Raw genomic sequence first — 72,089 nt, 5'->3', positions numbered from 1 at the left:
AGAGAGTGAGAGTAAGAGAGAGAGAGAGAGAGAGAGAGAGAGAGAGAGAGAGATTGTCATAGAGAAAGAGCATTCACAAGAATTACTAATAATTTGTTTCAATGGGATGTGATGTACAGAGAGAGAGTGAGTGAGAGAGAGAGAGATTGACAAGAATGACTAATAATTTGTTTCAATGGGATGTGATATATAGAGAGAGAGAGTGACAAGAATGACTAATAATTTGTTTCAATGGGATGTGATGTAGAGAGAGAGAGAGAGAGAGAGAGAAAAAGAAACAAAGTTGTATTAACATCTTCAGGAGGCCTCGTGGGTCTATGAGACAAGATACAAGATATATGTAGCCCACACAAGACACTGTGGGCTAAAGCAAAGGGAACACTAAGGCCCTTGTTGTTGCTGAGTGCTAAATGATATGCAACCTAGTACAACTGGTACAAAACATAGTAGGAAAAAGAGGTAACTCTTCAGAACCAGAGCTTTAAGTACATGTGGAGGCTCTATATAGCCCGGCTCCCTAATGGCCCTCTAATGTGATGCAAAGAGCTCACGTATTTGTGTCTGTCGGGCTGTCTCCCATGGGTGGGGGGCGTGCTCTCCTAGATCTCTGTATCTGATGGGCTACATCAAGAGTAATTCCTTGTCTTTAGTGGTCCTCGAGCTGAGATAGGTTGAACCTCAATCGTACATGCTCTAGCCACCCCACGTGTCGTGTGTGGTCTCCGCATCTCTTGTCCAACCATATCGTGGTGATGACGGGTCTCACTCTTGAACCATAGTGCTCTCGTCTCCTCGATCTCCTCCCCCTTGATCTCATCTACGCTAGCTCGGATGCATAAAAGTCAGTGACGTGTGTCTATGGTCCTGAGGCATCGACTATAGCTGACCTCTAGTCTCCCACACAAGGGAATCTTTGTGTCTCTGCATCTCAATCAAGTAGAGCCCAATGTAGATCTGAATGGGGAAATGTATCAGCCATGTGAGTGGTCCGAAGTCGAGTCCCCTCTAAAAGAGGCAGTGCTATCACCCTCGGATCTCATAGTAGGTTGGACAAACACATAGAAAATGATCTTCTGTCTCGACCTCCTCCATCATGCATAGTCGACAGACCCATTGCTCTCCAAGTATGCCGGCCACTCTCCGAGCCTCAATCTATAGCAGCTGATGGGACGAGACTCATACCTATCCAATAGCAATCTGCAAGGTGTGTGAAACTCTCCTTTCCTTGAGGTACTAGGGCCTGATGATGAGACCATGCTCCAAGGACCAATATACTCAAAAAGTGGTCATGATAGAAACGGGTCTTGGTGGGAATCTCATGATCCCCCCCCCAAGCCCAAGATGTGCAAAGTTGTAGAAGGTCTAACCGTATGATACGCTTAATCTCATCATGTGGAAGGAGCTCCGATGGTGCATCCATACTGTATTGAAAGGGGGGGAGCCTATCCATCTGGATATTGTGATGGCTATCAAACCATGTGGACACTTGCGCATACCATGTCGTATCAAAGCCTCTCTTTACCAGGCATCGGGATAACTCCAGTACCAATCTCGATAATCTCCACTGAGGTAGGGCCCAAACTTTGTGGAGAAACATCATGGTCTTGAAGAGGGCATCCACCTGGAGCGGTGTCATGGTGAACTCTGCCTGTATGATCTGATGGGGAACTGAAGGCTTACTCCGAATCATCCTGGATCCCATGATCACTTGTAGCCTTTCAAATCCCTTCCGGTTCAATAGCTATGAGAGTGTCAAAGAGCCAGCCCTTCATCGGTAAATCTTGGAAATGCACCTGGAAGCACTGTCTCTCTAAATGCGGGCCAGGGACCCCCTCCCTCATATGAGTCGCGCTTTGGTGGCAGGGGGCATCGTGAAGCCTAGTCCCATGAATACCGCCCCTAGGTACGTGTAAGAGTGAGGGATTGTGTCAAAAGTCGCTTGAAAGTCCACAAAGCAAGTGTAGATGCCTTTGCCGCCTCGATGATGGCTCTCATGGTAAAAATATGGTCCAGTGTAGAGTGCTATCTTTGGAAGCTTGCCTACCCAAGAGCTCGCTATCCATGATCCTCTGTATAACTATTGATCGCCCTCTCCAGTATCGATCCATAAATCTTAGCCAAAGTGTGACCAATCATGAGAGTGCAGTAGTTCCTAGTACCATAAGGTCCCCTACCTTATGTATCGGTACAATGATGGTAGTGCTCTAAGTAGATGGTAACCTATGACATACTGCATGGTTGAACAGCTATGCTTTGTACATAGCCCCTCATGGTCTGGTGCTCTTCGATTGTGCAGATGAAGGAGGGCATTCCTCACATTCTATGCAGTGAACAAGTGGCAAGTAGTGGGTCTGGGCATAGAGGACATATCTGGTGGCATCTAGCCTGGGATGCCGTATAAGGAGCATGCATATTTGTGCCAAATCTTTGGGTCTATGATGGAAATGGGCCTTTCCCCTCTGATAGGAGTCTCCAGCCACTAGTCGGGTCTCCCCCTTGAAAAATTCTGACCACCTCATCAACCCTGTGAGTGAGAAAAGTTCGCTTCTTACGTCGTGTCATCTAACATGAGATGCGATGCACCTCATATGATATCAGGTGTCCCAATGCCTACTTGCATGTGAGGTGAGCTCTCATATCCTAACACTCATCATCATACTGAGGGTTTTGAGGCATCTTCCCAACTGGGGCATGTGTGGGTCGAGTCATAGGGAAAGATATGATGGCAGCCTTGTGTACCACTGAAGCCAAAGTGGCTGAAACACAAGCAAGGTCTATCCCCACTCCATGTAGGGTCAGAAGCTCTCAAGCTAAGTGACTCATGTAAACTGGATCGAGGGTCTAGTCAAAGTGAACATGGGTCCGAGTGGGTGCATGGAGGATGCTCTTTGTAACTGGCCTGGTAGTGGAAATACAGAATGTTAGGTATGAGTGATCACCCTCAAGTGGGAGAGGGGGTACTATAAAGTCATGAATCTAAGATGCAAAGGCAAGGGATCCCATCAGGCTAAATCTTAATTAATGGAATTGCATATCTTACCTGTTGGTGAGATAGACATTTTTTAGGTAGTTACACATATCAAGCAAAAGTTGAGAGAGGAGCAGATTGCTAAATAGAAGGATCTCTTCCCAAGCAATTTCACTGAAGACATTGAAGGAGAAAAGGAGATTGTTGAAATGCCAATGACTATCACTCAACTCGGAGAACTGAATACTTAATTCTGGAAACCACACAAGAATTGAATGTTGGAATAGAAGATCACTTGACTATGGTAGTGGTGAGCACCAAACTGTCTTACCAAGCAACTCAAACTAATAAGAGATCTATTCCTCAGATACAAAGATGTGTTTGCATGGAGTTACATTGATTTAAGAGGAGTTCCTCCTAAGTTGTGTCAACATAAGATACCTTAGTGCCAGATGCTAAATCAATACGGCAATAAAGGTATAGGCTGAATCCAAACTATGCCAAGCAAGTCATCAATTCTTACGTGTTGGGTTTATATATGCCATCGACCACAGTGATTGGCTCTTTCCTATTGTGGTTGTGCTTAAGAAAAATGGCAAACTCCAAGTCTACTATCTATACTACAAGGAATTAAATACTTAGAGAGTTCCTAATCCATTTCTCATACCATTTACAGATGGAATTTTGGACCCAGTTGTAGGACATGAGATGTACTCATTTATGAATGGCCATAGTGGGTATAATTAGATCACAGTGTCTCCAAAGGACCAATCAAAAATTGCTTTTATTACAGAGTGGGGTGCCTATACAACTAAAATGATGCCTTTTGGATTAAGAAATACCCCATTAACCTTCCAGAAGTTTATGGTTAAAACTTTCCAAGATTACCTCACTGTATTCATTGCTATTTACTTAGATGATTTCTCTATATATTCCTCAGACATTGATCATCTGGGATACCTGCTAGAGAAGGGTTTTTTGAGATGCAAACAAGTGGGTATCTCTTTAAATCAAGCTAAGAGTGTGTTTTGTGTCTGAGTTGGTATTCTACTCAGCCATGTTATTTCCAAGGATGGCATCAAAACCAACCAGGTAAAATAAAAGCCATAGAACAGATGCTTGAGCCTTAGAACTCAACTCAGTTATGTTCTTTCATGGGGTCTATCAGCTTCTATCATAGGTTCATTAAAGACTTTGCCAGGTTGTGGTGCTTGTGTATGAATTGACAAAAAAGGCTGCTAATTTTGAATGAAATGCTGAGTTGACTATAGTTTTCAATGATTTGAAAAACCTAGCAATGTGTACTCCAATTCTCAGACAACCAAAGTGGAATGTTATCTTTCATGTACATGTGGATGAGTCTAATTATGCTTTGGGTATCATCTTGGCTCAGCTAGATGGTTGATTGGACTATCTAGTATAGTATGCTAGCCGATTGCTCACACCTACCGAGTCAAATTATAGTACCATCAAGCAATTCAGTGTGCAAAATTTAAGGCATTAATTACTTGATAACCACTTTGTGTTTTATATGGATCATCAAGTCTTGCTTTATCTTGTTAATAAGATTTTTATTCAAGGAGGCTTGGTCATTGGATGCTTCTGCTACTACAAGGGTTCAACTTCAAACTTATTCTCATAAGCCACACGCAAGACCCATGTGGGAGCCGACTATTTGTCCAAGTTACCAGCACCCGAGCAAACACATGGACTTGATATGAAATTTCCAGATGTTGACTTATTTGTAATTGATTATTGTGAGAATAAATATGTTGCATTAGTGGATTACTTGTCTAAAGGAACATTTACTAAAACCATGCCTCGGGACAAAGGCAGGCAATCAGCTTTAAAGGCTTGGAAATACACTTTTATTGGTGGACAACTCTATCGTCAGTGTGCAGATGCAATTTTGCATTATTAGGTGTTACCACATGAATAAGCTATCATGTTGTAGGATGCTCACTCAGGTCTGTCAAGAGGACATTTCCACGGAGAGTTAACTGCTAGAAAAGTGTTGCAATTAGGATTATGGTGGGAAACCTTATTCAATGATGCTCAGACCAAGTGTATGCAATATGATGTTTGTTAGTGCACTGGATGGTTATTTGCTAATCAGTCTATGCCTTTGCAACTAGCCAGCAGGCCATGGGAATCCTTTTAGCAGTGGGGTTTGGATTTTGTTTTTCCTTTCTCGGAGTATAGCTAAGTTCATCTATGAAAATATCATATGCCAATATGGATGCCCTTTGCAGCTTGTCAGTGATCAAGGGACACATTTGCTCAATGATGTGATGCAGTTATGCAAAAAGAAATTCAAATCTGCATATAGTCTTCACTACTTACAATGCTCGTGGTGGTACTGGTGAAGCCGAGTCAACTAACAAGACATTGAAACTCATTCTCACTCAAACAGTATAGTCCGCTAAGGATCAATGGGGCACCAAGCTATACTCTACTTTGTGGGCTTATCGCACTACTTACAAGGTCACTACAAATCTTACATCCTTCCGTATGGACTTCATCTTAGAGGTAGTTGTTGCCTTAGAATTTTTTGTCCCGATTCTTCAAGTTACTATTGAGCATCATTTAGGTGAAGTAGAGGCAATCTATTGCATTAGCTAATCCACCAGGATGAGATACTCCTCTAAGCTACCTGGTCATAGATGGTAATACAGTGCAGAAGGAAGGCCTAGCACTATCAGCATATTATGCCTAATCATTTGAAGAAGGGTATGCTTGTGTTCCTCTATACTACTAAGTTGGGGCCTATCAAAACTAATTTTAAGATGGGTTGGAATGGTCCCTACCACCTAGTGGAAGTTTTGACAATGGGATAGTGTAGCTCATAGATTTGGAGGGTAATGTGTTTTACAAGTTGTACAATGGAAGCAAAGTAAAGCCATACTCAGCAGTGCGTTCTTTAGACAAATGGAACTGGGACATAAATAACTTGATTGACAATGCCTTGGTAAATTTTTCAAAAGGCAACATGCCAACTAGTTGTTTAATTATGGTGGAACAAATGCATCTTGTTTCACCACGTGGCATGATTAACGTTGAAAGCTTATTGATGTAGACTCGCCATGCTAATGTAGGGGAGGCTCAAGCAACCATTGATTTAATAGGAACTACAATTGTAGATTTTGATTGCTACATTTGGTCACAAACTCTATTGGTCAATCTCACTTGCAAGCTCAATATTCTTCAGCGTCGTTATCTTCATCATCTTCAACAACCATCTCTGTGCTACCCCTTACTACTGTTATCACACTCTTGTCAACCTCTTTGATCTCTTTATCTCCCTTAAGCCAATCTATTCTCAATCTCCAACCTTTGCCTCAACTATCTTCTTTCTCCATCACCACTTGTGTCATCTTTGTCGTGCTGGAAAGACTAGAGCGCCAAGCTCATCAGAAGAGAAAATGCAGCTCTCATGGTCTCTCCCACACCCTATAGAAGATTTCTCCAATGAAGTCCTCACAAGCATCTTGGAGGCCAACTATCTGTTGAAGTTTGCACAACTGTTGTGGAGGGATGTCTACAATGAGGAGCTAATCCTAGACTCACACGATGTAGATGACCATAGTCTCATCATCAACAAAACTCACGTTAAGATCACCTTTGACTTACTAAAGAATGCCTTTTGGTTGAAGTAGTGCACCACTCTACAAAGCTAGCAGCGGATACCAAGTGCTGTGGATGCGTACTTTGAAGGAGGAAGCTACTCATCCTCATAGGGATATCTACAACAAGGCTAAGGATGGGGGCTTGAAGGCCACCTACAGGTTCATGTCTGAGTTCATCAAACTCAAGAAGATCGTGGGGTATGTCTCAAGGCAATACATCACCAAAGTCATCACCGTGGTGGAAGAAGAGGTGATGGTCAATTGGTTTCTCAATTTTTGAAAAGGCAGTAGAGAACCAACTACTCTGAGCGCTACATCAAGACCCACTGCAAGATCAGCCCCCACTTGTGCATTCTCTACCATAGACTGATATCAGAGCAATTCCCTAGCTAGGAGCACTACCCTCAAGCAGTGTCGGGCCATCGAGCACTTAGTAGGATGGAGGGATAGGTGAGTAGGAATAGGAGCAGGGCGAGCAGGATGAGTGGGAATAGGAAGAGTAGGACCAAGAACAGCAGGATAAACAGTAGGATGAATAGGAGTGGGAGTAGGAACAAGAGTAGGAGCAGGAGAAGGAGTAGGGAAGATAGCTCATTGAGTAGCAAGGAGATAAGTGGCTGGAGGGGAACAATGATGAGGGCACCTCCGAGACAAAATAGGACAAGGAGGAGGGGAATGGCCATGAGGGCACCTCCGAAGGACATAAATAGGATGACTTAGAGGGGAACAACTAGTAGGGCACCTCCAAGGATAAATAAATGGAGGAGGGAGAGGAGACGAATGAACAAGATATGCCCAAGCACGAGGTCTGAGCAAGTGATGTAGAGCCATCACACCAAGCCAAACATCAGTAGGGTAGCTCATCACTTGCCTCGCTTACTCTGCCTCTGCCTCCTTCACCCCTTTAAAGCCTCATGTCTATCGAGCCATTTTCCTTAAACCCGCTTCTCACAAAAGATGAGCACCAAGATCGGGCTTTCATGAAAAGTTAGTGGTAGGTACTCAAGGAAAACATGGTCCACATAACGTAGGCACTTAGCTAACTGGCCAGCCATTGGATCCCTCCCCAAGTACTTGAGCACAATCTATTTTTACAAGTTAAGTACTAGGAGGAGGTTACCAGGTTCAGAGTGCCAACCTACACCAAGTTGAGGGTGACCTAGCAACTAAATGCAAGTCTCTATAGGAGTAGTTAGAAGGCAAGAAGGTAGTTCACAGTGACCTAGTCCACACCCACATGCACTTGAAGTATGCACACACTGAATTGAAAACATACTTTAGTAATTTGTAGTGTGAAGTGGCATGTCTAAAGGATATTGCGGGCAAGGCCCAAGCAAATGTCGTCGCTATTGCCAAGAGGAACGTCAAATTACAACATGCCTTGCAATGCCTACAGAAAAAGGTCTCAGAGTATAAGCAGTAGCAAGTACCTTGAGAGACTCTTCAGCAAGAAAATGCATGCCTAAGGGAGGCGGCCGCAGAAGGGCAAGTGTTAAGGAAGGAGAATGCAAGGTTATAAGCTAAGCTGGACAAGTATCAGTAGCTCCAGCATCTGATTTATCTTCTCCAAGTGCTCAACAAGCATACGGACAACCTGCCTCGCCGACAACCACCAATGACGGGGCCAATGGCCAGACTAGTGGACTTCAATGATGACGAGGCCAATGGTCAAACTAGTGGACTTCAACCAACAGCCACCAATGACGAGGCCAATGGCTAGACTAATGAACTTTAGCCTATTCAGAGTGAGTAGGTAGGTACCTTAGGCCATCAATCCTCATCCATGGGAGGTACATTACAAACCAAGGGGCCAGAAGGGGTCACAACTCAAACCCTTCTCATGCTACATTCAGAAGGTCGAGCACCGAGCAAGCAACACAGATGAACTGCAGTTTTGAAGATGCCTCGATGCAAGCCTAAATCTTGGCTGAGATGCTAGACAAAGAGATGCAAATGGAGAAAATAGCAGAAGCCAAGCCAATTTTTCTAGTTGAGGATCTCCCAGTTGCAATGCCCACCATATAAGTTTTGCATCACATTCTAGGTAGGGAGAAGATGCCCATCCGTTACAGGGTCTATTGGTAGACTAAGGCAGATGAAGTATTTGCTTATTCAAACTCTATGCACCAAGAAGTTTTGGAACCTGTATAGACTATCATCTCAGTGTACAACAAGGCAGTCAAAGATTTCAACTGTTTTGTTGAAGAGCGTGCTTAGCAGTAGCACAACATTTTTAAAATCGAGTGCAGGTTGATTCTCGCCCAAGTACATCAACTGCCAAAACATACTATGGCTGAGCTTCCCATCTACTATAGCAAACTTTTGTGGGAACTCAAGCAATTAATTGGAGGGGTATATGTATGGTAATGTGGTACACTTTCAACAAATTTTGTGAAGCCTTGAGGAAGTGGTTTTGAATATGAATGTGTTTGAAATTTAAAACTTTTTAACAAGTTGCCATAAACAACGATCACATTAATAGCTTGCAATCATCAATACAACAACACTTTTCCATGTATGTCTTTCCCTTCACACTTTGCATCATTGCACTTTCATGCTTGCTCTACCCTACACTTGCCAGGAGATCCAAAACTTTCTCACTTGCCCTACCCACACAAGTTGAATGCACATTCTTGAGCTCTTTGCCGGGTACATTGTGTGGGAAGTGCTTAGTTTCAATAATGCCTCTTGTTCATCCCCTCATCGATAAAGGTAAGAACAAGGTGGATGAAGGAGTGCCCTCTCCAAAGGTGAGTTTTTGGTATTGAGTCTCGTTTTTAGTTTCGTCTCCATTGGTTGCTTGGTCTTCAGTATTTAGTCAAATCTTCATAAGGCTCCTTTTTTGCTTCTGATTGTGGGATGGGCTACATAGTCAATAAGCCACTGGCATGCTCCCAAGGTAGAAGCAAGAATGCTAAAGGCCTTTTGCAAAACATGACTTCAATAGTGAGTATGAGTTGTGTATGGAGGGACAGAACCTGAGGTGGCTTACCAAAAGGGAGGTGACAAACAAGGATTGGCTTAAAGTGTTTGTGGAGCTTCCTAAAAGGGCCAGAAGGTTAAACTCAGAATTGTCAATCAGGAACACTACACATGATTTTATCCAAGAGAGGTGAGAGATCAACATTGGAGATGGTTTTGATATTGGGGTTTCCACAAAATTTGGTTTGACATTAATGCTATCACAATCGAGGAATGAATAATGGTGGATATTATGTGTAGTGATATAAAGTGGTATCTATCTCTATTAATCTTGGAGAGCTACCCTTCAATATGTTGTGTAGTCTATAAAGTGGTATCTATCCCTGCTATTAAACTTGGGAGAGCTATATTTCAATATGGTGGATATTGTGTAGAGGTATAAAGTGGTATCTGTGTCTCTATTAAACTTGGAGAGCTACTTTATTTACTATATAATCATACGAAACCTATTGTAATACTTGTATTGTACTACTGGCATCACAATTATGTTCTTAATATCACTATTAAATCTATTCAGATATTGTCTATCGGTATGAAGTGAAACAAGATGTTGGAAAGTAGTACCATTATGCTTCATGTAATATCGGTATTTTACTCCTAGCACTACTAATATATTATTAATGCCACAATTTAATCAAATACAAAATGTTGGAAAGAATTGTAAGAAAATAATACAACGTCTGTGCTCAACAGATAACAGGATCTCATATGCAAGAGAGAAAAGCAGATAGTATGGAGAATCAAAAATTTGATTACTATAAAACTGATACAATAAATGGCACTGCCTCCCAGCCGTGCGCTCCTATGTGAGAAGCTTCGATGGCATGCTGGAAACAGTAGAGGACGGAGGCTGGATGCTAAGGAATCAGGGTTGCTATAGCCAGTGATGAATATGGGCTTCACGGGCTTGCTCTTATATAGCCACCAGTCATAGTCGGTTAGACCCAATTGGGAGACCGACCCAGTCTGCCCAAAATGGTCGACTAGAGGTCGGTCCCGAAATAGGCCACCGACCACATGTTAGAACCGTGGCGTAGAATAGAGCAACTAACCTACGATCACCGTTCGGCCTAGAGCCATCCGGGATCATCTGGGACTCTAAACGGGCCCCGCAACCCGAGAGTGGGCTACCTCGGGAAATGCTCCATCTACTCTCAGTGCGGTCAATCATGGGATGCCTTCCCGCACTTGCATGTAGCCTAGTTGGCAGTGTGCCAACTCTATCTGAAGCCGTCCAGCCATCAGGCCACACATGGCCCCCATATGGTGTCCAAACCAGGACCTACCGGATAACCAAGCTACTCAAATGCCTTCTCCTCATATGGGGGGCTTACAAGTAGAGTTAGTTGGTTCCTGCATAGTTACACGAGAGTGGAGCATTGATATCTAACACCCCCCCTCAATGTCCACCTGCAAGTGAACTTACTTTTTCAGCCCAATGCCAAGTCGATGAAGATGCCTCTCTAGCAAGTCTCTTCCAAGAGCCTTTGTGAAGATGTTCGCAGCATTCTCTGTAGTCGGACAGTACACCAAGTCAACCTCTCCATCCATGATGAGCTCGCGTAAAAGTGATATTGAATCTCAATGTGTTTTGTGCAAGCGTGGAACATAGGGTTCTTTGCAATTGCCATGCAACTCTAATTGTCACATGATAACTGCGTAGGCTTGTTCTGCACTGCACCCATGTCCCCTAAAATCCTCCTCAACCATACCACCTCACAAGAAGCAAAACATGCTGATTTGTACTCAGCCTCGGTAGAAGAAAGAGCAATTGTGGGTTGCTTCTTGCTGACCCATGACACAGCTCTATGTCCAAGTGAGAACCAGTAACCTGCCAATGATCTCTTGCTGTCCATGTCTCCTGCCCAATCCGAGTCACAGAATCTGGTCAAGGTGTTGCCCTTGGTATAGGTGATGCCATAATCAAGTGTGCCTTTTATGTATTTCAACACCCGCATCCCTACCCTCCAATGGTTCTCCCGGGGCTTATTGGAAAACCTGCTTAGTACACCAGTCATAAAGCTGATATCCGGCTACGTGTTGCACAAGTAAATCAAATTGCCTACAAGCCTTCTGTACTTCACTTCGTCCACCAGTGGTGATGAATCCTCGTTTGAGAGCTTCACGTCAACCTCCATAGGGGTACCAACTGTCTTGCACTCAGCCATGCCAAATGCCTTCAGTATCTCTCCAGCATACTTCAGCTGTGAGATGAAGATTTGTTTTGGCTCTTGCCAAACCTTAATCCCCAAAGAGAAATGCATAGGTCTGTCATTTCAAACTCTCTTCCTAGCAACTGCTTTGTCTGCGAGATCTTTTCTTCATGGTTCCCTGTTATGACAAGGTCGTCCACATAAAGGACCATGATCATACACCTACCTCCTTCTCTATAGATATACAAATTTGCATCAAATGGGCTCCTCCTGAACCCGTTTTGCAGAAAGTAGGCATCAATCCGCTGGTACCATGCTCGTGGGGCCTATTTCAGCCCATAAAGTGCCTTCTTCAGTTTACAGACTTTACCTTCTGAACCGGGGATCACAAAACCTGGTGGTTGTTCCACGTATACCTCCTCCTTGAGATCACCATTCAGAAAGGCGGATTTTACATCCATCTGAAACACGGGCCAACTTCCCTGTGCTTTTAAAGCCAAAACACTGCGAATTGTGGTTAGTTGAGCTGTGGGAGCAAAGGTATCCTGATAATCAAAACCATGTACCTGTGCGAATCCTTTTGCCATGAGCCGAGCCTTGTACTTATCCAATGTGCTGTCGGACTTGTACTTGGTCTTGTACACCCACTTGGTGCCGATTACCTTGTGTTTTGGTGGTCGATCCACAAGAAGAGATGGGTTAGTTGATATTGGGCTCCACATTTCTAACTCAAATTCAACATCTTTTTTCATGATTGTGTTTAACATCTCATTCATGCATTAAGTAGAGAAACTAGCCTAGAGAAACTTAGGGAGAAGCCCCTTAACACATTCCATGCAATTGGCGGCAAATGAAACTAAAGAGAGGGTGCTTGGATCAATGGCCTCCCTTGAACATGGGGAGTTGGACTTGCCTCTATAGTTGGAGGCACATGCAAATTGCCTTGCTTTAAGAGCCAAATTCGACATTGTTTCCGATTCATATAGGTGACAATAATGAGACACTGGAACAGATTGCTTAGAAGAAGAGGAAGAACACATCCCCAAACAACCTGGGGCAGTAGACCACCAAGAAGAAGAAGTAGATTGGCAAAGGTGAATGTCAATGTGCCAAGATGGAGACCAGATACCTAAGACTAATGCTAATATTATTCTTATTTTTGAACTTATAGGTAGGGAAACAGTGGCCAAAAACAACACAAGAGATCTGAATGGTGCAGCACAAAGTGGAGGTGCAGATGAGGTTGATGTTGACCATGGATTAATAGTAGCAGGCAAGAAAGAAGTCAAACAAGTAGGAGAGGTGTCTCAAGATGAGGACAAAGGGGCATCTGGTTGACGTAAACCCAAAGCTTGCAAACACTTATAAACAACTGTTGTCAACCTATGGATGGCAATATGGAATGAAACCAACATTGTTTTTTGGACAACTTAACCCTGATGTATCCAAGGATAAATACTTTGGAAATATCACTGGATATTTTTGTAATTGACACTCTGGATACTTTTATAAATGAAGCTCTAGAATCTTTTGTAATTGATTTTCTTGATATAGAGGTGTGTGAAGTTTAGGCTCATAAATCAAAGCACTTAATATTTGCTACTTAAGACATTAGAGTAGTCCTATTTCATTGCTTCATCCACCTCATTGTCCTTCACTTCCATGTCAATTAAAAACTGGAAAAGAAATTGATAACTAGACTGTGGTATAGCAAGACAATATTCATGTACACTTGATTTAGCATCAAGTATGTTTTTGACACATGCACTAATAGTTTTACTTTGCCACCATGGCTTTTATTACTTAAGGAGCAATGGCATGCAAGATAGAATACATTTTAGCTTGTGAAGTTAGATTCAAATAGCTCATCTGTAATAAGCAGCCATGTATTAAATTGAGATTCGAGTGTACTTTGGTCGAGTAAAATAAGATCGGGTACAGTTTACTCGAGTATAACTCAAATAATTTGCATATGCTCACAAAATATTACGCTCACATATTATTGACACTAAAAAACCGATTGTCTTTCTAGGGACATTTAAGTATTAACATGAAAGCAGGTCGACACAAAATTAGGTATTACAAACTGAGTAGAGCAGCATAGATCATGGATGACGGTAGTCGGAGAAGTCCACAAGTCCATAAAATGCCTGGAAGATTTTATTAAAACTAAAATACAACAGTATTTTGTGGGCTCAAGGAAATTCCAAATCTCGACTATCTTATTAGCCTCTCTATAGCAAGCATCCGACAGCTCTTTAGGCCAGTCTACTACAATATTGCATACCTCATTACACACTCAGACCACTACCTGCTTGCTTTTCTCTATTGACTTGTATGCCCATAGTAACTTCTCCTTTTGCTTGGGGTCCTCTTCATCCTAGTCTTGGCACTCTATACATCTTTGTGCCTCCATCATGTCTTGCTAAAAGAAACCTACATCATGAGCTTGACAAGTACCTTAATCAAAGAGGAAAAATGATAGCCAAGGAAATTAATATTCATCATCTATGCCAACTCCAAGTCATACAATCAATTGTGAAGCATGTGCTCCTTGTAGCTATTATCCTCCCTCTTCTTCGGGTTTGGTTTTGTGCAGAGGTTATCCAAAAGTATTCGCAGATAGAACAGGAGCATTCTGAAGTCTTTTGGATATGCCATAAATTTGTAGTAGGTAGATCGATATACAAAGGTTCGGGGTTAGATTTCAAAATGGGTTCTTAGTTGTGTCTCCACTGTGCTTAAATAGGGAGAGAGTTCATTGAACCCAACCTTCTCATTCTATACGACTCGACATATCCACTTTTCAATGGTGTCACTTCATCTTTCAATAGAGGTGGGTAGTCTTATCTATTAGCATGTTTTCTTTATTGCATTGGGACTCTAGCAAAGATATGCAAAGATAATGTGTGAGCAATGAAGTCTATACATGGAAGTTACAAAAAGAATCACAAATACATGGGGTGATGTCACAAGAATCTATGTGAAACAAAATACTGCTCCTCAGGCACATCACATCAAGGATGTTTTATCAAAGCTATACTTATATATTATGGTTAAGTCCTAGCAAAAGTTTATTGAGCTTATTTATTTAGATTCATAACTTTGATAGAACATATCACACTTTTATTTAAAAATTCAATACAAAAGCCAATACAGATGTTTGACACCAATACAGAAGCCACGCATCACATACATAGCCTTGGCCTTTTTGAAGAAGGCTTTGCAACTTATGAAGGCTCTCCAACATCCCACAAATTTGGTGTTGGAGAAGCTATTGGCTATTTGAATGTCAGAAGCTCCCTTTTGCCATAAGCACTTAGCATTTTGGGATCCTTGATCATGCACATCAAGCTGTACATTATGTATGCTGAGTAATATTTGCTTCTAAAAGCGTATAGGCCGGGACCTTGGCCAAAATTTCTAACAGAATTATCTTATCTACATTCCATGGTACAGGATACCCCCCAAGATACCTATATAGTGTTTTTATGAACAAGGGGAATTTTGCATTACCCTTTGAGTATTCCTATGGAATATTACAACCTATCAAAATGTAGAGCGTTTAATGTACACTCCTAGGGATGCATCTTTTCCTAGCCCCCATTGGCGTTTGCATGAAGCACGTCCCAAAAATCCATCCTCGTACACGATGAGCTGCAATAAAACCTTATCCATTAGAAACATGACGAGCTATAAGACAACCTTAAGAAAATACAGATTGCTAAATATACATCACTATGAACAAACAAGCCTTTTGATTCTCATCATCAACAAGTAAATGATCCGTCCATTAGTCAATGGATGTGTTGCTCTCTTGCATATTGCTCGGTTGGATGGTAGAGGTAACTGGTTCCTTTCCCATGTGTGTAATATTTAGTCTCTCTTGAATTTCTTGGAATTCACTATCATAGGAATGGTCCCTTCATAACGACCTGCATTCTGTACATCAAGGCTAATGTGTCTGCAGTAGAGCAGAACTTAAAATCCTTCACGTTTGAGTCCAATCATAAATATTTATCTATATTTAGCTCCACAAACTCTTCATCTTCCTCGAGACTTTGTGCTATGATTGCGAGGCAATAATCCTCCCTTATTTGAAACACCGTTTGAATATCTATAATCAAAACATATTTCTTGTCCTCACCAATGTGATATGTGGGGAGGATTGGAGTAGGAATGAAGTCAAGATTCTCCTCTAAATTAGATAATTGTTGGAGACTTGCAACCACTTCGAAGTTTTCTCTCCTTACCGCTTTAGTATCAAGCCTATCACTTAACTCCATCTCTGCCTCTAAATTGATCTCCTCAATAATCTCATGGGCTTTGTCATCCGCTTCCCTATTAGTATCATGTATGTCCTCCTCTCTTGGTTCTTGCTCATCCTCTGCTACCCCTGTAATATCCTATCTGATGTGCTCTCCTGCTTCTTGAGTGTCCTCCTAAACTCCATCTTCTTTAAGGACCATATGCAGATAGCAGATGAATCCATACATGTATTCAACCAGACTGCATTTTTTTATTATGAATGGGACACACCATGTCCATTCTCTTTTTATTCATTGGCACCCTACTTACACCTCTGTTTAACTTCTATGCCTGGTTTGTTGTAGCCTGGATATCACTGAGGTGCACATGCTAAAAGAACCATCAATCATCATTGCATCCCTTGACTTGTACTCTATCTCTTCAGCATATGGTCGTGAAAGACATCAGCATATCCCTGATGGAGAGATAGCAGTCAAACATATGAGAGATTGCTAGATGGTGATGATGTTGGCAAACCTTGTATAGAAAATCAAACAATTTTTCTCTCAGTGTTTCTTCCATGTTTGCATCATCATAGACCTCTATATCGAGATCAAAATGATCCATCTACAAGATGTAAACAAGAGTATCGTTGGCGATGATAAGAATTTATTGAACTCATTACAATGCAATATGTGGGCTCCTCATGGATCAAAGAGGCTTTATTGTGCTGTGGTGACTTCAAAAAATGGGACATTCCCAAAAGAGATATCACATTGTAGTGATTTTAAAGGTCATACACAGGCAATCATATTCCAGCACACTTCATCACATATGGAAAAACTTTTCACCTAAATAAGTAAGCCACAAAATGGTGACTCACGGACGGGTTGAGGAGTGAAATGTGGCGGTAGTGACTTGCAGATGTCGATGGATCAGTCAGGGAAGACACTTGACTTGAATAACCCTAACATAATGCTTCTAGAAGGAAATAGAAAGAAGTCGATGGGGAAGATGCTTTCGTTAATAGAGAATGGCTTCATGATGGGAAAGACATTTGAACTGAGAGAGACTGACTCCGCTTCAGTGAAGACACTCCAATTGAATGCTTCTAGAAGGCAACAAAAACACAAAGAATGACTTCTCTAAGTAGAAATTACACTTTAGGGTTGATGATATGGTGAGAAATTGGGAACATGGGAAACTACTTCTAAACTTCTCTATGGCGTGAACATCTTTGCATGTCATAAGTGTTAGATATCAATGCTCCACTCTCATGTAACTACGCGGGAACTAGCTAACTCTACTTGTAAGCCCCCCATATGAGGAGAAGGCATTTGAGTAGCTCGGTTATCCGGTAGGTCCTAGTTTGGACACCAAATGGGGGCCATGTGTGGCCTGATGGCTGGACAGCTTCAGATAGAGTTGGCACACCACCAACTAGGCTACATGCAAGTGCGGGAAGGCATCCCTTGATTGACCGTACTGAGGGTAGACGGAGCATTTCTCGGGGCAGCCCACTCTCGAGTTGCGGGGCCCGTTTGGAGCCTGAGATGATCCCGGATGGCTGTGGGCCGAACGGTGTCCGTAGGTCAGTTGCTTTGTTTTGCGCACCGGTTCTATCGTATGGTCAGTGACCTATTTCGGGACCGACCCCCAATCGACTATTTTGGACAGACTAGGTCAGCCACCCAATTGAGCCTAACCGACTACGACTGGTGGCTATATAAGAGCAAGCCCGTGAAGCCCATTTCATCACTGGCTATAGCAACCTTGATTCCTTAGCATTCAGCCTCCGTCTTCTACTATTTCCAGCATGCCATCAAAGCTTCTTTCACAGGAGCGCATGGCTGGGAGGTAGCGCCATCTATTGTATCAATTCTATAGTAATCAAATTTTTGATTCTCCATATTATCTTGTTTTCTATCTTGCGTACGAGATCCTGTTATCTGTTGAGCACAAACGTTGTATTATTTTCTTACATGGTATGAGAGCCTGGACTCTAGCAAGAAGATTTGGTAGTGTGTTTCTGTTTGCGAGCAGATTGTGAGAGATGGCCCAGCTCGCAAGACTGCGAATCCCACCGTTCGGCGAAAGCGGAAAGTTGGACGGCTCTAACTATCCTCTCTGGAAGTTCAAGATGAAGACCATCCTAAGCACATATGAGCTTTGGGACACTGCTACTGGGGTGGACGTGAGGCCGGTTCCGAGACCACAGATCCAACCAATGCAGGACAACTAATAGTACCAACTACGGATGAGATTCTCACGTGGACAAGAAGAAATGCAGATGCATTGTGTTCTATTGTCTGCAGTGTTAGTGATTCCGTCATGGCGTTAATTCAACATGTCACCATAGCGGAGGAGGCATGGATGGTCTTGAAAAATCAGTACGAGACCACGAATCAGACGCAGATTCAGAATCTGGAGACTCAACTCGCGAATGAGAAGTTGTTTGAGTCTGAAGTGGCAAAGAAGTTCATCACCAGGGTGAAGAATCTGCACGATCAGATGACTGCGATTGGCATCACCATCACCAGCGAGAATCTAGCACGAAGGTGCATACGGATTCTCCCACCAAAGTACGACGGTCTTGTTATGGCACTGAATACGCAGAATAGAAATCGGCCCCTCAACTTTGAGGATTTCAGCGCGATGCTTCTGGAGGAGGAGATGCGTCAAAAGATGAGGACTGGAGAAGATTCGGCTTTCTGGACCAGATCAAAGAAAGATAAGAGTAAGGACTCTAGTAACCCATCTTCTTCTGATGATAAAAAGAGAAAGAAGAAGATCAAGTGCTTCTATTGCAACAAGGTGGGGCACAAGCAGAATGAGTGCTGCAAGAAGATTGCAGATGAGAAGAACGGAGTGAAGAAAGAGTCGAGCAACAGTGCACAGACAGTACCAATAGAGCTGTTCGTCGCAATTGAGGAGATTTGCACGGAGGCAGTTCATGTACTTGTGGATGAACCTTGGATCATTGACAGTGGTGCATCACGCCACATGACCAGTCGAAAGGATTGGTATACCTCTCTACAGCCGATAGGGAATGACATCATGGTAGCAGTCGGCAATGATGCAAAATGTCCAGCAAAAGGAAAAGGTATGATTGCTCTCAAGTCAGATGGAGTTGTAAAACAATTGTTTGATGTTCTTTATGTGCCAGATATCAAGAGGAACTTGTCCGTTTCTACGATCACGGATCGGGACCTCAAAGTTCAATTCGATAAGAATGGTGCGCAGATCCTGGATCTTCAAGGAAAGGTCATTGGTAAAGGTACACGGCACAACAACATTTATGAACTCTCAGCTTTCAGTGCTTGAGTGGATGTAAAGAACAATAAGCTGTGGCATGAGAGGTTTGGTCATCTAAACCTTAGTTCTTTGAAGGAGATGCATAAAAGTGGAATGATTGCAGATCTACCAGAAATTTCAGATCTGCTCGATGTATGTGAAGCTTGCATGATGGGCAAGCAGCATCGGTAGCCCTTTCCTAAAGAGGCCAGCAGAGCAAAGGCTCCTCTAGAGCTCGTTCACACGGACCTCTGCGAAAAGATGGAGACAAAAGCTTTGGGTGGTTCCTTCTACTTCATGACATTGATCGACGACTATAGTAGAAGGATATGGATATACTTCCTGAAGACGAAAGACGAGGCTTTCAGTAGGTTCAAGGAATGGCATGTAATGGTCGAGAAAGAATCGGGGAGGAAGGTAAAGAAGCTGAGATCAGACAGAGGTGGAGAGTTCACATCGACTGAATTCGAAAGGTACTGCAAAAGTCACGGAATCAAGAGGCAGAACCCCCACAACATACATCACAGCAAAATGGAGTAGCAGAACGCAAGGTGCACGTCATCTGTGAAATGGGCCAGAGTATGATGAAAGGGAAAGATTTGCCAAAGACTTTCTGGGCTGAGGCATGTAACACTGCAGTTTACATCCTCAATCGTAGCTACACGAAGGCTGTGAATGGGATGACTCCACTGCAAGCTTTCTTTGGTAAGAAACCTTTAGCTGCACATTTCAAAGTTTTTGGATGTGACTGTTTTGTGCATGTCCCTGATGCTACCAGGACCAAATGGGAACTGAAGAGCTGGAAGTGTATTTTCTTGGGCTACAGTGAAGAGGCGAAGGGTTACCATCTCTATAACCCTATTACCAAAAAGGTAATTGTAAGTCGCGATGTGGTCTGGGAAGGAGGAGGATGCTTCCTTCCCAGACAACCAAGACCAGGATATCCATCCAGTACTGCCACCAACAGCAGACCGAACTCCCCCAACGGTGCTTGGGAGGATTGAAGACAAAGAAGATGAAGAAGAGCCTGCAGAACCACAACGGCAATGGCCATTCTCGAAGTGGGTAAAGCAGCTTTTAGACGGCAGAGAACCTCCAGCCATTGAGGAGGAACCATCCGAACACCGCCGGTCCAAGAGATTAGAGGAGCAAAGAAGGGCACAGGAACACCTGGTCAACTATGCTTTGATGACAGAAGTGATCCGTGCTGATGAACCCAAGTGTCTTAAGAGGCACAGGGTGATGATAGGTGGATGGAGGCTATGCAGTCGGAGTATAGCTCCATAATGAAGAACAACACTTGGGACCTTGTGGATCGACCACCAAAACACAAGGTAATCGGAACCAAGTGGGTGTACAAGATCAAGTACAAGTCCAACGGTACGTTGGATAAGTACAAGGCTCGGCTCGTGGCAAAAGGATTTGCATAGGTACATGGTTTTGATTATCAAGATACTTTTGCTCCCACAGCTCGACTAACCACAATTCGCAATGTTTTGGCTTTAGCTGCCCAGGGAAGTTGGCCCGTGTTTCAGATGGATGTGAAATCCACCTTTCTGAATGGAGATCTCAAGGAGGAGGTATACATGGAACAACCACCAGGTTTTGAGGTCTGCAAACTGAAGAAGGCACTTTACGGGCTGAAACAGGCCCCACGAGCGTGGTACCAGTGAATTGATGCCTACTTTCTACAAAACGGGTTCAGGAGGAGCCCATCTGATGCAAATTTGTATATCTTTAGAGAAGGAGGCAGGTGTATGATCGTGGTCCTTTATGTGGACGACCCTACCATAACAGGGAACCATGAAAAGATCTCGCAGACGAAGCATTTGCTAGGAAGAGAGTTTGAAATGATAGACCTCGGACTGATGCATTTTTGTTTGGGGATTGAAGTTTGGCAGGAGCCGAAACAGATCTTCATTTCACAGTTGAAGTATGCTGGAGAGATATTGAAGGCATTTGGCATGGCTGAGTACAAGACAGTTGGTACCCCTATGGAGGTTGACGCGAAGCTCTCAAACGAGGATTCATCACCACTGGTGGATGAAGCGAAGTACAGAAGGCTTGTGGGCAGCTTGATCTACTTGTGCAACACACGGCTAGACATTAGCTTTGCGACTGGTGTACTTAGCAAGTTTTCCAATAAGCCCCAGGAGAACCATTGGAGGGCAGGGATGCGGGTGCTGAAATACATCAAAGGCACACTTGATTATGGCATCACCTATACCAAGGGCAACATCTTGACCGGATTCTGTGACTCGGATTCGGCAGGAGACGTGGACAGTAGGAGATCAGTGACAGGGTACTGTTTCTCACTTGGATCTAGAGTTGTGTCATGGGTCAGCAAGAAGCAACCCACAGTTGCTCTTTCTTCTACCGAGGCCGAGTACAAATCTGCATGCTTTGCTTCTTGCGAAGCAGTGTGGTTGAGGAGGATTTTGGGGAACATGGGTGCAGTGCAGAACAAGCCTACGCAGTTATCATGTGACAATCAGAGTTGCATGGCGATTGCAAAGAACCTGGTGTTCCACGCTCGCACAAAACACATTGAGATTCAATATCACTTTGTATGCGAGCTGATCATGGATGGAGAGGTCGACTTGTATTGTCTAAATACAGAGAATGCTACGGACATCTTCATGAAGGCTCTTGGAAGAGACTTGCTGGAGAGGCATCTTCATCGACTTGGCATTGGGCCGAAAAAGTAAGTTTACTTGCAAGTGGACATTGAGGGGGGGTGTTATAGATATCAATGCTCCACTCTCATGTACTACGCGGGAAGTAGATAACTCTACTTGTAAGCCCCCCATATGAGGAGAAGGCATTTGAGTAGCTTAGTTATCCGGTAGGTCCTGGTTTGGACACCAGATGGGGGCCATGTGTGGCTGATGGCTGGACGGCTTCAAATAGAGTTGGCACACTGCCAACTAGGCTACATGCAAGTGCGGGAAGGCATCCCTTGACTGACCGCACTGAGGGTAGACAGAGCATTTCTCGGGGCAGCCCACTCTCGGGTTGTGGGGCCCGTTTGGAGCCTCAGATGATCCCGGATGGCTATGGGCCGAACGGTAACCATAGGTTAGTTGCTCTGTTTTGTGCACCGGTTCTATCGTATAGTCGGTGGCCTATTTCGGGACCGACCCCTAGTTGACCATTTTGGGCAGACTGGGTTGGCCACCCAATTGAGCCTAACCGACTACAACTGGTGGCTATATAAGAGCAAGCCCGTGAAGCCCATTTCATCACTAGCTACAGCAACCTTGATTCCTTACCATTCAACCTCCGTCTTCTACTATTTCCAGCATGCCATCGAAGCTTCTTTCACAGGAGTGCACGGCTGGGAGGCAGCGCCATCTATTGTATCAATTCTACAGTAATCAAATTTTTGATTCTCCATACTATCTTGTTTTCTCTCTTGCGTACGAGATCCTGTTATCTGTTGAGCACAGACGTTGTATTATTTTCTTACAATAAGGTGCTAGTAGGCCCTCACTCTTTTCCCACAAATTTACACCAAGATCTTTACATGGGGGAAGAGAGTGGAAACCTTCTTGCCAAACACGTGTCATGCATGGATTTGCTATTTCATCTCTACTGGATATCATTACTACACACCAACTTAAATGCAACATTCATTCTCATACTATTCACCTAAATCTGCTTGCCTCTGATAGTAGATCACCGCATGTCAACTTACATGCAACAACCTTTCTCATTGTTGGTTTATGGGGCATTTACCACTAGGCTTTCTCGACTATTTTCACTAGACCACCTATACATTCGCTTCCTCGGGTCCTACCTCCCGCTTCCTACTTCCTTGCTACCGAGTCATCTCTCACTTCATGGGCTCGCTCTTCCTCGCTTTCAAGTCATCTCCCGCTCGACCAGGTTTGGATCCTCCTTCAGGCAGATGGTCATTGTAGCAGCAGCCATGTTTGGGAAATGCAGTCATGCAGCTGAAGATGGCTACCACAACTTTACCATGTATCTTGCTTTATTTTTTAATTTCATATATTCTCAATGTAACTGCAGTTGTTAAGATATATATATACATATATATATATATATATATATATATATATATATGTATGTATGTATATATATATATATATATATATACATACATACATACATATATATATACATACATACATACATACATACATACATACATACATACATACATACATACATACATACATACATACATATATATATATATATATATATATATATATATATATATACATACATACATACATACATATATATATATATATATATATATACATACATACATATATATATATATATATATATACATACACACACACACACACACACACACACACACACACACACAGAGTATATATGTGTGTGTGTGTGTGTGTGTGTGTGTGTGTGTCCAATATTAAAATATTTACAAAGTGATTGAAGTGATGTTTTCTCAGCTATCTGACTAGATAGTGTCCTTTGACAGGTCAAGGACCATAATGTGAGATGAAAAATTTTGATTAAACTGAGTTGAAGAGCATGTGCACAAAAGAATATGAATTGTGTGAGTGGAGATGCCATAAAAGAGCATGTGCATAGTCATTCAGCTAGGCAAAATTAGCACCCAAAAATAGGGAGTGGTAGGATGGATAAAGATACAGAGAGCCAAACACTCTATCAAGAAGACCATGTGGATTAAGGACGTGCAAGAGGGGAGTGGGTAGTGGTGGTTAGGGGTTGGGCGATGGGTAGGGAGAAATTAAGGGTCTAGTACTAATTAGGGAGTGGTTACGTGCATAGTGGGTTAGCATGATTATGGGTTTAGGAGTGGTTCAGAGGCTATCAAGGTTAGGGACCGGTTAGGGGAAGAAGAGGGTTTGGATTGGGATGTGGGTTAAGGTAGCAATATAAATAGGGAGCAAGATAGCAAGGGGAGTGCCTGTCTCATGCTATAAGTAAGCATATATATATATATAAATCCTGCCAATAAATATTTAGAAATTAGAGGATGTAGGTAGGTGGGAGGGGGGGAAAAACATAACAAGGGTTATAAAGAAGAAGAAATAAGATGCTACAATTAAAAATTCTATATCAATGAACAATAAAGAAATGAGTCATCTAAATTTAACAAATGGGGAAAAGGGGGGGGGGTTATTTGTGTGTTTGTGTGTGTACCTCTTTTGAAGGAAGGAGGTAGAATTAGAAAAGAAAGGGAGGGGGTATAATTATTGGAAAATTAAGTTGGTAAGTAAAGAAAGGGAGGGGGCTAGGGTAGCTAAGGTAGCATAAAATAAGTAGCAACAAAGGGGGTTTCCTTAGGGGGCTAGGGTAGCTAAGGTATTCTGCCAAAGAAAGGGAGGGGGCTAGGGTAGCTAAGGTAATCTACCAAAGAAAGGGAATTTGTGTGTATGGGTGTGTGTATGTGTTTTTGTGTGCATGTATTCAAAGATTAGGGGGAAGAACTAGGTTAGGGGGATTATCAAATAATGAGGTTACCAAGGGGGGAGAAAACCAAGTTAGGGGGGTTATCAAAAATAAGAAAATGTGAGGAAGGGAGTGTGTGTGTATGTGTGTGTATGCATCTCTGTGTGTGTAAGGTATAGAAAATGTGTGTGTGCCATAAAGTAGAAAGTCCTCTTAGCTTTGAATTGGGAGGCTGCTCCATCAGACCATACCCAATGTCGTTTAAGTGATAGACCAAAACCCTTCAACCATTCATGATGAAGCATGAAACAATGCTGCACAAAAAGAGTGTACTGCTACTTATCATCAGATATGTAGAAGTGATGGGTTTTGTGGATGTCACCTGTAATACAAACATAGGAAATGTGAACAAAGATTGTTATTTGGTAGGAATACCAATGCACGGAATGTATCTCATTCTGCTCCTTGAAGCTATAGTTTTCAGCAAAATCTACGCATGATACAACCACATCTTTGGGGAACCTTGTCAAACATTCTTTATATTGCTCTGCTTGCCATCCGTACACAAAATTGTGTTTGATAAAATCCACTAGGTGAGCATTCAATTGATCAATACGTTCCTTGATAGACATGTCCTTGTGTGTTAGAATCGTCTTTTTCTTCTTCTTCCCATCAGTAGTAAATCCTGCTTCTATATCTTCAAAAATCTTCATAGCTATAGGGTGTTTGCTAAATGGTTTCTTAGCTGGACATATTAGCAACTTCCAAGGTCCACAGTTAGTGCATTCTCCCATGACACACTTTAGAGCATGGAATGTAAAAGTTGCTGGTTTTGCACACAAAACAAACCCCCAAACTGATGTGACACCCTTGTAGGGCTATTCATAGACTTGCATCCTATTGAATGGCCATCCACCATACAAATATCACAAGCACATTGACATGCACATCCATGCAATCCAAAAGCAAGAATCCTCATGTGATATAGGGTATCCTTTAAAAAGGAGATCTGAACATGTGCAATGCAACAACATGTGTAGCGATTCTTGAGCTTACGCATGAAACAAGGCTTCAATTCTGAAATTCCCATTGTCAAATCTTGATCTCTAGGTGATTTCTTTGAACAAGAGAGAAATCTCCACGTGTAGCATCAATTAAATAAATATATTACTTACATGATACCAGTATACATCGATATTTCAAACCCATTGATTTTCTTCTGCGTCGCTTTCAACAAACATCTTTTTTGTTGGGTGACACATAGGTATGAGCAGCCCAAAAGGAGAACACCACCTCCTTAACCTCATCACTAATTGACCCCAACTAGACGAGGTTGTCGTTCACATGTTGACAATGACAATACACTATATTTTGCCTATGCTGCATAAAAGTTTCTCCCATGTATAACATTCTTGACGCAGTAGAAATGTTTGTTTGAGATGTTTCTGTTGTGGTACCATTGATTAGCATCATAATGCTGGCTCTTTTGAAAAACAACTCCTGAGAGCTTTTAGACACTTTCAATGTAGTGAGTGTATTGCATATGTTTGCTACTAAATCTCCATGAGGATCCTCAGATCTCTGTTGCAATCTAGTAAGAATCCTCGCATTGGAAGGATGTTGGACAATCCAATGAAGTATACAAGACCGTGTGTCCACATCCAAACCTAACATACGTTGATTAGAAATTGGCTCCTTCGCGTGAATTCTCATCCTATGATTTTATCACCTTAACACTAGCATTATAACGTTGCTTCCACTTTCTCTCTGCATGATAATCCTTTATTTTATAGTACTTCTAATCTTGGCACAGACCTAAGATTCATATGGGTAGCCAAGCATAGAACATATATAGATATCGTTGCGTTCTTGTATTGCAACTATACACTATTCTTGGTTTCTTCCTTATGAAGGCATTGTAAGCTCCATGCCCTATAATACAAACTAGTGGAAGAATAGAGAGATACAAAGAGAGAAATGCTAAAGTTGGAGTGGAGAGAACATAAAGAAAACACACGTGAGGAGAGAGACACAGAGAATGACTAACTGACCAATGTATTTGCTTGCACAAAATCACTGAGACAAGCTGAACGAGAGAGAAAGAGAGAGAGCGCAAGAGCATGAGGAGTGAGTGAGAGTCTATTGAGAGAGTGTGTGAGAGAGAGAGCATGAGAGCATAGGAGTGAATAGGAGTTTGTTGAGAGAGAGAGAGAGAGAGAGAGAGAGAGAGAGAGAGAGAGAGAGAGAGTAGTAGTAGACATTAACAACACCCCTTTCATAGTGAAAAGTAGACAAATTTGGAGTGAAAAAGAGAAATGTTTTAATAGAAGTACTTTGCAATAGATATCCATAGAAAGGAATAGACATCATTAAAGGAAGAACAATTTTCAAAAGAGATAAAGCGAGTAGTAATGGTTTGAAAAGTCGTTGGCAGCATCACTTTTATTGAAGAGGGGGATCTGCCTACCTACCACCATCCAACAAGAAAAACGTGGTGAGAACCAATTAAACCTTAGTTGGGAAGACAGGTGTCATAAACACCCCTCCCTTGTTATCGGAGTCACAATAAAAATAAACACTAAACCATTGACTTATAAAGCTAGTTTGAAAAAATTATAAATGCCTTGTAAATCAATTTAGAGCAAAGGAAAGGGAAGGGAGAAGAGAATCTGTGATAAGGTTTAGAAGTAACCTTTGAAAGTTTTAAAGAAAGATTTTCTGTGTAACAAAAAAGGAGTTTAATGGAGAAAATTATGGGGAGTGAAAAGAAATAAAAAGAATAAAGGGAGTGCTAAATAAATGTAGCGGGAAATTAAAAAGGACGGGTTTGAGTTGGATGTTAAGAAGAAGGACTAATATTAAGAGAGAGGAGAGAGAATAAAAATAAAAGGAACTAAAGACAAATAAAAATGACTAATTAAAAGCAGAGAAAGAAAGAGGGGAAGGGGGAGAGAGAGAGAGAGGAAGTGGGATTTAATGCAAGGGTTCTTAAAAGGACCAACAAACATAAAAAATTAATGAAGAACAAGAGGTAGTGTAAAACACGGCAAGGAGTCATTTGAGAGCGGTTTTAAGTAAAATAGAGAGGGGGGGGAATTATATGTATAGAGAAATAAGAGGGAATTAGAAAAATTTAACATAAGTAAACAAGAAGAGAAAGGGGTTTAATTAAATGGGAGGAGGGAGAGTTTTTGAAAAAAGAAGAAAGAAAGCGGGAGTCATAAAAAAGAAGGGGGAAATTTTTTAATTTTTTTGTAATAAATAAAATTTTAAAGAAAAGATAAAGGAGGGGGGGAAAATAAACATAAGTAAACAAGAAGAGAAGGGGGTTTAATTAAATGGGAGGAGGGAGAGTTTTTGAAAAAAGAAGAGAGAAGGGGAAAAAATCATTAAAAAGAAAATAAAAAGGAAGGGGGGGGGGTGTTTAGATAAGACAAGGAGGGGTTTTTACTAAAAATTGGAAAAGGAGAGGATCTAGGAGTCCATGGCAGGCACGACGATCGTGTGGAGGCACCGAATTCAAGAGGCCCATGACGGGGAGCCGGCGTAGTGACAGTAGAAGCATGGAGAGGAGAACACTAGAGAGGGGGTTGATGAGGAGTGTAGAGGTAGCCGCATCATTGTAGGGAAAGGCTACGGAGACGGCATAAGCAAGGTGTAGGCAGTGGACAGAGGAGCGGGGCAAGCGCGCATTGAGAAGGGAAGTGGGGAGACCGGGGATGCTTGGAGCTCAGAGCGTGGAGATTCTGACGGTGAGGGTGGGAGTATGGGATAGGCTTGTAGGCTGTGGGGTAGGGCAGAAGTGCTTAGGAGACTAGTTTATATAGAGGAGGAGGTAAGGGTAGTCACGAGTCAGGGACGGGACAGTCGGGTACGTGGAGGTTATGGGAAGGCGAGCAGTCAAGAGTTAGTAATTAGTAGTAGTTAATAGGTGAGTGAATAGGGCGGCATGTAGGGAAACCAGACCGTGGTTAGTTTAATCGTAGAGGAGTTTAGGGGTGGTTTAGGGAATTTAGAGAAATGGTAAAATAGGGAATTTTAAAACGTGGATTTAAATAAAAATATATAGGGATATAAGGGAATAAAAGAGGAAAGTGTAGGGAAAATAGGGAACATGGGAAAATAGAAAGAATAGGACAAAAATGGAAAAAAGGTTTTTTAAAAAACCAGAAGAAATAGGAAAAAAGGTATTTATAAAAATTAAGAAATTAGGGAGATTAGGGAAATAGGAAATTAGCAAAAATAGGAAATTAGGGTAATTAGAAATTAGAAAAGATAGGAAAATAAAGAAAAATTAGGAAAAAAAGGGGGGAATTTCTTAAAAAAAAACCGTTAGGAAATTAGGGGAAATTTAGGAAAAAAGAGGGTTAGGGAGTTTAAATGAGAGAGAGAGAAAGCACCAAGAGTGTAAGTGTAAGAAAAGGGGGGGAGGGGGGGGGGGGGAGTTGGAAAAAATGTAAAGTTAACTGTAATGGAAAAATAAATAGGAAGTGTGTGTGTGTGTGAGAAAGAGAGAGAGAGAGAGAGAGAGAGAGAGAGAGAGAGAGAGAGAGAGAGGCATCTATGCAACTGTTTCTTGCCCAAATTGTACATTGAGTGCCAATCGGTGGCACATTACTACATGAAATTTCAATTCAAAATGTTTGTTTGCTTCCCGTTGCCTACCATTGTTTGGGACATAGTTTTTTTGTCCACCTTACAATACATACACCGATAGCCATGTAGCAAAAGCAATATCAATGTGCCATAATACCCCTGACTTGTGCAAGGGATCTGGGCATCAAGTGGTAGGATTGGGTTAGCCAGGTCAAAAGGTACCACACCAATTTTGAGACACTGGGTATTGAAGCTCCAATCCGAAGACCTAGTAGCCGAAGCTTGGATGCTAGACTGGCTCACTGATCCTGAGCGACCCCCTATCGATATCAGTAATGTATATTCTCGGCCACCAAGGGGCATCATTTTGATGCAGAGCCATCACAGTCCCCTCCTTGCCCTTCAACTGCAAATGAAGCCAACCATCTCGATAGCCCATTCATCCCCGACCTCCCATTCTTCGAAGGCGACAATTACCAGTGACCACAAAGCTCAATCCTCAAGCTTCCACTTTTGAGCAACAATTAGTCCCTGCTGCTATTCTGTGAGGACATGTGTGGTATAATCCCTACATCTATTGATAGGTTGGATATGTGTTTGTTGAAGGTCTCAATGGATTTACTTAAATGAGCTCAAATTGAGATTTGGAAAGGGAGGGACAATAAGTTACTAAGCATACATTTAATTTCCACTTAGATATATCTAAATTTATTGAAATGATATTAATGAGCAAGAACATGCTTATGTAACAAGCAAAATAGCTCAAGAGAGAATGGCTCAACAAAGAATGCCAATGCTGAAAAAGTCACCCATTGTATGGAATTTCATAATAGGATATCAAATTCACATTATACATTCAAGACCAAAATGTCAAGTGCTAAACTTGAGCATAGGTGAAAGTTGAGTCCAGTAACTTGTGATAAAAAAACACTAATATGTTGGTGGTAGCACACCCATTTATAATCCACCAAAAGGAATTTTGTGAAAGCCCTAGCTAATGCTTGTCACTCTTATTGTGTTGAAGGGCTGATTTTTTTTCATGTTGGTGTGCCTTGGAGGCAAGGACACAACATTGCTAATGAGCCTCATGGCTCTGCAAAGGCAAATTGACCCTTTCAATATCTTCTTTCTTATCCCTTTCCTATATCCAAGTAAGCACCTTTATGCTTAACTAGAAAATTTTTGCACAAGCAATGATGCATATGCCAGGAGACTTTTTACGCTTTTGTATTTTTATCTCAATAATAAATAAGAGGTAAGAAGTGAGGTTGGTTACCTAGTTTTAAAAAAGGAACACCTTTAAAAAAAGCACTAATATGCTTCAAATCTCTATCATAGACATTTGATGCTATCAACAACACTTGATATTACAAATGATAGAGCGTGATAGAGCAAAAAATGGAGGATGCAATCAAGAAAATAAGGCAAACCATAAATATCAAAACAAGTAAGCAATGCATCCACCAATATGTGAGCACAAGGCCCATTCCATCATCAACCAATGCCATTTACAAGACAATTGAAGATAGCAAAGATAGGGTCAAACAAACTTAGTGATGGTACTGTTGTACAAGGCCAAACCATTTTTATTGTGATGGAATGTCGAACCATAAAAATGAATCAACTTGTCAACCCTTGAAATAAAGGCATCATACTTTGAGTGGTTACTTGAAAAGTAAAATGAACCACCCTTGGTAGTCAATTACCAAACTAAACATCATCCACAAGTGAAGGCATGCTAAAATAAACCTAGTGATGGTACTAATTGATCAAACAAGGTCAAAATTTGTTTTTTTGATGCAATTTTAAACCATAAATTGATCGACAAAGGATGCACCAACATACTACAATGGTAGTATTTACATATAATATATTTATACCTCCTATTGACACTCTTAGGATTCATTTGCATCTATCGTTGTATAGGGAAAGGAAAACAACTTTAGTGTTTGCTTGACAACTTGCTCTCCCCAACAATAGTACAGAACTTGTTGACCCACTTCAATGGCATAACTAGTTGAGTCCTTACGAGTGTCGACTAAGCATTTTACTCCTAATATATTTAGGCTAGCCTACAACCAACTCTTTCCTAGTGTGTCACCATTGTACTTATTTTTTCCCTTGGAAAAGACTTCTATTAAGTATGAAAAATACCCGCGTGAGCAAGCTCAAAGTGGAAATACATCATGCTGTACATGAGGAAACCCCCCTAAAATAGGGAACAGAAAACTCAAAATGAGCTAGAAAGAAACCAAGGTTGAGGATAAAAGTGCCACTTCAACCCTGGTGTAGAATCTAAGAAAAAGGGGAACCCCTCCATTCCCTAAGGAATACAACCCTCCTAGCTGAGGCTGCCCGGGAAGAGCCCTGCATGCTCGCCCAACTGGCCATTAGTGTGTGAATAGTGTCAGCCCAAATACTGGCCAGGGTGTGTGAGGATGGACCTAAGATCTATCTAAGGCGTCTGTGCATCTAGCCCTCTAAATCTGCCAAGCAGTGATGCTAGCCAGTATCTCCCAAGCGGTATCCCATTAGCATGTAGTACTGGTCTATAGCGGGAGATAGGCACATCCTCCAGAGAGCAAGTTTTGACTGGGTGACGTCGAATCGATATGGCCCAAGAAGCATCCTGCCACTCAAAGAAGATGTGAGGCCCTGACAGGGAGAGCCAAGACACTGATCCCCATGCCATGAAGAAACAAGGAGCAAAAGTACTGAGGATCCTAGAAATTCCCATCCAAATGGCTCTTGCATGATTGCAGTCCCATAGATAATGATGAATTGACTTAATAGCAGCATACGAGCACCTAGGTTAAGTGGGGTTTGCCCCAAATCTAGATCTCCACTTGTTCATTGCAATCCCTCTAGGAATAGAAAGCCAGAAAAATAGAGTGACCTTTCTATTTCTTAGGGATCTCCAAAGCCTCTGCCAGAAGAGCCTCTGCAAATCAGTGAAAACCTGATAACTCTCCCAATGAGGGGCCTTGGAAGGTCTCTAACCTCTACAACTGATCCATTCCCACTCTCTGGGGTCCCACTGAAGAAACTTTATGGGGACTCCTCCAAAGAGCCACAACCTCCAAGAACCTGAAAGAGAAAGACAAGGGTTTGGATAAATATGCCATGCAAAATCCTTGCCCTGATCCAAAAAGTCTGATCCACAACCTCCAAGAACCCGAAAGAGAAAGATGAGGGTTTGTATCAATATGCCATGCAGAGTCCTTGCCCTGATCCAAAAAGCCTAAGTTCTTGACAGGCTGAAAAGGCATGCCCAAAAGAATATCTTTTGAAGAAATAAGTAGCCTGCCACTTGCCTGTACATCAAAAACTAAGGCATCCTTGTGTGCCCCAAAAAAGCTATAACCTGGAGAAGAATGCTTGTCCTCAAGAAAGCCCCCATCCACATGGAACAAACAATAGGCCTGCCATTTGTATCCACCCAATCAAGAGGAAGGGTTGCATCAATATGAGGTATCCTCCCTGCACATCCTATGAGGTGACTAACCATTTGCTATTCACGAACTTCTGGAAGCTAGAAGCCTCTTGAAGGCTTTCCAAGAACCTACGGAGGCGGAAGGGCCTCTCTCCCACCTGGACCACTACATAGTGAGACATACCAAGCTGCCTACCATGTTCATCAAGTATACTGTCATTCCACATAATTGGTTGCCTGTCAATCTCTTCGATAGAGGAGGGAGGAACTCTCCGAAGGGTACTTCTGAAGCTGGCTCAAGCCTTCAAAATTGCAACCATAAGCGGGGAGGCAGGAGACCTGAGATGGGCTAAGGTGAAGATCCATCTAGTGTTGTCCATCTGATCTCCCCTTGAGGAGGGGCTGCAAGTCTGAATACCATGAATGAATATATTTTTCCAAGGCTCTCATCCCTAGGCATAAGCCCTCTAACCACAAACTTGCAAAGCAAGGCCCTGCATTGCAAGTCTAGCTCTATGATATTTAGACCCCCCTCATGTGTGGGAAGAATCAAGGTATCCCAAGCTACTTCGACAATAGTGTCGGTAGTGCCATCTAGCCCGGTCCATAAAATTTTTTTGATAGGCCTTATGAGCTGAGCGATACAATCTCTGGAACTGCACCAACAAGAGCACACATACTAGGTTATTGGCCAGCAAAACTTGGTTCACAACCACTGCTCTGGATGCAAGGTCCAGTCTAGCTGAACTCTAGAAAACGAGTTTCCTCCTAATGCTCTCCAACATAGGAGTAAATTGTTGCAAAGAAGAGATACCCAAACTAACCTGGCATCCTAGGTATCTGACTGACACACCCCTTTGAATCCATGTGAAATCCAAATTAGCCCCCCAATCTGGAGTGTCATCGTTACAGATCGAAAAGCCATTGGACTTATTTCAAATGATGTGAGCACCTGCTGTAGTACAAAACAAATCCAAAGCTGTCCTGAAGGAAGCGAGAGTTTGAGGAGAGGCCTCCAAGAAGATAGCAGTGTCATCCATCTACAATGGGGGCCAAGGAGAAGCAACTCCTTCCAAAACAATACACGATCCCCTCTGTTATTGGGGGTATAAACCTTGCAACCCCCAATCAAAAGAAGAACCCACTGGGCTCTAGAGGAGGGTAAGATCACACCATGTTTGACAACCAAGGGGAGAAAATAATCCGAAACTAAAATACAAGGACCTCCCCTAGTACCAAATGTCACCATTGTACTTATCTAACCTTACTAGTAAAACTGATACTTAAGTAATGCTGCAGTGTGTACAAGATTGGTCCTTACTATAACTCTTTGCTTTAGTCTTCAACTCTTGCGGCATCCTCAAGTACTATACTCCAATCTACTCACAAAAGCTCTAGAAGGTTTCTCACGTGTCAAACTCGTGACTATTGTAGTTTGAGCGTTCTGAGTATCATGTAAGGTCATTCCGAAACTCTTATTTCTCTACTCCTAGCTTGAGGGAAAGCGGAGAAACTCTCATTTCTCTCCTCCTAGCTTGAGGTAAGAGTGGATTCTGTCTTATCCTTAGATCTACTATAAGCTAATCATGAACCATACAAGCAGAAGAATACAGAAACATGTCACCCAAATGTTCATAGACAAGCAAGAAACAAGCCAAGATCAAAGAAGACAAAGGTTTCCTCAAGAAAGAACAAGAGAGAGAACAGATGTGATGGGATCATATGGACGGCAAAAAGAAGGTCGAAGGTCAAGGTCAAAGCCCTTAAGTCAAATCCACTTGACGTTGAACAGATTTCACTTTGGTTTGACGTGCGTCACGCATGCATCAGTGGTCCGAACTACGAACCTTTGTATCCTTGAATGATCAGATCTTTCTTTTGTTTCTGCGTTTTGCCTTTAATCCAGTACGTACTCGGGTGTTAATCTTCCACAATGTATGATAATTCTGTGAAATCATTGTGAAAGCCCTTGTTGATTGTGGCCTAATTTGTTGCATGATTGTGGCAGATTATAGACTTCCTTGTCCTGTCAAGAACCAAGACAGCTGTGATCTAGAGCTCCGTGTCCTTGGTATTCACTTTATGCAGCTGTGGCAGGTGAGAAGTAATTACTAACGGGATTCCTTTACGCGGCGTTTGGACTGCAGGAAAGGGAAGGGAGACTGGTGATGGGTTTTCAGTTTTGTTAGTGAACACAGGGAGCAGCATGTTCCGCTTAGCGTTGGTGGTGTCGACACTTCTACAGGCCGCCTTCGTTGTGGCCACGGATTTTCGCAATTATGACATCTTGCCCTCCATGTAGGTCATCTGGTCATGAAAATTAGCTCCAAGACAAAGTTTTGATTTATTTGGTATGTTGTAGAATTTTAGGTAGTATCCGGGATATTTTGTGAGTTAGCAATCGCTTGCGCAGATCAGATATCAGGAGACTAAAAGTGGGCAAAGAACTCTTTGGGGAACAGCTTGCCTTACAAAGGGGTCGGTGCGTTTATGAGTTGGAAGGCTTGGAGCTGCCCAAGTCATACGAAGTGAAAATCTCTTACCCAGCATCGGTAAATACTACCCAATGGTGGCTCTTCTCCATTTAACTTCACCTAATAGCCCTCAAAAGTGTATTAATTACTTAATGAGGACGTCCCTTTCCCCGCCATTTATGAGGGCCCTCCCCTCTTATTTACGAGGATAAGCATTTCAAACCTTTTTGCTCCATTTATTTCTCTACGCCTTTATGTAGATTACTGGGAAGACCAAATCAAGCCCCTAGCTTAATCGGGCTCTTAGGTTTAGTTTATGTGTATGGAACAGTTTGCTGAGGTTAAGGGCCTTTAGAATAGGTTAATGGGAAGTGTAGATGAGCAAACTAATGGGGGAATTTGGTGAGAGCCAGTAGAGTGCACCTCTAAGAAATCCAAGAACAGGCTGGCTTACCTTGACTTGCATGACACGCATTCAACCTTAGTCGACAAAAGTTGCCCTTTCTATATTTTTTCATCTGGATTGGGCAAGGAAAAGATTAACAATATGCAAGTTAGTTCAGCAAAGACACGTTTCAGTTATTTACATTCAAGAGTGTGCAAAGACTAGTCACTAGTTCTACTCTTTGCTTGAGATTTTCAAATCCTCTGCACAAGACATTGTTTCGAGTGTACAGTACCCTGTCCTTGTCTGCGGTAGGTGGGCCCAAAGAGGCCCATGTGTAGGCCCCCATGTGAGGAGAGCCATGATATAAGTAGGACTGGATATTTTGGTGAGGGCCCAACCAAGGTGGATTCGTAGAGGCCCGTATGTAGGCCCCCATGCGAGGACAGCCATGGTATAAGTAGGACTGGATATTTTGGAGTCCAACGAAGGGCCGGTTGTGGGCTGCCTTCTATGCATCAGTCTTGATGTGCAGGTATTGTCTTTGAGTTGATCTAATCTTGTGGCATCCTGTAGACGCGTGAGCATTAGAGCAAATGGCTCTTGATGATCTCATTTGGTATCAGAGCCATATTAATTGGTGTGAAGACATCAGGTTGATTGGAATGGTAATGATTCATGTCCGTTGAGGGAGACTTTTTTAGTGCAGTTGTGCAAAGTTTGTGTGAAGGATCCTTGGGGCAACCAAGAGCATGCTTGCATGACTCACAAGGCTCTTCCATATAATGCGCCTTCATGGGGTTCTCCAAGCCCAAGGAAAGATGCCTGCCACGCTTCCATGGATTCAGACTGAAATCCCAACATATTTCTACCATAGCCTTTGCTACTTAAAACAAAGAAATAACTTCAGAATAAGCTCTGTGCTTCTTGTTCTCCAAGGGATCTCCAATTCTGAGAGAGTAGGCCTGCACTATATTCACTGTTGCCGCACATTAGTAACAGTATATTGTTATACCTTCATTACCTAGCAAAAATTGTTTGCAAATGAACTAGCTCCCTGATACAGGAGTTGGTCGAAGAGTTCATAAAAGACAGCCAGAATTGACTGCAAACTGAGCAGTGAACTGGCTCAACTGGCTGCTAACTGGAGCAGGCAACTGGCTGCAAGAGTCAAGACTGAGCATCGAAATTAGGGTAAAGATTGGACAGGGATTGAATTTGAAAGCTGGTCCAATAAATTGCTGGATACTGAGCAGCTACTGAGCTGCAAACAGGGCTGAAGGTGATAAGCAGATACATGGCTTGCATGCAGTACTTTAATGCTTGAAAAGGATTCCATTACTCCAAGGGAAGGCCCATGTGTACGCTGAGTGCATGGGTGACCCTACAAGCTGTCCTTTTGGGCCAATCTGGGCAGAATTTTAGCCATTTCCCGCAGCTGCTCGTCAAATTCTTGCTGCTGCTTGTGCAATCTTGCTATCAGCTCTCTTGTATCCTCTCCTGCTCCCTTGCTTGATTCTACCTTTGCCTATCTCCACTACAAAGTGTCCTTGCCCCCATCCTAGCTTACTTTGCCGTAGCTCTGGTGCTCCAACTTGCTTTATCCCCTCTCTCAAACTTTGCCAGCAATCCCTTTGTATGGGTTGGGGATTGCCATCCCCCCCCCGCCCCCTTCTCCCTTCTCCAACATGCACGCACGCATGCAATTGGCTGGCCATCTATCATTTTTCCCTCCCATCTGTCCAACCAGAATGATCGACCATCCCTGAAAGTGACTCTAGCACAGCTTGCCAATCGGGTGTTTGTTTTCAAATCTGCTTAAACTGCTGTGATTTGCAACGACGTTGTCTCCCATTGCAAGTCTTTAGTTCAGCATAATGACTATGGAGTGCTATCCAAAGTTTAATTAAAAAAAAGTCCTATCCTATGTTCTTGTTTTTAAAGGCTCACAAGCAGCATTGCTACACGCCATATGAAGTGAAAAGACATTCCAATAGGCTGTATAAAAGTGCAAGCAAACTATGGTAAAAAAATAGCAAGCTCGCATGCAAGCTCGCATGCACTAGTGTTAAAAACTGTCCCAATCAATACTTCAATTGCTGCAATATTTTACCAAGTCGACGGGCCTGCAACATGCTGGAAAAGAGAACTATGAAAATTTAAAGAATAATTTCAATGTTGATAAGCTGTTGACTCGCTTCAAGGTTTGTACTGCGGAGGATGTACTCAAGACCAGGTCTTTTTGATCAAAAGGGCTATCCTTATTTGTAAAATTTGATCTGAGCATATTTGCTAATGTGAAACCCAATAGTAGCCACAAGACTAGATCAAACAGAGATCATAATACCATGTGCACATAACTCAACTGCTTTATGCTAATCAAATTGGCTGGTAAAGAGGCTAGTACAAGTTGCCCAAGATATGACAATGTAGGTTGAGTGCAATGCAAAGGCATTTTCCAGTTGGTTTTCAATGTGTTCAAGTTGTAGGGTCTAGGCTTCTATTTATAGCCTTAAGGGCTGAACAAGGCCTATGGTTAATTGGACGTTTTATAATCAGGCTACTTGGCCAATGGTTGACTGGTCAACCTATTTTCAGTCTCATATGGGCAGGTATGTGACTGGCCTGATGTGGCCTTTCCAAGGGCCCTCAAAGGTGGCCAATAGAAGTGGTCCCCATGATGGGGGGGATCTATCATCCTAGGGTTGGTGCCCTTGGTATGGAGGGTGAATCCCATGTGAATGTGCCTTGCCCAAAGCAACCTTTTGTACTAGTCTCATCTTGACATGCTAATGGCACTCCCCATCGGGGGGCCTTAGAATTGTGCAACAAAGGACTGTGTGTGTGTGTGAGTGTGTGTGTGTGTGTGTGTGTGTGTGAGAGAGAGAGAGAGAGAGAGAGTGTAAACCCGGTACAACAGCGACCCAGGAGCAAGAAAGGAGCCGGCAGCAGCAGCCTGAAGAAGGCGGACAAGGCTATACAGGTCCGTACACCTGTACGGAACTGTACGGAGCTATGGCGAGCTGTATGGCAGGTAATTAATGCCCCAAAACACTGTTTTTTGGATGCTGATATGGCACAGCAGGTAGCTGAGGCAGACGGGCTGGTCTAAAGAGGCTAGGGAGCTGATGGGAGGGCTGGAGCAAGGCCTGCAGGTCCTCTCTCTCTCACCACACACACACACACACACACACACACACAGAGCCTCTAACCGCTGGCTCTGAGGGTTCTCTTCCTCCTTTTTGGTTCCTGGGTATTGTGTACTCTTTCCATCGCTAGAACCTCTCTTTTTTCTTTGATTTCTACTTCATCTTGGATCTTTTTCTGGTTTTTTTCTCTTTTCTTTCTCCAAAACTTGTATTTTCTTCTCTCTAAATCCTTAAATATCTCTTTCCTCTTCTTCTCCTTGCAAATACACTATTTCTTCTTCTTTGTGGGCTGTTTTTTCTCTCCTATCACTTTACAGGTACGCCCTTTTTGGGTTCCATCTTCTTCAGAAGACATGGCTGAATACTCTTATGAAAAAACTTTTCAAATGGATCGATCAGCTCAATGCAAAAAGCAAAAGCAGGCTGAGGGTCAGCATGACCTCGTGCATGATTCTGTTGAAGCACAACTGGTTTATGATGTCATGCACGAAGGATTTGCAGACACAAGGAAAGAGTGGAAAGACTCTGTTCCATCGGTTGGTCTCATGGTTGAAGTGGATGAAATTGTGGATCCAGTTAGAGAATATGTAAAAAATGCAGTCATTTTATTTTTCCTACGCTGGATGCCCTGCTGCAGAGGTAGGCAACTGGTTGACCCGAACACTGGCTGGCTCGTTTGTTCGTAAGGTACACTATGCAGCCGGAGGCTTTTTTGAGATCATTATGGTAGATGAGATTCACATGCAAATGCTTTTGGAACATTCACCACTCTTTTTTGGGTAGCAAATGGTGCACGTTTTGCCATGGTCCCCCACAAGGGATTATTAGGCTTTGATTCCACATCGATGCCTGGTCTGGGTTGAAGTTGTAGACTTCCCGCAATGCATGGCCTCACTCTTGCCTAAAATTGCAGCGACATTAGGTAAAGTGGTTTGCCCACCGCAGCCTAACGGCAACTCTAATCGATTTTGCATTCTCTAGGATACTGATAGTCCCACACCGGAGTCTTATTCAGTCACGGTGAACAATGTTGACATGGAAAGTGCATTTTATAAATTGAAATGGGGATTATTTGCAGGGGCTTGTTTTGAATGTAAAAAATTTGGGCACATGGCTTCGTAGTGCCCAATGAGTCGGCACAAAATGCCTCCTACTACTTTGCCTGCTCAGGTGCCCAATAAGGATGCCCCTGCCTCTATTGGGAATAAACTTAAAGGTAATAGACAGTTTTTTGTGAATCAGGATAAAGGCAAAGTCCTAGTTGTTTCAAATGGGAACGCTTCTTTTCCTTCGCTTCCTTCTATCAACTCTTAGCAAAGGGACCAAAAACTCCAATTGATGGATGTCAAAGTCCAAGAAAAGTTATTTCTGTTCGACGACCTCCACCCCCTCGCACTTGGAATGGTGCATCTTCTAGTGGAAATTCTCCAGAGGTCAACTCAGGAATTGGAATCACATGGGCTGCAGTGACAGCTCGTAGAACCCTCTTCCCTGAAGAAGAGGTTGCTGCATTGCTGTCCAATCCTCAGGCGGATGTTTCTTCTCAGGGAAGAGGCCTTGACCCTGAGGTAGAAATGTAGGGTTGACATCCTGAAGGTTGCTGCTGTACATAACTGTTTTTTCCTATAAATATTTGTAAATATGTCCGCTCATATCAAATGCCTTACTTTAAATGTTCAGGGGATGTGTGACAGTAGGAAATGGAAATCTATGTGGCTGTATATCAATCGATTTCAGCCTGATATCGTGGCATTACAAGAACACAATCAGCATGTCTATGTAGGAAAGACAGGTCATTACTGTGGCTATGATATTTTTAATGCTGGGGAGTACTCTTTCTCAGGTGTAGTCATTTTGATTAAGTATGAGCTTCAGCCAGTTATTGCTTTAAATGACAATCAAGGCAGATGGATTATTCTTCAATGCATCATTCAAGGCGAGGTGTTTGAATTTGCTTCTGTATATGCACCTCAATCTTCTCGGGATAGAAGTGCAATTTGGGATGCCATGCAATGATATCCATGGAGATATCATGCCTTTATATGTGGGGATTTCAATAATGCTCCGCAACAGGGTGACAATACATCAAGAAATACTCATATGTTAACCTCTGAAAGGCATGCATGGTCTCAGTTACTGATTCATATTGATTTGGTTGATCTTTGGAAGGAATTGCAGCCTTTGTCACTTGAATACACTTTTCAACATAATGCTCTTTCTTGCTACCAGGCACGTCTGGATCGCTGGTATAGTGTAGCCTCGCAACAAAATGATGATTTTACATGCAAAATGTGGGTTGACTATGCATTTGTGCATTCAGATCATGCACCGTTATGGTTGAGGCTATCTTTTCATGATATGCCAGATGATAGACTGCCTCAAAGGCGATATCTGATTATGAACAATAGCTATTTGCAGCATGTTGATTTCAAGGCAATGGTTACTGAAGCCTATCAATCTCTATCATCTCAAAGCCACTTTGGTATTGATAATGCATGGGATTTCTTCGTTTCCAAAATGCAAGTTGTAATTAGAGGTTATGGCAAGTCTTACATGAAGACTCTGAGGAAAACTGTTGCTCAGGCTAAATTGACTTGCCAAGACCTCACTGAACTTAGTCACTTCCGTCCTTCGCTCTTGCATGAGCAAACAACACTATGCTAAGCTAAACATTGTCTCCAAATCAATGATCACAGGAAACTTGCTAAATGGGAGACCAGAGTAAGACAGAGCTTTCACAGATGAAGGCTGTTCTTCCAAATAATTTTTTAAAAGCTTATGTCAAAAGAGATTAAAAACAAACATTTGCAGGGTGCTTATGCCTGATGGTTCATGGACTACATCACGGTCACAGCTTGCTTCTGTTTGTGTACATCATTTCTCTCAGCAGTTTGGTTATGTAGATCCTCCCTCACCGCAGGTTTTGTTTGCAAGAAATTTACTTTTACAGCATGTTTCTCCTATTATCTCCAACACTCAAGCCTTGGAATTGGAGGAACCTTTTACTGAAAGGGAATTGTTAGATGCAATTAAATCGTGTGGTAGATGGAAATCTCCAGGATGGGATGGTCTTACAATTGAATTCTTTTTAGAATATTGGCCTCTCTTGAAGCATACTTTGCTGCATATGGTGAATTCTGCTTGGCAAATTCAGAAAATGCCAGACACATGGAAGAGAGGTCTTGTTAAACTCCTTTCAAAATAGCAAATCTGTGAATCTTTGGTTGATTGGAGACCTATCACGCTTATGCCAGTTATTTATAAATGTACTACCAAAATGATTGTTGATCGGATAAAAGACTATTTGCATGATGGGTTGCACCCTGCGCAATATGGTTTTGTTACTCGTAGGCATATCACAGACAACATTGCTAATGCCTATGTTGGAATAGAATATGCCAAATATATGCAGCAGGATGTTTTGCTATTGCAAGTTGATATTGCCAAAGCTTTTGATACTGTTCAGTGGGACTTTATTTCACAAACAATGCAAGTCTTGGGATTTGGCACAAAAATGCAGCAAGTTATTAATTGGCTATATCAAGATAGTAAAGCTGCGTGCATACTTTCAGGGGATATTTCTACAACCTGGACTCTTGGTTGTTCTGTTCGGCAAGGCTGTCCCCTCAGTGCTTTACTATTTGCCATAGCCACTCATCCAATGCTTCAATATATGGACCACCTTTTGCTAATCTATGCTAACAGAATCATAATCATAAACATAATCATAATCATAATCATATCATATCAATCAATCTATCTAGTCGCTAGGACGAAACCGAAGCCTGGTACAGTGATGGCTCTCTTGTGGGCTGCGAAAATATCTCGTATTTGCGTTTGTCGAGCTGTCTCGAGTTGTGGCGGGGGGCGTGGTCTCCTCGCTCTCTGGGCTATGTCTAGAGTGATCCTTCGTCTCTGTTGGTCTCCTCTGAGGAAAGCTGTGATAGGTCAGACCTCAATAGAGTGTACTCTGGGGGCTCTCTGTCATACATGTGGCCTCTGCGTCCCTCTCTCGACGGTACTGTGCTGGCTGCTCATCCAGACTGCTCTCATATCGGCTAACTCCTCTTCCTCCACTCCACTGTGTCCGGCGGTTGACGCAAATGTATAGAAGTCTGTGATGTGCCGTTGTGCCCGGTCACCCTCTATGTCCTGTAGTGGTCTGACTAACCCCTGCTGCTCTCTAATTTGTTGTAGAAGCGCCTTCCTGTGTCATCGCATCTCATCGGATAGAGTCTGATACAGACCTGGTCATGGAAATGGATTAGTCGTGACAAAGGACTGAAGCCATTCCCCTCTAGGTAGAGACAGTGGTAGCGTCCTCGAATCTCATAGTAGGCTGGGCAAACATAAAGGAAATGCTCCTCTGTCTCAACCGCCCCCAGCATACATAGCGTGCAAATCTGTTGCTCTCTAGGTATACCCGTTGCTCTCCCTGCCTCAATCCTCAGCTGATGGGATGAAACCCGCATCTGACCAATGACAATCCTCAGCGCATGAGATACTTCTCTATTCTTGAGATACTGGAGTTTGATAATGAATCCCTCCTATGATACTCGTAGGAAGTGGTCGCGATAGAACTGGGTCTTGGTAGGGAGTTCCTGGTCCTCCCCCCAAGTCCGGGATGTGTGAAGCTGGAGGAGGTCTAACCGTATAATACGGTTGATCTCATCTTGCGGGATCAACTCAGGAGGTGCATCCATGCTGTACTGTACTGAGAGAGAGAGAGAGAGAGAGAGAGAGAGAGAGTTTATTAAAGTCTGCTAAAGATCTATGGTCTATGAGACTGAAGAAAAACCTGATAGAGTGAGCAAAAGGATGGAGCTACTAAGCGAGCATCCTAACCCATGCTAGAAAATTTGTAAACATAGTCAGTGATATCATAGTACATGTCCACAAAAAAAAAAAACCTAAACAGCCATCCTAGCATCATCATATCATCATCCTCATGTGGAGACATAGTGTGTGCAGGTAGGAAGCCAGTAATGGATCGTTGTTTGCTATCTTGATGAGTAACCTATTGTGTCCTCCTGGCCGCTATTCGGCGTCTGATGACCGCCACTGTAACCCCAGACAGTTGCCATCTAGACCTGAATAGAGAGGAGATGTCAGTGAGTGATCTGTAAGTCTGTCCTTTGCCTGGTGTGTCGCCTCTCGGTGTCAGGGTCTTTGCCTCTCCTGCTAACTGTGACAGCAACCTGTTCGGTTTGGAAGAACTCTGTGATTGTACTCTGGGATGGGTTGGGCACGGTCCCTTGCTCATCTCCTCGATCTGATAAGACGATCTCTATGCCGGACCGCCTCGGAATAAAAGCTGCCAGGCATCTCTGGTATGGATATAGGAGTCGTTTGGATAGGCCCTCGAACGCGTTTCTGAAAAAGCAATGGTATCGTCCATGGATCTCATAGTAGATTGGGCAACGGAAAAGAAAGTGCTCCTCTGACTCCACCTCATGGCGCTCACACAAAGTGCAGATGTGACTCTCCCTGGGTATCCGCTTTGCACGCGCGCTCTCGATACGAAGCCGGTGCGATGACACGTAACTGTCCGGGGCAATCCTGAGTGAATGTGGTAGGTGGATCTTGGTGTATCCTGGTGGAATGATGAAACCGTCTAGCTTCACAGGGAGCTCTGCCTATGCTAGCCATGTCCTGAATGTGTGTAGCTGTAGGAGATCCTCCCGGATGATTGGGTTGAATTTGTTGCCCCGGAACGGGACGAATGGAGTGTCAATGCTGTATTGGAAGGGTGGCAGCTTTTGTCTATATGAAAACCCAATCTCTCAAACCACCCGCATGTGCGTCCGTACCAACATCTCTGATCACCTCGAGCTGCTAGTGCTAGCCAAGGTAGCTTGTGGTACACAAGCCGTATGCGCGCACTCGGTATAGATAAGTGATAGTCTGGAATGCTGTATCTAATTGCAGAGGAGATGCCTCGAACTTAGCTTGGATAATCTGATGAGGGACAGATGGCTTGCTGCGTATCATTCGTGAGAGTAGGAGAATTTGTAATCTCTCCACTCGAGTCCACTCTGTGTTGGAGAGGTTTGGTCCCCAACAAGTGCTACCGTACATGCCCGCAGGTTGGACCAAGGAGTTGAAAAGGAGAACCTTGGTCCGTGGGTCCTGAAAGTGTGAGTGGAAGCACTGTCTCTCCAGTCGGGCCAGGGAAGTGTAACCTCTACTCAGCTGGGCCTGCATCATGGGTCTCATTGTGAAGATAGATCCTAAAAACAGAACCCCGAAGTATGTGTAGGATGAAACGATCTCAACTGGTGCTCGGTCAAAAGGATGAGAGAGAGAGAGAGAGAGAGAGAGAGAGAGAGAGATGTAGTAATGTCCGCGGGAGGCCTTGCGGGCCTGTGGGACAAAGTGCGCAAAAAAGTAGAGTCATACAAGCCTTAGTGGGCTGTAGCAAAGGATGCGCTAGGGCCCGTGCTGAGTACTAATCTATGCTAGCAAAATCATAACCAGTCAATCACCAATCAAGCACAAGCTGAATCAAGTCGATCTCAGAGCTGGGACTCAGAAACCGAAGCCCGGCACAGTGATGGATCTTTGGTGAGCTGTGACAATATCTCGTATCTGCGTCTGTCAAGCCGGCGGGGGCCACGGTCTCCTCGATCTCGAACTCTCTAGGTTATGTCCAGGGTGACCCTTCATCTTTGTCGGTCCCACTAGAGAAGAGCTATGATAGGTCAGACCACAATAGAATGTACTTTGGGCACTCTGTCTCGTGCGTGATCTCTGTGTCCCTCCCTTAGTGGCACTACATCGGCTCTCTCTGCTGATCGAGGCTGCCCTCATATCAGCCACGGTCAGCCTCCATGTTCTGTGGTCTAGCCGCCACGTGCTTCTCTCTGATCCATCGCAGTAGTGTCTCCCTGTGCCGGCGCATCTCCATCAGATGGAGCCCAATATAGACCTGGTCATGGAAATGGATCAATCGTGATAGTGGACCGAAGCCACTCCCCTCTAGGTAAAGACAGTGTTAGCGTCCCTGTATCTCATAATAGGCTGGGCAAATACAAAGAAAATGCTCCTCTGTCTCAACCGCCCCCAGCGTATATAGCATACAAATCCTCTGCTCTTTGGGTATACCTGTAGCTCTCCCTGCCTCAATCCTCAGTTGATGGGACGAGTCACAACACCGGCATCTGTCCAATGGCGATCTTCAGTGCATGTGAAACTCCTTTGTCCTCGAGTACTAGGGTTTGATAATGTCTCAACCTCCTATATGTCACATAATGTGTGTATGCACCTCTCCTTAAGTAGGCCCTCTGCTCTGCCGCTCTCGATATGAAGTCTATGTGAAGAGACCCAAAACTGCCCAATAGAGATCCTCAGTGAGTGGGGTAAGTGGATCTGTGTGTATCCTGGTGGGTCAATGAAACCCTCCTCTGTGATATGCAAGAAATGATCGTTGTAGAAGCTGAGCTTCATTGGAAGCTCGCTCGGTCCCAGCTAGGTCCGAAATGTGTGTAGCTGTAAAAGAGTCATGGATGACTTGGTTGACCTTGTGTGATAGGAGAGGAGAAAACGGCGCGTCCATACTATACTGGAAGGGAGGGAGTCTATCCATGTGGAGCCCCAGTTGCTCAAACCATCTCTTTGCGCGTGCATACCGGCATCTGTGGTCACCTCTTGCTCAATAAAGAAAGACAAGAGTGGAAAGTATGGCTCTGCTGATGTGCAGTACAATGTAACTCAAATGAGCTGAGGTAGATTCATTCAATAGATCTATCTCTGCTGTACTAGCAGATGAGGATGAGAGAGAGAGAGAGAGAGAGAAAGAAAAGAAAGTTTATTAAAGTCTTTGGAAGACCGATGGGTCTCTGAGACTGTGAAAAACCTGATACAATGAACTGTGGTAGTGGAGCTACTAAACGAGCATCCATACCAAATGACAGTACTAAATCCTAAGTACAACATAGTCATATCTTGACTATATATATATATCAATCTCAGCATCATCGTTGACATCATCATAACCATCATCATCATCAACAATAGCAGTAGGACATCAGGATGGATGAGGCTATGGAAGTGGAGGCATGAGGTCAGCAATAGAGCGCTGTCACCCCCCCAAGGGTGCAGTCCTGGTACGTCTCCTGCGTCATAGCTCCGACCCTAAACAAGGAGGGGATGTCCCCAAGTATGATCTGTGAGTCAACCCTTTGTCTAAGCTGTCGGGTCATAGGCTCCAGGTCATGGTCATGTCGAGGCCTCGCCTCGTGGGGGTCTATGTGATCTGGTTGAAAGAACTCCGTGATAGAGCTCTGAGAAGTGTCAGTTGAGGAGGAAGTCTGCTCCTGTCTCTGTGCTTGGAGTATCCTATCGCGGTGTCTAAGCACCTCATGAATGAATTCAGCCAAACATCGCTGGTCTGGGTAGGAGAGGAAACGGGCCAAAACTCCATAACTATCTCTGAAGAGGCAGTAGAAACGCCCTCGGATCTCATAGTAAACAAGACACCTGAAGATGAAATGCTCCTCTGTCTCAACCTCCTGCATGTCACATAGTGTGCATATGCGCCTCTCCCTGGGTAACTGCTCCGCTCTGCCGCTCTCAATACGAAGTTTGTGTGAAGAGACCCGGAACCGCCCAAGAGAGATCCTCAGCGAGTGGGGTAGGTGAATCTGCGTGTATCCTGGTGGATCAATGAAACCCTCCGCTGTGATATGTAAGAAGTGATCTCTGTAGAAGCCCAGCTTCACTGGAAGATCACTCGAGCCCAACCAAGTCCGGAATGTGTGTAGCTGTAGTATATCCTCATGGATAACCTGGTTGACCTCGTGTGATAGGAGGGGAGAAAAAGGAGCATCCATGCTCCTTTGAAGAGGCAGTAGAAATGCCCTCGGATCTCATAGTAGACAAGACACCTGAAGATGAAATGCTCCTCTGTCTCAACCTCCTGCATGTCACATAGTGTGCATATGCACCTCTCCCCGGGTAACCGCTCCGCTTTGCCGCTCTGAATACGAAGTTTGTGTGAAGAGACCCGGAACTACCCAAGAGAGATCCTCAGCGAGTGGGGTAGGTGAATCTGCGTGTATCCTAGTGGATCAATGAAACCCTCCGCTGTGATGTAAGAAGTGATCTCTATAGAAGCCCAGCTTCACTGGAAGATCACTTGAGCCCAACCAAGTCCGGAATGTGTGTAGCTGTAGTATATCCTCATGGATAACCTGGTTGACCTCATGTGATAGGAGGGGAGAAAAAGGAGCATCCATGCTGTACTGGAAAGGAGGTAGTCTGTCCATGTGGAGCGCGAGTCCTGCAAACCATCTCTCTGTGTGTGCATACCAGCATCTCTGGTCCCCCCCTGCTGCAAGTGCCATAGAAGAGGACAATGCTAGCCATGGTATCGTGCTACGCCTGGATGTGTAATCCCCATACTCCCTGACTCGGTACAGATACGTGATGACCTGAAATGCAGCATCTAGCTGTAATGGAGAGAGAGAGAAAGAAAGAAAGAAAGAAAGTTTATTAAAGTCTTCGGGAGACCGTGAAGGTCTATGAGACTAAAGATAACTGATACAATGAGCATAACGGTGGCGGTCTGAAAACGGGCCAGCCAACCGTTTCTACAAAAAAGAGGTTATGGACGGTGTGTCTAGTCCTGATACAAAAAATATGTGTCTACCTCCAGATGATATAAAAAAGAAGGGGGGGGCACAAAAAATGGGGCAGAGGGGGGAGATACAATATATATGTGCAGGTGGTGATCGTCAGAGACCAATCATAGAGGGGCCGTCAAATGGGAGGCCAGAAAAAACCGTGCAATAGATGATTGGCCTCTGACGTCACGCGGCCTAGTCGAGTTGGTCGTCGGGGGCGACGGGTGGCCCTGTGGATGAGGGCAACGGTAACCCCGGTGGGGCGGGCAGAGAGCAGAGACGAGATGTCATGGACCCGGATGTGTGAGTGTGTCCGCTGGCGCAGCTATCGTGGCTCTGGCTCTCGCTCACGTCCGCATCGTCGGCTAGACTGAGGAGAGGTCGAGAGAGAGAGAGAGAGAGAGAGAGAGAGAGAGAGAGAGAGAGAAAGAGATGGGCACATGTGCACACATTGTGAGTATTGGGGAGAGAGAGAGCAAGAGAGAGTGAGCTGAGAGCTGAAAGCTTGAAAGCTTAGTTGCAATAGAAGAGTGTGAGAGTACAACTAAAAGAGTGAGAGATAAGGTTTTGTCCTAGTGACAAAACCTTAGTAGTCACTAACCATAGTTAGTGAACTAACTGCAGTTAGGGGGAAAAACCTCTTAAAGAGGGAAAAGTGCCCCTAACTAGCTTATTAAATTACATTGGTCACTGCTGAATTATATCTATAATTCTAACACCCCCCTGCAGTGCCAATGTCATGTACAAGGCTGATCAATCACCAAATGGATATAAGTTCAGGGCACTGCGAAATGCCTCAGACTTTTCACGTGGTAGTGCTTCGGTGAAAAAATCTGCAACGTTGTCATGTGTGGACACAAAGATCATACTGATCTCTCCTGCATGCAACTTCTCTCTGACGTAGTGATAGTGAACCTCAATGTGCTTCATGCGAGCATGAAACACTGGATTTTTTGCCACTGCAATGGCACTCTGACTATTAGTGAGAATTGGAGGACCCTCCAATGACAGATGAAGATCAGCAAATAGACGTCGCAGCCAGACACATTCAACTGCTGCTGTGAAAGCTGCCCTGTACTCAGCTTCACATGATGAGGTAGCCACTGTAGATTGTTTCTTGCTCAGCCAGGAAATGCAAGATTTACCCAAAAAGAAACAATTGCCACTAGTGGACTGCCTAGTGTCATAATCACCAGCCCAATCTGAATCACTGTAGGCATGCATCTGCAAGTCACCCCCCCTGGGAAATAACAAGCCAAAAGACTTCGTGCCCTGCAAATAACGGAAGATGCGCTTAACTGCCTGCCAATGCATAGTTTTTGGGCTGTGCATATACCTACTCACCTGAGATACTGCAAACTGAATATCAGGTCTAGTGTTGCAGAGATATATGAGACATCCAACAGCCTGACTGTAAGATGTGGCATCAACTGATTCTCCTGCATCATGCATTGTGAGTTTCAGCCCCGGCTCCATGGGAGTGGCTATGGGCTTACAATCATGCATGTTAAATCTGTCCAAGAGTTTCTGCACATACTTGGACTGAGACATAACAGTGCCACGTCTCTCTTGAGAGAACTGGATCCCCAAATAAAAGTGAAGCAGCCCCAAATCTGACATGTCAAAGGTGGTCTGCAAATCAGCTTTGAAATCTGCAATATTATCTTCATTGGACCCTGTGAGCAGTAAGTCATCGACATAAAGAAGGATGACTAAAATTTCCCCCCCATCCATCTTGATGTAGAGGGTGCTCTCAGTAGGACTATTGTGCAGCCCCTTGCTGGTCAAAAAGGCATGAATCTTGGCATACCATGCACGGGGGGCCTGTTTCAGCCCATACAAAGCTTTGTTTAGCTTGCATACCTGAAGTGCATTTGCTGTAATTTCAAAGCCTGGAGGTTGTTTGACATAAACCTCTTCCAGCAAGTCTCCATTTAAGAAGGCTGTTTTTATGTCCAACTGATGAACATTCCACTCAAAATGTGCAGCCATTGCAATAACAGATCGGATGGTGGTCATCCGGGATGTAGGAGCAAATGTCTCCTCATAATCTATGCCCTTTTTCTGAGCATAGCCTTTAGCAACCAGCCTTGCCTTGTATCTGTCAATGGAGCCATCTGGCTTCCGTTTCACCTTGAAAACCCATCGTGTACCAATGGCATGTTTACGTGGTGGCAAGTCTACGACATCCCAAGTCTGATTTTTCTTAATGGACTGCAACTCATCGTGCATGGCATTCATCCAATGCACATTGTCCTTCGAATGTTGCAGGCTCCTCCTCATCGAGAAGAGGACCTGCATATGCTGATTCCACTAAATTAGCACCTTCCATGTGCCTTGCTGCACTGCGAGTCCTGCGAGGTAATGGAGCATCAATCTTACTCTCTCTGAGAGTCTGTAACAGCCAGTTTGGGACTGTTTTTGCTGCATGTATGTCTGCAATTTCTTGCTGAACCACCTGTTCCACTGCCTGTGGAGGGGGCAAGACATCTTGTGGCTGAATTGGAGCATCGGGAGGTGGCTGTAAATTCTGATTTGCATCAGAAATATCAGCAGGGGAACCCAAAGCAATGGGTAGTAACCCCTCAAGAACATCCTCTGAAGAAGAAGGCATATGAAATTCAGCCTGAGTGTGAGCTGAATTTTCTGCAAATATCACATCTCTACTGACAATGATCTTGCGTGTAGCAGGATTGTAGAGACGGTACCCCTTGCTTTCTGCACTGTACCCAACAAATATGCACTTAATTGCCTTATCTGACAACTTGTGCCTAAATTCAACTGGCACATGAGCATATGCAAGGCATCCAAAGACTCGGAAATGATCCACTAAAGGCTTTCTCCCATTCCAGACCTCATAGGGAGTTTTTGTTTTCAAAGCCTTAGTGGGAGCTTGATTTAAAATGTAGTTGGCACACATCAGACCTTCAAGCCAGAATTTGTGAGGCATGTGTTTGCTTTTCAGCATACATCTATCCATCTCCATAAGAGTTCTATATTTCCTCTCAGCTTTGCCATTTTGCTGAGGGGTCAGCCTCACTGTGAGCTGATGCACAATACCCTTGCCTTTCAGAAAAGCATCAAAATCTGCAGACAAGTATTCCCCACCTCTATCTGTGCGCAATGTCTGTATCTTGAGTCCGGTTTCATTTTCAACCATGGCTACAAAGTGTTTAAACACCATGAACACTTCTGATTTGCGCTTCAGCCCAAAGACCCAAGTGAAATTGGAGTAATCATCAATAAAAGTAACAAAGTAGAGATGACCACCCAATGATGGAGTCCTCATGGGACCACAGACATCACTGTGTATAAGCTGTAATTTGCGTACAGCTTTAACTGAACCATCCTTTTTGAAGGGAAATCTATGCATCTTGCCTAAAATGCACCCTTCACAGGCATGTGGAGGAGGTATCTCAAGAGGTGGCAATGCATCAACCATAGAGTGCTTCTGAAGTGTCATCAAGCTGTTGTAATGCATGTGGCCATATCGGGCATGCCATAATTCTGCATTCTGCATGGCAGCAGTAGGAGTAGAAAATGCAAAGACCCAAGTGAAATTGGAGTAATCATCAATAAAAGTAACAAAGTAGAGATGACCACCCAATGATGGAGTCCTCATGGGACCACAGACATCACTGTGTATAAGCTGTAATTTGCGTACAGCTTTAACTGAACCATCCTTTTTGAAGGGAAATCTATGCATCTTGCCTAAAATGCACCCTTCACAGGCATGTGGAGGAGGTATCTCAAGAGGTGGCAATGCATCAACCATAGAGTGCTTCTGAAGTGTCATCAAGCTGTTGTAATGCATGTGGCCATATCGGGCATGCCATAATTCTGCATTCTGCATGGCAGCAGTAGGAGTAGAAAATGCAAAGACCCAAGTGAAATTGGAGTAATCATCAATAAAAGTAACAAAGTAGAGATGACCACCCAATGATGGAGTCCTCATGGGACCACAGACATCACTGTGTATAAGCTGTAATTTGCGTACAGCTTTAACTGAACCATCCTTTTTGAAGGGAAATCTATGCATCTTGCCTAAAATGCACCCTTCACAGGCATGTGGAGGAGGTATCTCAAGAGGTGGCAATGCATCAACCATAGAGTGCTTCTGAAGTGTCATCAAGCTGTTGTAATGCATGTGGCCATATCGGGCATGCCATAATTCTGCATTCTGCATGGCAGCAGTAGGAGTAGAAAATGCAAGAGCATGGGCTGCTCTTTTCTCAAAAAGATCAAGCTGAAAAAGCCCACGCAACAGAGTACCAGATAATCTCAAGGCATAATCATTTTCCCTGTCTCGGACAACACATTTGTCATCCTCAAAGATGACCTGAAATCCAGCCCTGTTAAGAGTGGACACTGAAAGAAGATTCTTGGTGATACCAAGCACATATAAGACATCTGAAAGTCTGAAAACTGAGCCATCAATGGCAGTAAGCTCAACTTCTCCTGTGCCACGTACTGAATATGACGAGTTATTGGCACACGTGACTTTCTTACCAACGGGAGGTGGATGCAAGGAAGTAAAGAGACACTTCCTAGAAGTGATATGCTTGGATGCACCGCTGTCAAAATACCAAGTATTCAGTGTTTCATTGACACTGAAAGCAGATGCATCCATAGAAGAGTCATAACTGCAAGTTAAAAATGCATATGTAACATCATTACAAGTGGCTGTACTATCTCGAGCATCTGGAGCACCCAGCCTAGAATCTGAAATGCAGGATAAAAAGGCATAATCCTGTCCAACAAAGTTGGGTGCAGCATCCCCACTGTCAGATGCATGAGGAGCTGAATCTGAAACAGCCATACCGGAGCTGTTTTTCTTCTCTTTTGCAAGCCTTTTCCTACATTCTGCAATGTGATGACCTGGCTTTTTGCAGTAATGACAAAAACCCTTCTTCTTGGGCTTACTTGCATCATTTTTAGCCTTTTGTGAAGGCTGTCCTGACCCACTGGAAGGCTGATTTACTGATGTCTTTGCCTGTCCCTTTGTTTTTGACTTGAACTTTGAGAGCATAGCTTGTTCACCTGCACGTGAAGCCAAGTTTTTCCTGGTCTGCTCTTCCTGAAGCAAAAGTCCTATCAACTCATGAAAGGTGAGAGGATTTGCACCCCCCCTCAATGATAAGTTCAGCGAGGTATGAAAGCTGAGATAAGACTCAGGAAGAGAATTCAGAGTGGTGGTAATCATCTCTGAATCAGGAATAATCTCATCTATGTTCAATAATTGCTCTCTGAGATCCTGTAGCTTTGTGAGGTGGACTGACATGGAGTCACCCTCTTCCATATGTGTATTACTTAACTCTCTTTTCAAGAAAGATATGCTTGCATCATTCCGGGCTGCATACATGTTTTCTAAGATATCCCACGCTTAACACAAAAGCCCCAAAATAGGCCCGAAATTGCAACCAGAAAGGGGCAAATTGATCAAAAGCCCCAAATGTTGCAAGAATTGCGCTCTGTCTGCAAAATCCCCAAATTTCACTGCGAAATAGCAGTGTAATTACAAAATCCCCAAATTTCTTCAAGAAATTGTACCGCAGAATTGAAAGCCCCAAATTTCGAGCTTGAAATTATTTGCAAAGTCCCAAATTTTGTCTGCAAGATTGCAAGCAGAACCAAAAAGCCCCAAATTTCTGAAGCAGATTCTGCAAATTGATTGCAATGTCTGCAGCAAACAAGATGCCCCAAATGTACTCTCAAAAACTGAGCCAAACAATGGCTGTCTGCAAAATGTGCCTGCCAAAGATCACCTGCAGATGAAGGAAACCCTGTATGGATGTGCAGGTACAGATCTGCAAGTACGGATTTTTGCAGCTGGACTGTACGGTCGTACGGAAATACTCGTGCGGTACGGACGAGCAGATCTGCTGTACGGACGTACGGATCTGCGAAACAATACGGCGAAGTACATGCGTACGGCAACAAGCTGTACGGTACAGTACGGAATGCAGCGCTACACGTACAGTACGGCGACGACGATCTGTACGATGACAAATGGCGAATGGCAGGGCGTCGCAGGTACAGAAGCAGCAAGTACGGTACGGCATGTACGGCAAAGTACGGGCAGGTACGGACGAGTACGAGGAGGTACGGATGAGGTACGAAATTGCATGTGAACAGTCCGTACAGATTGTACGGACGACGCTTGTACGGATGGCGTGCTCCAACGGGAATGCAGCAGGAGGAGGAGCTCGAACTATCCGGGTAGGAGGAGCTTGGGCAGGGAGCAGGAGCTCAACGAGGCTCTGATACCAAATGTGAGTATTGGGGAGAGAGAGAGCAAGAGAGAGTGAGCTGAGAGCTGAAAGCTTGAAAGCTTAGTTGCAATAGAAGAGTGTGAGAGTACAACTAAAAGAGTGAGAGATAAGGTTTTGTCCTAGTGACAAAACCTTAGTAGTCACTAACCATAGTTAGTGAACTAACTGCAGTTAGGGGGAAAAACCTCTTAAAGAGGGAAAAGTGCCCCTAACTAGCTTATTAAATTACATTGGTCACTGCTGAATTATATCTATAATTCTAACACACACATGCTCCTGCCTGTTTCCCTCCCTCCTTCCCTGAATGCTTCACACACACACACACACACACACACACACACAGAGGGGCGCTTGTGCACACACATGCTGCTGCCTGCTTTTCCCTCCCTCCTTCCCGTATGCTTCTACTTCCTTTTGTTTGTCTAGTTTTAAATAGTAATCTTGCACTTTTGTTATGATTGAAGATACCAGCCAGCTTTACCATTGAATTGCTGAAGGGGGGCTCCTTCCCGGCCACACGTGGAGGAAGAAGACTATTGAACACAGAGAAACTGATGTTTAGGGCAGATGAAAGCCAAGGTGCTGAGGTAGTTAAAATTCATAAAGCCAATCTCTTATTTTTGAATTTCGGTATTGCTTGTTTGGTTTTTGACAGGAAGGAAAAAATATCGTTTCTTACTTTTTGTATTGGTTGCCAGGTCCATGATGGGATGCGATTAGCTCTTGTATTGATTACGGTGGAATCTGCTGGGTTTGTTGCAAAGCAGGATACCAAAGAACAACCCTTTGTCATCTACAATATTTGTGAGTCATTCCTTACAAGTATTAGGTTAAAATTTAATGTTTTTTGGTCATTAACCTAGCTTTCTGTCCATTAGTTTAAATATAAATGCCATTGTGGCAGTTGGAACTGGTGGAGTGATGATATTGAATTGTGATTTTATGAGATTTCTATTTGGATTTTGCGAAGTGATTATATTTTTCTGAGGCTTTAAAAGGTCTTTGCGTGGATGAGATTGCTGCTCTTCCAAACAGACTGCGTTCACAGTGATGTCAAATATAACCACCCCAATGGATAGATAGAGAATTTTTGACTCAAGGGATCCAAAAAGGACAGACTTCAGGAGTTTTCCCAAATTCCTCTTTGATGTGGAGGGATCTTTTCTAAAGGCAGTAAGGTCTATCGAGGCACATTTTTGACTGCAAATGAAAGTCCATTTATTATATTTTATTGAAAACAAAAAAACCTGGAAACCTTGACTCAAATATCCAAAAATCTCTGCTTCTCTTCCAACAGTGAATGAGGTCCATGTAAATCTTAGTTGAATAGTTGATTCATGCAGATAGAGAATCTTAAGCATGAGCATAACTCTTAACATTAGAACTTTTATGAACCTAATAGAGAAAGAACCTTACAAAACAACTCAACAAAGAGCAATCATGAAGATTTCTGTGAATTCCACCTTGTCATGCTCACTTCGACACATAGAGAGCTGAACAACTTGGGAAAACAAAAAAAAGATGCATAATCTTGGAGGGGACAACCTCCTCAGATGTTTGGACCAGGATGAGACTCAACTATTATCCCTAGAACATGAGCATGGACACACATTAGATTCTCCAAGAGGTTTAATATATATGCCTTTGAAGTGATTATTAGTGATCATGTCTTAGCCTCCGCTTTAGAGGTGAAAGGGGAGTGAGATAGGCAGAATGGAAACAAGAGCTGTCATGGAAATCCTTTACTATTCATCACAAGGTTGCCCTGTTTGCATTGTTGTCGTCTGTATTCTGTTATTTTGTTATCACAGAAATTTCAGATCATAAAGATTTTTTTTTTAGCTCTTTTAATGTGGTTGTTGTAAAGTTTTCATGAGTTTAAATGATACTTGCAGAATGGGAAATACTCATTTATGAGCCAGAAAGGGTGATGGTAGAGCTTGAATAAGGCTGGTAGCAACAAAATCGCAGTAGTGCAGGAGGTTTTTGAGAAAAAACACTATTAAAGTGGCACACATTTTTGTGTGTGGAGTGGACTGCTTAGAGATGGCTCCTTTATAAAGATGAAGGGGTGGTATGGAAGTGGAAAGCTGATCTGACTTCTGGGCTATTAGGCTATCAGTTTTCAAGCATTGTGTAGTGTTGAGATTGCAAAAAGGGGCATAGAATTCAAGATAAGTGTTAGAAGTATTTATTTTTTCAGTGCAGGGCAACTTCTAAAGGTTCTACCTTTTAAAATTATTGGGTAGTTAGTTTTGGTAATTAGGGTGAGTCATCGTTTAGAGGTGGTTAGTTATAATCAGGCTTTAGTTGAAGATCTTTGGATATGATGACATTCATGTTGGTGAGATGCGTCCAACTTTGAGGGTAGCACAATGCTAATCTAAGATTTTGACATAACTGGGTTGACCCAACGTAACATGTAAGATACTGTCTATAGACCCAAGGTTTGCACCAAGTCCCTCAATAGCTATGCCTTGGATGTTTGAATACAATGTGCCTGTGTATTGTCGTGTAGATCCCATATGAGGAGAGCCATGGCATCAAGGTATCTTGACTTGGATGAATAGTCACCATAAGCAAATGCCTCCATGGGATTAAATAAATTACAGTCATATTGGCCAGTGCCATTCAGGATGCGCTTGAGATATGTATGAGTGACCTTTGCAAGCGATGTGGGGGCTTCCTTGTACGAGTGCTTTCCCTGCAGCTCCTCCTAAGAAGGCAAAACGCCTCATGCTTCCTACTGAGGCCATTCCTATGCCCGGGTCATACACAGCACTTTATGTGTTTGTCCACATTTGGATATAATGTGGCTAGTATTATGGAGGTTAGTTTATGGCCTTTAGCTCGGGGGTGATCCTGCAAGGATCTACAGTCGGGAGGTGACGTACTAGCCTACACCAGATGTGTCCTGTGTTTGTGTATTGACATTTGGTGGTCTTGTAGGTTAGCTTGGAGATAGAGACGCGGTCCTAAACGCCCAGGTTAGTTGGGACTGACATTTCAGGGGGTGTTTCATTTGGTATCAGAGCAACCTCTATCTGTGATGCACAGTTGTGTTTGCTTGATTGCTTTGTATTTTTGTGTATAATCACAATTTGGAGAGGGTGTTTACCAAGAGAATCTCAATGCATGTTATGTGTCGAATTGCTGCGTATATACTTGTGTTATGGTGGAGGCTGGAAAACCCTTGTTTGATTGGTGGTCGGTCTGGTTTATTTTGTAAGGCGCTTGTAGACTTGCAGAAATAGGTGATAAATCTGTTCCCTTACAAGCACCCTTTTGTTCTTTCACTTGTTTTATAAACATTTCAATTTGTAAGATTGGATTTATCCTAGTCTTATGAAGGCACATATAGATATATCTATGGAAAATTTTAGGGAGAAATCATGGCTATGCGCTGAGGATAGCCCATGAATGATGGGTGACCAGACAGTGTTCGAGAAGCTGGTTATGGTGCTGGTTCTTTTGAGCTGTTGTTTGTCTGTGAGATAGCTTAAAGCATTCCTTTTACCTTTTTAGGCATGCACACATGCCGTTCTTGTGGAACGAAATCCTCTTTGGATGGTTGGTTTCCCTTTATAGTGGCTCGCAGCGTCTTGCTGCCCTGCCACACTGTTTGACGCTCTTGTCTCGCTTTACCTCTTATTTTTGCTCACCCATTCATAACTTGGTGTTGTGCACCAGCTCATTTGCTCCCGAATACCTGCCCTACCTTCATCTCTTATACTGAGGTCTCTTCGCGAGATAAGGGGAGCTGCTTGCTGGATTTCGAAAGAGGTTATGCCAAGCTTTTCTCTGATTCTTTCCTTCTCATCCTCTGAGTTCAAGCCAGGTGTTCTCTTCTTCCTTGTTTTTTCATGGCTCGTCAACACCTATAGATGTTACTCAAATTCTGATGAAATTCAGCAGGCGAAGCTCCTCCTCCACAACCACCATTTGCCCGAGCCTACTATGGCTCAGATGCTTGCCCAAATCACCTACATGAATCAGATGGTGGATTATCTACAGCAATGGCAGCAGCACCTTTAGCAACTTGCGCTGCATGCAGTGCCATAATGGCAGCCACCCTTCTCTCTGGAACCTTTTGTAGGAATATGTGCTGTAGGCCATCTTTTGGTGGTTCTAGTGATGCCCTATAGGCCATGGTATGTGCCTTGTAGGCATAAGTGTAGGCACTTGTAGTGTTAGTGCCTTTTAGGCCACATAGGACACTTAGTCCTATGTGACACCTAGGACACTTAGTCCTAGGTCTAGGTACAAGTACCTTGTATGTTTTTCATCATCTAAGATTTGACGTGATGGCTGTTCTACTACGACTCTTTGCTACCTGCACTCTCTCTCTCTTCTATCCGATCCTACAGTGGTATCAGAGCGGGTATTGCTTTTGTCTTCCAGCTCTCCTCAGCCCCCGAGTCCTCCATTGCTCATTGGGAGTCTGTTGCTCTGCTGGTCGTCACATCTCCAGCCTGTTCGAGGATCTTCAACTGCTGTCTAAGGCTTCCATAGTCATTTTTGTCGCCATAACTTACCTTATTGCTGCTTTCCAGCAGAGGCGACTACTTCTAGGCCCTGCTGCAGTTTTTTCGAGGTCTCCTTCAGCACCCGTGGCCATCAGTCGCCATTTTTTTGTGCTGCAGATCCAGGTGCCCAGCTTCCGCAACCTCATACATATCTCATATCTACCTACGCTACCGTACAGCCTGCACACCAGATGTCCGTACTGTCACGTACGGATATCTGCGTCGCCGTACACTGCGTTCCGTACTGTCACGTACGGATACCTGCATCGCCGTACACCTGCGTTCCGTACACTGCGTCGTACCTGATCCATACATCGGGCAAATTTCGTACCGTACATTGGACAGCCACGTATTGCTCCGTACAACGCACACAACATACCTGTGCTGCCGCACGTCGTACACCCACGTACTTGCATCGTACACCGTACAGCCACCGTACTTGCGTACTGTACATTGGACAGCCACGTATCTGCTCCGTAACGGTTTCACCTGCAGATCAGCCGCCAACAACTTGTGCAATTTGGGGCTTTTGCAGGACATTGGCAAATTTGGGGCTTTCAGTTCTTTTCACCTCCTTTGGTTGCAATTTCTTGCAAAAATATTGGAGTTTTGGGATTTGGTCTGCAATTTCTTGTTTAGATTGCAATACATTGGGTCAGATTGCAGGATATTAAGTTACATTTGCAGGACATTGAGTCAGATTTGCATACATTGGGTCACATTGGCAAAAATTTCAGCAAAATTTGGGGCTTTTTTGCATTTGCCCTCTTTTTGGCCTATTTGCCCTCAATAAATTTGGGGCTTTTGCCAAATTTGCTGTTTTTGCAGTGAACATTGCCTGCCATAGTCACATTTGGGTCGAATTTGCATTTGCCCTTTGATTTGGGTCTGAAATTTGCAGATATTTGCTGTCATTTTTGGGACAGCCAGCTTTTTGCAGTGATAGCCTTGAGGCTTTTGGGTTTTCTGGTCTTTTTCAGGGTATCACATTTGCTATGGCTGGGAACAATCAAGATTTATTTGGAGTTCTTCGTGAAGATGATAAGTTGGATGGCACCAACTATCCGATGTGGTCTTATCTCATGAAACATATTCTTGTTGCAAAGCATTTGTGGAATATTGTTTCTGGGGCTGATCTGAGGCCAGCCAATGCTACAGTGGTTGCCTCTACTGCTGGTCCTTCTGCAGGGGGTACTCCTGATGATGTCTCTTCCTCTAGCACTCCCGCTGCTGCTCTTCCAACTCAAGAACAATCAAGATGGGATGCAAGAGATGCAAATGCACATTCATGCATTGCTTTATCATGCAAGATAATCATTATTCCACACATCCGGTCCTGCAGGACAGCAAAGGATGCTTGGGATAAATTGGCTTCTCTCTATCAGATTTGCAATGAAGCTCGTGTTGCATATATATATATATATATATTTTGCAAAAAGAGACTTCTATTAAGTATTAAAGAAAAACCGTTAGAGCAAGCTCCATATGGGATACATCATGCAATGCACGAAAAGCTCAAGAGCCAAAAAGAAAGGATTGAGGCTGATAGTGCCATCTCAATCCGGTAGAAACCTTAGAGAAAAAGGGAGAACCCCTCCAAACTCGAAGAAATATAGTCCTTCTAGAAGAGGCTGCCCGTGAAGGGCCCTGCATGCTAGCCCATATGGCTATCAAAGTGTGAACCGTGTCAGTCCAAATACCCGTGACTTGTGTTGCATATTTGAGAAGGCAATTAGAGGAAGTCAATATGAATGAAGGTGAGTCAATGGATGCATACTTGACAAAGGTCAAGGACCTCATGGAACAGCTTGCCAACATTGATGAGGTGGTGCCAAATTCACAGCTTGTCAGTACCACATTGAATGGACTGCCAGATACATATCAAGGGTTTGCTACAACCCTTCGATTAGTGACCATGGGTAATCCAGACCACTATTCTTTTGATCAGCTAGTTACTTTGCTTTTGCAGGAAGAGCAAAGTAGAGCTAATAGACAAGCCATTATTCATGATCATGCATTTGCTTCACAGCAGATAGGAAGAGGCAAGGCTTCTAAGCCTATGGGCAAGCCAAAATCTGCACATAGCAGTTGCAATTCCTCCCATGCATCTAAAAATACAGCAGATAAGGCAAAGAAGAAAAGATGCAACTATTGTCGCAAGCCTGGACATGACATTTCAGAATTCAGGAAGCGCATTGCTTCGGAGAAAAATAAAGCAGGATCGACAGTTAATGCCTCACATGCTATTGAATCCCATGAGCCAGCAGATGCTTCACATGCACATGCTCTTTAGGATGATTGGGCATGGGCTGTCCATTGCTCATTTGATCCCTCCAAAGCTGATGCACTCTTTACTGCTAATGATGCTCAGTCCCGGTACTTTGATAGCGGTGCTTCCAAGCATGTCACATCTTGCAGACAATTGTTTCATTCTCTAGCTGATGCACCTCGAGGGGGGACTATTACATGTGCTAATAATGCTTCATATGCTGTAAAAGGAGTTGGAGATGTGCAGCTCACATCCATTTCCAGCCATCCTATCACTCTGACAAATGTTCTTTTTGTGCCTGGGATTGAAGTCAACTTGATTTTAATTTCAGCAAATTGCTACTTCAGGTTTCAGAGTAATTTTTGATGGCTACAGATGTCTAGTTTATGATCTTCGTGATGACAATGCCATAGTTCTCACTGGCACTTTACAAAAAGGGCTTTATCACCTTGATCATCATTCAGCTGCACTTTCTATTGAAGCATTGGCTATTTCAGATTCACAACTTGCTGAAACTCATCTTTGGCATGAGAGAATGGGCCATCTCAATTATAGAGCTCTTGCAAAGCTACATTCACAGCAGATGGCAAATGATGTACCTCAGACTCACACGGTTTCCAAACATGGATTTCCTTTTCAAAAGAATTGTCCAAAACTCTCACAAAGGAAATTGCAGCTAGTACACAGTGATGTCTGTGGCCCAATAAGGACAAATGCCATTGGGGGGTATAAGTATTTCATGACTCTCATTGATGATTTCACAAGATATTGCTGGGTATATCCTTTAAAGGCCAAATCTGAAGTTTTCTTATGCTTTCAGAGATGGCTGAATATGGTTGAGAATGAATCAGGAAGCAAGCTTGTCACCCTCAACACAGATAGGGGGGGTGAGTATATGTCAAAGGAGTTTGATGCATTTCTGTCCTCACGGGGCATTATTCACTCATGCACTACTCCTTACACTCCTCAACAGAATCCTGTTTCTGAAAGGAAAAACAGGTCCACAATGGAGATGGCCAGATGCATGCTTAAGGCCAATAAATTTTTGCTTGATGCAGTAATGTGTGCCAACTATGTGCTGAATAGATCACCTACACGGGCATTGAAGACCATTACACCTTATGAAGCATGGAAAGGCAGGAAGCCTTCACTTTCACACATGAGAGTTTTTGGGTCTCTTGCATATGTTCATGTACCATCTCAGCTGAGACATAAGCTTGATGACAAGGCAATCAAATGCATATTTATTGGTTACAGCTAGGAGAGCAGAGGGTATCGGTTATATCAACCAAATACTGGGAAGATTATTGTCAGTAGAGATGTGATCTTTGCTGAACATTCAGCTTCTCCTCTTGTGGACTGCAAAGCAAAGCCAGATGTTGACATGTTTGATGCCTTTGAATCTTGGTTACCTCTGCCATCATCAGAAGAGGATTTTGACCAGCAACATGAGTCTCCTGCAGACCCTCCACTAAGCAATAATCAGCCACAACCTCATGCTGATTTGCAGGTTTCTCTTCCGGCACAAAATGATCCCACTACTCGTGATGTAGTCATTGAAGAAAGAGCTGTCAATAGACAGCAAAGACAAGTTCCCAGATGGCTTCTTGATACATTGAGGGACAGCAAACAAGATCAGCCTTTTGCTGCCCGGACAAGATCAGGGAATAGACAGCATGGTCACTTTCTTGAGTTTGCACTCCTTGCTACAGCTTGCAATGAAGAGCCTTTGTGCCATAAAGATGCTTTTGACAGCAAAGAGTGGATGGATGCAATGAAAGCTGGGTTACAATCTATTGCCAAAAATGACACATGGGAATTAGTAGATCTCCCACCTGGCAAGCATGCCATTGGAACGTGGTGGGTCTACAAATTAGAAAGGAAATATGATGGCAGCATAGATCGATACAAAGCCCGTCTTGTTGCAAAAGGGTATGCCCAACAACAAGGCATTGACTTTGAGAAGACATTTGCTCCCACATCCAGGATTACTACCATTCGATGTGTTATTGCCATTGCAGCCCATCATCATTGGCAAGTGCACCAACTTGACATCAAGACCGCTTTTCTTCATGGGGATCTGCAGGAAGAAGTCGATGTCACACAACCTCTTGGCTTTGAGGTTGTTAATTCTGAAAATAAGGTATGCCGGCTTAGAAAAGCCCTTTATGGTTTGAAGCAGGCACCCAGGGCATGGTATGCCAAAATTTATGCACACTTAGTATCCCTTGGTTTTCAGAATAGTCCCACAGAACCCACTCTTTCTGTCCGTGGGAGTGGATCTGATTTTTTAGTGCTGATTTTATATGTGGATGATATGCTCATCACGGGCCCAGATACTCAGCAAATTGCAGCTTTCAAGGCTGATTTGCAGCAGATTTTTGACATGTCAGACATGGGACGGCTCCATTATTATTTGGGCATTCAGTTTGCTCATGTTGAGAGGGGTATCATGATGTCTCAGTCCAAGTATATTGGACAGCTCCTTGATCGTTTTCAGTTTGAGGATTGCAAGCAAATCTCTACTCCAGTGGACCCTGGCTTCAAATTCTCAGCTCATGATGGGAGCCCACCATGTGATATCACTCTTTATCAGCAGGCTGTTGGATGCCTTATTTATTTATGTCACACCAGACCTGACTTGTAGTATGCAGTATCACAGCTCAGCAGATTCATGCACATGCCCAGTTCACAGCATTGGCAGGCAGTGAAGAGAGTCTTCAGATATCTCAGAGGCACTCAGGATTTAGCCCTCTTCTATGGTGATCAGGGTTCACTTACCATGCATGCTTACACAGATAGTGACTGGGCAGGATGTTCTGACACCAGAGTGCACATACTGGCAATTGTTTTTTGCTTGGCAATTCATGTATCTCTTGGCTCAGCAAGAAGCAACCAACAGTTGCCACGTCTAGCTGTGAGGCTGAGTACAGGGCAGCTTTCACCGCTACAGTAGAGTGTGTTTGGCTTCGACAGTTACTTACAGGTCTTGGTATTTGCCAGACATCCTCCACTATTGTCTACACTGACAGCCAGAGTGCTTTGGCCATTGCGTGTAACCTAGTGTTTCATGCGCGTACCAAGCATATTGAAGTTCACTATCATTATGTTCGGGAGCGGTTGTCAGGAGGAGACATAGAGTTGTCCTATCTTCCCACAGAGGACAACATAGCAGATATGTTTACAAAGGCACTTCCTCGTCCCAAGTTCAAAGTCTTCCGACAGGCTTTACACTTGGTTCCCTTTGTTACATGATCTGACATCCCTTGTACATTCATAGGTGGCTATATCCTTTTGGATGAACATGTGCCACCAAGACATTTACCGTCATTTCTTATTGTGCCATCATAGGCAAGGTTGATATCCCTCATTAACAGCTTGAGATCTTTAAACAGGCTGCCTGGTCCTTGAATTCTAGAGCTTGGTGTATGAGACCTTCTCGAGAGCTAAATATATGGTCATAAAACTCTTGATGTGTAAGGCCTTCAGCAAAAGAGCTTCTCATAAACCCTCTTTTCTCCCATTATTCTTTGCCAGCATTTTTCATATCGGCACACACTCCTTGTTCTTGCAAAGAGGAGAAGACCAGTGCTTGAGGATGCAAAAATGTCTCTTTGTGAAATTGCATCCCTGAGTTGTTGCGTAAATTTGTCCATAGATCCCTTACTGCCTGCCTTCACCCCTTTAAAAAATGAATTTTCCTTGAAGGCACGTTTCAGTGCAGTATTTTCAACCTTGGAAAGCATATGCTGAAATGTTTCTATTCCAATCTTTTCTAAATTCTTGGAACCAGCTGTTAGTGCAGCACCAAAGTATGCGTTCCCCTGCATGTCCAGCTGTGGCAGAGTTTAAGATTTCATGTCCAAGTGACTCATGCTTGAGTTCTTCATTGATATCCTGAAGGTCTAAAGGAGCCAGATTGTGATCCCTAGCCAAGAACAAGGCAAGCTCACTTGCAGCATCAGGAATGCCCAAAGCAGTATCATCTGCGCTTGTTAGTAGTAGAACAGAAGCTTTTGCAATATCCTCAGCACTAATTATCTTGGCATACAGACAAGATAGTAAAACAGGTGTTATCTCTTTCTCATGATTTTTCCTGTCCATTGCCAAAGTTATCAATCTCTTTACAAAAATAGAATTCAAGTTCGGGGTTGCCAAGTCTTCTAAGCTTCTTATCACTTCTCCAACATATTCAGACACAAAGTACTCTTGAAGGACACTTGTGGCCTTCTGGCTGTAAAAGCTGCATTTAGAAACCCACCTTCTAGTGTCTTTGCCACCAACCACAGCAGCATATCTTTAGCATGGGGTATGTCTAAAGACAAATCATCAATGGCTTCTACGAGACGAGTAAAAGCTTTTGACATTTGACTGGAAGTAATCAAGTTCTCCTCAGCAGTTTCTTTCAGCAAAGACAGAGTCGAACCCTCAGGATTCCTGATTATCATCTGTACTTGTTAGTAGTAGAACAAAAGCTTTAACAATATCCTTAGCACTAATTACGTTGGCATACAGACAAGATAGTAAAACAGATGTTATCTCTTTCTTATGGTTTTCCCTGTCCATTGCCAAAGTTGTCAATCTCTTTACAAAAATAATTCTAAGCTTCTTATCACTTCTCCAACATATTCAGGCAGAAAGTACTCTTGAACGATGCTTGTGGCCTTCTGGCTGTAAAAGCTGCATTTAGAAACCCACCTTCTAGTGTCTTTGCCACCAACCACAGCAGCATATCTTTAGCATGGGGTATCTCTAAAGACAAATCATCAGTGGCTTCTAGGAGATGAGTAAAAGCTTTCGACATTTGACTGGAAGTAATCAAGCTGTCCTCAGCAGTTTTTTTCAGCAAAGACCCCACCTGCGGTTCACTATTTCTGCATGCAGAGGTGGTGACAAATGACTCTTTTTTGGCTGTGTTAGTTACATCACGTCCTACAAAAAGGGCCAATATATCCACTGCGTAGGGAATGTCTATAGCCAGATCATTTGCTGACTGTACGAGTCTTGTAAAAACTTATGCTAATTGATCTGGCTGAATGACATCTGCATGCAGAGCAGACATCAATGCCACTGCCATTTCTTTCTCATGGTCATGTCTATCCAAAATGAGTTTCTTGACAAAGTGGTGATGGTACAGTGGAGAACCAAGACCTTGAAGATCACTGGCATTATTTGTAGTGAAATATTCCTCCACAATTTGCACTACCTTACATTTATATTTCTCTAGTGATTGTGCATTCCATAGCCCCAATGAGCTTGTATGGCTCCTCTTCCTCAAAAACTGTCCTCGAAGTGGTCATGCTTTGGGTGACCTTTTCCAGAGTGACTATGGCTATGGAGTGCAGTGCCAGCTATGTTGGTTGCAGTTGACACAACAAATGAAGTCTTGGCATCCACCTTCCAAGGTTCAGAGCCTCTTACTGAGCCAGTGCACCACGATTGATAATTGATTGTTGTTTCCCAATTGACTGGAGCTGTTGCTTTTCTCTTCTCTTACAGTGGTACTAGCACATCATTTGTCGCACTTGGATGAAGCTTCACATGATTATTTTTGGAAATAGTGCTGCAAGACAATACTGTAGATTCCTTAGATCCACTAATAGACGTGGAGCACGTTAGGTATCACTAGGACAAAGACCATTTGAAACATGCTTTACCCCTGCGGTGCTCTTGACAATTCCAACTTCACTCACACTACGTCCTTTTGTCCCATGAGCCTCACTAGAGAATAGTTTGCTTAACCAAGCATTTCCTCCACTTGACAAAGCATTGCATCATGTTGAACATGCTTACCGGGCTGCCCCCGTAAACCTTGAAAAAGACTTGCATGCTTGGAGACTGATCAAGAACCCTCTGATTGTAATCCATACAAATTTCCAGTCTCTGTAAGAGTGTCGGGTTTGTTCAGACGGCAATGTAGGGTTTGTGTCCCTTGAGCAATCATTGTTGTAATTGACCTGCAACTCTGACAGGTTGGAAAATCGAATATCCAAAGTACAACATTTATCATAAATATTTCACCCCTGCAAAGTGTTTCTAGATTGCTGTGCACTATCTGGGACGCAAATTGTAACAAAGCTAGGAGGCCAGCTGACTTCTGAAATATGACAATCTTCTAGACAAAGCCGTAAGGAGAGAACACTTGACGCAACACATCCATCGTAATGCTATACAATGGATCGTGGATCGTTATTAGGAGTTGATTTGGGCTGTGAATCCTGCTCAAGTTAATTCTGAAGCATCCCAGATGAGTCTGATTTGTGAGTTCTTGGTGTTTAGAAAATTGAATGTGAGTAGATGCAAGGTCTTGCATCTACAGTGAAGTCTGATTTTTGGCACGAAGCAAAACCAATTTAGCCACCTTTCCAAATGGCCCGATGAAGAGGCTTCGAAACAGAGCCCAAATGAGCCCAAATGAGGCTGTGAAACACCTTGAAAGAGGGCTGTAAAAAGCCTTTAAAATGTTTTTTTTTTGGGGGGCGGGGAGATTTCCTAAGTCATCTAAGACAATTAGGACGCCACTTGGTAGTTAATACGATTGAGTAGGTTTTTCCCTATTGAGGGGTTTGTTTCCGCCACTAGGTCGGGTAAGGTGTTCCACTCTACATCCTCCCGTCGATGAGGATTATTAGCTGGAACATACAAGGCCTTATCTTATTTATTCAGGAGCACAAACTGGATTCTAGAGATTGTGCCAAGTCAGGCAAGTTGCTTTCTGGCCATACTTTTTGATCACCTGCCTTGGGCACTAGGAGGGGCACTTCTATTTCAGTTTCGCAGTCGGTTCTCCCCTTAGTTGTTGGAGACGGAGTCATTATTCCCTTTAGGGCTCAGTAGATTATTCTCTTGATTGGAGGGCGTAAGGTTGGTTTCCTTAACCTGTATGCCTCCAACATTAGAGGGGAACGTGTCATTATGTGGAAGGATTTGCTCTACTGGGCCCCCATTGTGGATTCATAGGTGATGGGAGGTGACTTTAACATGGTTGAGTTACCATCAGACAAAAAAGGGGATAGAGAAGGAGGACTTCATTCTTTGGAGAGAGTAGCTTGGGATGCCTTCCTTTTTCACTACTGTGGTAGAGATACTTGGTTGCACGATGCCTTTCTTATTTAGCCACAGTTCCTCCTATTCTCTCGGTCGAACAGAAGGCAACAGATGCCTATTCATGCACGCATTAACAGGTTCTATGTAGATGATTGGGCACTAGATAGAGGTGGATTCTCTCTGGGTCACGTGATACTCTTGTCTGCGGGTCACCATCCTGATCTCTCTGTGCGTGAGCCACTGCCTGTGCTCTCCTCTTGCGCTTGGCACAATGTTTTTGGCCCCTTTGCTCCTCTTCTTTTTCCCTGCCTTAGTTCATCTTCCTTCTGAGGGCTCCACCCAAGGAGTCTGGGACTCCACCTGCTGTCGCTGAAATCGCTGCAGAGCTCGCTTGGGTGGACTCCGAGTCCTGCCCTCTCTCCTGTCACTATGTTGCCCCTGTGTCTCCTATGGTACGGGGAGGGATGCGCCCTGCTCAGTCCTCGTACAATCTCTGGATAGGTGTCTCTTCTGCCTGCACCTCAAACACTGCCTTGGTAGACCGGATACCTCCACACGTTGGCAAAGCGTACCTCCCAAGGTCTTCAGCTGGAAGTGTGTCCGCCCTATGGAAGGGAGGATGGACTTGTATTCCCTTGGAAGCCCCGGGAAGCAGAGCGTCACAGGAAAACGAGGGACATGGTGAGTCGAGTCCACATCCTCCACTGTGAATCCATGGTACCAAGGGATGAGATACACCAAGTGAGGGCCCAGGAGAATAGGACTCTCTCTCATGTCCCTATGCTGCCCCTGTGTCTCCTATGGGGAGGGATGCGCCCTGCTCAGTCCTCTTGTACAATCTCTGGCTAGGTGTCTCTTAAGTAAAAAAAGGATGGAATTGGATTCTTAGAGACCTCTGTGAAATAGCTTGCTTGCCAAGCTGTTCATGCAGGTTCTCTTAATCATGACAAAGTAGGCCTGAAAAGGATGATATTTGCTTGTTGGCGAGTACTATTTGGTAGAAAGCTAGATGGGTTCTCCTTGTAGGTTTAAGGGTTGTCCGTTGGGTATGCACAAGGGCTAAGAAGTGATGGCTATCAGATTCGATGATGCAAGTTGTGATCTAATGGAGGCTCTTGGATCCCGTATCTGCAACATATGATTTCGCTTGGAATGTGGATGATGAATCTAATCTATCTTGTCTGTGCAAGCGTATTCCTTGCTTTGAAATTTGTAACGTGTGTTGAGAATGGTCAATGAGTCAATCAGTGTGCCCTAGCAACTTGAGAGTAGTTGGTCTATCATGGGTCTTTTGCAGCACGAAAACTTCATTGGTCATGACAAAAAGATGAGCCTTGAGGAAGGACTGGTAGCTTTGTCCGTTGATCACGAAGTAGTGGCACATGAAGGCAAAACACACCCTTGACTTGACCTCTTGTGGGTGACAGCAGGGAGACCCCATACTAATCGAAGATGCACATATATTTTCGAGTCTTAGGAGAAGCTGGTGGAGTGATACATGAGGCATCCCACCCAGAAAGGTATGTGATGGCAAATCCGTAATTAGCACGGACACCCCTTGGAGAGGGGCGGAGAAGTTTCTGTGTAGAAGCTCACCCTGTGTTTAAAGGTGAAAGAGATCCATGTCATGTAAATATAGAGTGAGATAGGATAAGAGGCCAACTAGGACTGTCTAAACTATATGGGGCATGAAATGTCCATCAGAAAGCCAAGGGCTTGGGACGGCATGAGCAGGCTGAACCTCTGAAAGAGAGAGAAGCAGGTCCAAAGGAGGGTTTGAGGCTTGAGGGAGAAAGAGGAAGGTGCAGGGGGCTAAAAGGGAAGGGGACGAGGGATGGAGGAGGGACATAGGATAGCGAAGAGGAACAATAGCTCCGAAAGGAAAATTCTAGAGGATGTCATGGTGGCTGTTAGTCCTGAAGGAGTTGGTTGGAATATTCATTGGAGCAAGAGATATTGGTGTCCGTCCCCCTCCCCTGGGCCGGCTAACACACCCGCCTCTTCTCCTTGAAAGGAAGCAAAATATATCTGATGTATAGATTTATGCCATGTTTGCTTGGCAAGGTACCTTTCAACTCTCCCTTTCTTTCAAGGCTAGAAATGTAGGTGGAGGGAAGGGCTGCGGAAGTAACTTGTGGTTTGTCCCAAGTGAGGAGAAAATATCTAGCTTTATAACTGAAGGATAGTCTAAACAAAGAGCTTGGAGAAATTGGAGAGCACTGGTATTGGATGGTTGTCACCCTTTGTAAGGGATTTTCTTGTGTTGTGGATCAGCATCTTGTGCTTGTCCTGTAAGCCTGCTGCATCTTTCTGGTTATTTGATAATTTGTATTTTGCTTCCCATTTGTGCACAGTGGTTTTCAGTTCTAGTTCCTTTTTCTGTGGTGGGGCCTACCTCTAGCTTTGCTTGCAGAGTGGCATTCCAAGTTATTAAAAAGAGGTTCTTGTTGGTCTCTAGTTAATTTTTTGGTGTCTAAGCAAATTCAGGTGAGCTAATGTAAATGCGAGGAATGTTAGAAGTCATTGATCAGTGCGTTATGGTAGTGCAGAAGAGTGACTATGAACCGAGAGGAAGATTCTCCTCTATATCTTTCTGTGATCACACAATTCACTGATTGATTTCTTTTAGAACACCAGATTTTGTGGGATTTTGCAATCTGTTTGCGGGTTTGTTCTCTTTGTGCCGTTCTGTATGTGTAATCACCTTAGACCAGGAATTTACAACTAGTATTTTGTATCTCATATCCAAGTTGGTTGTGACCATGGTGCAGTATGCGAGGAGGTTAGATTTGGTATTCCACGACAGGCCTGGTGGATTGGTGTTCTGGGAGCGGTAGCAATAATGCTATCTGTATTAGCTCCAATGCTGTTGCCACCACATCTGCTTCGGAGAAAAGGCAGAGAGCCATCAAAGAAGCTGTCTTCCTAATTTTTAAAAAGCTACATGATTGGGGTCTCAACTTGTACAAAAATCAATCTGTTCCGAGAGCCCAGGGTCAAATAAGTTTTTGCAATCTGTGCTGTATCTTCAGCACAGTGGTTTTTCATGCATGAACACGGCAAAGATGGGCATATTCATTTTTAATAAATCTAGATTGCAGAACTGATGTTTATCCAAGACATATCTTTCTGAAATCTCCTCTTTGCATGTGGAGAGAGAGAGAGAGAGAGAGAGAGAGAGAGACCAAAAAAGCCAATAAAAACTGTATATCACATCTCCAGGAAACTACTGATGAGCCCGAGGAACAAGAGGGAAATTTCCATGTGTCAGTAGTTCTCGTCATGTCATGTTGTGTGTCATTTGTCGTGTGTCAGGTATGAGTAGCCTAAGCTCTGCATGGGCCTTATTGGGGTCCCATTGATCATGGGCCTGATTGGGGTAGGTGGTGTCTAGCACACCGACTAGGGTCCATTTGTCCTGTGCCAATCATGAGTAGTCACAGCTCTGTGAGGGCCCGCCGACTAGGGGCCATTTGGAGTCCTAGTATTTGTGGAACATGTCCGAGATCTATCACTGACGTCCTCGGGTCCTCTCCAGGGGATGCACTAATGGGCGATGTGAGGTAGCTTGCTGTCGAGATGCCCAATGATGATACCTTAGATGGGATGTGTGCTCGCAAGGCCTA

The 72,089-nt window shown here is 43.5% G+C and overlaps 1 protein-coding gene and 1 pseudogene across 8 annotated transcripts; one reads left to right on the top strand and one right to left on the bottom strand.

Moving 5' to 3' along the window:
* The first annotated feature begins 34,367 nt into the window (after positions 1-34,367).
* On the top strand, positions 34,368-71,556 carry LOC147903729 (uncharacterized). 8 transcript variants are annotated; one of them, XM_087372771.1, is made up of 7 exons: positions 34,368-34,550; positions 34,727-34,815; positions 34,899-35,016; positions 35,132-35,270; positions 55,086-55,208; positions 55,320-55,425; positions 71,235-71,553. In XM_087372771.1, exons 3-7 carry the CDS (start codon positions 34,925-34,927, stop codon positions 71,390-71,392), a joined length of 618 nt encoding a protein of 205 aa, XP_087228897.1. In that variant the 5' UTR covers positions 34,368-34,550; positions 34,727-34,815; positions 34,899-34,924; the 3' UTR covers positions 71,393-71,553. The 8 variants fall into 8 exon arrangements, with proteins under 8 accessions (XP_087228897.1, XP_087228900.1, XP_087228896.1 ...); XM_087372774.1 differs by having other exon boundaries at positions 34,368-34,623; positions 34,917-35,016; XM_087372770.1 differs by having other exon boundaries at positions 34,368-34,623.
* LOC147903730 (MA3 DOMAIN-CONTAINING TRANSLATION REGULATORY FACTOR 1 pseudogene) lies at positions 65,146-65,864 on the bottom strand (annotated as a pseudogene).
* Positions 71,557-72,089: the final 533 nt, after the last annotated feature.

The sequence above is a fragment of the Dipteris shenzhenensis genome, chromosome 3, assembly GCF_047967505.1.
Source record: "Dipteris shenzhenensis isolate YYH24624 ecotype China chromosome 3, Dip_SZ_1.0, whole genome shotgun sequence".
Taxonomy (NCBI): Eukaryota; Viridiplantae; Streptophyta; class Polypodiopsida; order Gleicheniales; family Dipteridaceae; genus Dipteris; species Dipteris shenzhenensis.
This window is presented reverse-complemented; position numbering and strand designations above follow the sequence as displayed.

What these genes read in the sequence shown, in the direction of transcription:
- LOC147903729 (XM_087372771.1), top strand. Translation starts at nt 34,925, where the DNA reads ATGTTCCGCTTAGCGTTGGTGGTGTCGACACTTCTACAGGCCGCCTTC. An exon ending in ATGAAAGCCAAGGTGCTGAG is followed by an intron (nt 55,209 to 55,319) that starts GTAGTTAAAATT and finishes ATTGGTTGCCAG; the next exon opens with GTCCATGATGGGATGCGATT. An exon ending in CTTTGTCATCTACAATATTT is followed by an intron (nt 55,426 to 71,234) that starts GTGAGTCATTCC and finishes ACCATGGTGCAG; the next exon opens with TATGCGAGGAGGTTAGATTT.